The following is a 72,089-nucleotide window of genomic DNA, read 5'->3' as shown; positions in this document are numbered from 1 at the left end:
AATAGAGCACATGCTCCTCTAGAGTTGGTGCATGCTGACTTGTGTGGTAAGATGCCTACACAGGCCTTGGGGGGATCTTCTTATTTTATGTTGATTGTCGACGACTACAGTAGGAAGATGTGGGTGTACTTCCTTCGTGATAAGGCTCAAGCTTTTGGTAAGTTTAAAGAATGGCTAATACTTGTTGAGAATGAAACAGGGAAAAGTGTGAAGAAATTTAGAACAGATGGTGGTGGTGAGTTCAACTCAAAGGAGTTTGAAGGCTTTTGCAAGAGCAAAGGGATCAAGCGTCAATTGACGACGCCTCACACACCTCAGCAGAATGGTGTTGTGGAACGCAGGAATCGTACCATTGTGGAGATGGCAAGATGCATGCTAAAGGGCAAGGGATTGCCTAACCATTTTTGGGCTGAAGCTGTTAATACTGCAGTCTACATTCTAAATCGGAGCTACACAAAGGCTCTCAAGGGAAAAACACCTCATGAGGCTTACACTGGTAAGAAACCATCTGTTTCACATTTCAGAATTTTTGGATGTGAATGCTATGCACATGTTCCAGATGAGAAGAGAAACAAGTTACAACCAAAAAGCAGAAAATGTATCTTCTTGGGTTATAGTGATGAGCAGAAGGCTTACAAGTTATATGACCAAGAGGCAAAGAAGATCATCGCGAGCCGTGATGTGGTGTTCAAGGAGGAGCCGCATACAGTGGAGGAGGAGAAGGCAAGGTCTTCCACTTTATCATCAAGCGAAGAAGTAGTCCACTATGAACCTGTCCCGAGAGCTATCCCTATCCTTAAGGAGGAGGAAGCATCATCTTCAGATGATGAGGAAAAAGTTCACCAACCTGACATCACCCCACCGGAAAAGCCATTGCCGCGCTGGGTGAAGCAGCTCTATGACCACAATAATCCTATGCCTGCATCTGTTGAGGAGAAGGCAGACGGACCAAGGAGGTCTCAGAGAATAGAGGAGCAAAGGAGGGCTTCTGCTCACATAGTCAACATGGCCTTGATGGTTGAGATTATGAGAGAAGTAAAGGAGCCAACTGACTTAGAAGAAGCACTTGCAGATCCATCATGGAAGGCTGCTATGCAGGCGGAGTATGACAGCATAATGAAGAATGACACTTGGGAGCTAGTGGATCGGCCAGCAAAGCGGAAGATTATTGGCACCAAGTGGATCTGGAAGGTAAAGTACAAGGCTGATGGTACCTTAGAAAAGTACAAAGCTAGACTGGTTGCCCAAGGATTTTCACAAGTTGAAGGGTTTGATTTTCAAGAGTCATTTGCCCCAACTGCCAGAATGACCACTATTCGCACGGTACTTGCAGTGGCTGCCCACAAGAAGTGGCCAGTGTACCAAATGGATGTTAAGTCAGCGTTCTTAAATGGTGACCTCAAGGAGGAGGTGTACGTGGCTCAGCCACCAGGGTTTGAGGCCCCCCATTCTGAGAACAAAGTGTGTAAACTGAAGAAGGCATTGTATGGGCTGAAACAAGCCCCCAGAGCATGGTACCAGCGGATAGATAGGTTCTTTTTAAACCTAAACTTCAAAAGATGTGCCTCAGATGCTAACTTGTATGTTTGCAGGGATGGTAAAAAGTCTGTAGTGATTGTCCTATATGTGGACGACCTTCTTATTACAGGTGACTATGAAGATATGATCAACCAAACTCGAAAGGCTTTGAGTTCTGAGTTTGAAATGACAGACTTGGGCTTGCTGCACTATTGTTTGGGGATTGAAGTCTGGCAAGAGCCAGGAAAGATCTTCATCTCTCAGAAGAAGTATGCATGGGAGATCTTGAAGGCATTTGGCATGACCGAGTGCAAGGAGATAGCTACACCTATGGAGGTGAATGCAAAGTTATCCGTCGAGGATACATCAGCATTAGCAGACATTGGGAGGTATAGGAGGTTGGTCGGCAGTCTGATCTACTTGTGTAACACCAGACCAGATATCAGTTTTGCTGTTGGTGTTTTGAGCAGGTTCTCAAACAAACCTCATGAGAGTCATTGGAAGACTGGGATGCGGGTGCTCAGATACTTGAAGAAAACTCTTGACTATGGTATCACATACAGTTTCGGAACTTCTCTTGTGGGGAACTGTGACTCAGATTGGGCAGGAGACATTGATTCCAGGAAGTCAGTTTCTGGTTATTGTTTCTCTTTGGGTTCAGGAATTTTCTCTTGGATTAGTAAGAAGCAACCAACAGTGGCATTGTCTTCTACCGAAGCAGAGTACAAGGCAGCTTGTTTTGCTGCATGTGAGGCCGTATGGTTGAGAAGGATTCTATGGCATATGGGAGTGCAGGATGAAGAACCAACTGTGCTGAGATGTGACAATCAGAGTTGCATCGCCATTGCCAAAAATCCAGTGTTTCATGCACGCACCAAACATATAGAGATCCAGTATCACTATGTGCGTGATTTGATGGAGGATGGGATAGTGGAATTGGTCTACTGTCCAACAGAGGAGAATGGAGCAGATATCTTCACCAAAGCACTTACGAAGGATCTGCTTCAAGTTCATCTTCAGAGACTCGGCATTGGGCCGAGGAGATAGTTCACCTATGGGTGGACATTGAGGGGGGGTGTTAGATATGATCAATGCCCCACCCTCATTAGGTACTACCAATGATCCATGGTGCTCAAAGTTGTAAGGCCCCCATTATGAGGAGAAGCCAAGTGTGAGCCCGGACATTGGTGGAGTCCTGACTTGTATATCAGATGAGGTCTATGTGACCGGATGGCAAAAAGGTGACCATTGTGGGTCTAATCTTTGGGTTAGACAGAGTGGTTAAGCTGGTAGCAACTCGAGGCACATTGCATTGAGTTGCGTAGTAAGGGAGTTAAAAGGGGCCCCTATTGTGGGGTCCGGGGGCCGCGGAAGCGGCCCCTGGCTGGGGGGTCCCAGGGGGGCCAGCGGCCCCCCTGGCGGGGGTCCGGGGGCAGCGCCCCCGGCCCGATGGTAAAGGGAATATTCCCTGGAATATTCCCTGGCCGACTAGTGGAGGCTCATATGGTAGGTCGGTCAGCAAGCCGACCTAACGACCTTCGCGGGCTATAAAAGCTAAACCCCTTCGCAGCCATCTCACACTCATCTTTCACCCAGTCAGAGTTGTTGTTCCAGCTAGCCTTAAGCTCTTCGCCTATCTTCTGTCTAGATCGCCATCTAAGCTTCACTCAGTGGAAGCGCACGGGTGGACAGAGCCATCTTTGTATCAGTTGTTTGGAGTTAAAGAATTTTACCGATTCTCCTCTTATCTGTTGTGTACTCTCTATCTCTTTCTCAGATTCTGTTCGCTGCGCCGTGTAATATTTTACAATGGTTAGCCTTGTGAGGCCGTGGGTTTCTATTCCTAGGTGGTGCTCCCTATTTAGGTACCCATTTGAACTGGGGTTCATGGGCTTCAGTGTTGGTTCTAGTGGGTTTTTGGCCTGGAGGCTAAATAGGTTGTGACAAGTCCCAACCTCCCTCCTAAGACTTGGCGGCGGGTTTCTCTACTGATGGCTTTGTGGACTAGAAAAGAGTCACGCCGCCCTTGCTAATAGTTATAACTATGCGGACGTTACCCATGGCTAGGTGGATACGCTGCGACTTATAATCGACATGGAAAGAGGCTTGCTTCTTGAAAATTCATCCTAACAATGATTCTGTGCCTACATTTGTAGTGTTGGGTAACACATAGAAGATTATTGGCATTCTTTCAGACTCGATAGAAACTGCAACCTTGTACTTTCCCAAAAGTGCATAGGGTTGGCCTCCATAAGGGGTGAGATTAGCAATAGTGGGCTACAACTTCGTTTTGCCAATTTGGGTCCAATGGTCATGATTAGAGATATTAAAATTAGCTCCCTCATCAATCAATGCATTGATAGTGCATGTGTGTTTGGCAATGACTGTCATGCGTAGGTAAGCTGGTGGTAGTGCTTTCTCATCCTCACCATCCACCTCAGTGATAGTGGCTACGCGTATGTGGACGGGGGGTGCTAGCACTGAGGGCTCATGCAATGGGTGCATGGAAGGGAAATACGTCTTTATGTGGCTACTATTAAAGAAGCCTATCCCCTCACCCTCTAGGATTTCCAATTCTATGTTGCCAATCTAGCTAATGGTTTGAACCTTAAAAGGCCCTAGCCCTCGAAACTTCGGTTTTTGCTTATGTCCCTTGACTGAGTATAGCAATACTAAGTCACCATGTTTGAAGTTGCCCTACTTGACATGCTTGTCAAACTAGCTTTTGCATCTTGCCTTCTCGCATATGAGCACATGGGTGCCTAGAAGTTGGGTTTCCATTAAGCTTTCGAGTTCAATCAAGTGTTCCGTCCATGCTCCCATCCCATCCCATCTTTCTTGAAGGGCGATCCTGAGGCTTGGTATGAAGAATTCCAAGGGGATAATTGCCTCTATGCCATATGTCAATCCAAAGGGGGTCTGTCCTACCGATGTCTTGTAAGCCGTGCAGTAGGCCCATAAGGCCGCCATCAACTTGTTATCCCAATCATTGCGTGAAGTAGAGATGGCCATAGTCAGGACGTTGATTAAGATATTATTTGTTGATTCGTCTTGGCCATTTGCCTGTGGGTAATGAGGCGAGGATTTCTGATGGATGATTAGAAAGGAGGACAGGAGGTGAGATATCACTTTGTTGATGAAGTGGGTGCCTTGGTCGCTAACTAGTTCGATGGGGCAACCGAATCGTGAGATCACTTGATCCCATAGGAACTTAGCGGTGGTCCGAGCATCATTCTTTCTTGTAGCTTGCACTTCTACCCATTTTGTCAGATAATCAGTAGCGACAATAATGTATTTGTCTTGTGAATACTAAGCTACATGACTAATGGGTTCAATGAAGTCAATCCCCCATTTCTCGAAGGGTTGTCATGCGATAATTGGGGTTAGCTCCATGTGATCCTTACGAATCGGAACTTTGGTCCTTTGGCACTCATCACAGTGTTTCACGAAGCATGTAGCATCTCGAAAAAAGTAGGCCACCACAGTTGGGACTACAGTACTTTGCAAGTTATTTCTTCTCCGCAAAAATATCCTCCGGTGATTTCGCCGCGTGCCTCTGTTAGCACGTCGTGCATTTCATGTTCACACACACATCTACACAGTTACTTGTTTTGTCCCAGCCTATAAAGTTGGCATGTTATTAACTGGGATGGTTGGATCTTTAGGATGAGCTGCCTAAGTCTGGCTTTATCTATTGGTCACTTCGGCAATCCGTGCTCAAGCACTTGAACTATGTCATCTGCCCAATATGGCGTCATGTTAGCTCTAAACAAATCCTTTTCACTGGATAAGCGGAATAGGTGTGCTTCTAGCAGTTCATTTATAATGCCTTGTCCACCTGCTTCTCCAGTGGGGATACGAGACAGAAGGTTAGCCATGCAGTACTACTTTCCTTTACACACCACCACAGAGAAGTAAAATTCCAAAAGCAAAAGAATCCATCTAGCAATGCATCCTATAGTACATGGTTTATTAACCAGATACATCAAGGCTTGATGGTCAAGAAAGAAAGTAAAAGGTGTACCAAAAGATAGTGCCGAATTTTCTTTACAGCAAACACCATGGCTAAGCCCTCTCTCTGTTATCGAGTAATTCATTTTAGTCTCAGTGAGTTGTCTACTAGCAAAGCTCACTGGGTAATCTAGGTTTTGTTCACCAAGTTTGCACAACACAGCTCCTACCACGAATTTCAAAGTGTCGATGTGCACGTGCAACGTGAGTGTCGAGTCTGGGGCTCGTAGTATCGGAGCAATGGTTATAGCCTTTTTTAGTTCCTCATATGCGCGATGGCACTTTGTGGTCCATTCGAATACAATCAACAGCTTATATAGAGGTCTAACAATCAATGTGTAGTTTAACACAAATCATCAATAGTACCCGATATGTCCTAAGAAGTACTGAACACCCTTCTAATCAGTTGGGGGTGGAAGATCAACAATGACCTTGATCTTTGAGAAATCTGTGGCAATGCCATTCCTTGACACCACGTGTCCTAGGATACATCCATGCTTCACCCAGAACTGGTATTTAAAGGGTTTCAATGAGAGGCGGTAAAGCTGGTATCGTTCAAAGACTGCTCAGAACCTACCTAAGTGTTCTCGCCAAGCATAGTAAACGCACAGGTCATCCACGAAGACTTCTAACTACTTTCTTAGCATGTCTTTGAATATTGTATACATCAATCATTAGAAAGTGACTGGTGCGTTAGTCAATCCAAAAGGCATGACTATATAGGCAAAGACTCCCCATTCAATGGCAAATGTCGTCTTATACAAATCGTTAGGATGCACTTGCACCTGATTGTATCCAAAGAACCCATCTAGAAAATTGTGTACGAAAGTGGGTAATTATCTCTCTTTGTAGCTGCATTTACCTTCTTGTAATTGACACACACTCGAATCTTCCCATTTTTCTTCAAGACAATTACTATGGGTGAGACCTAGTCCATGTGTTGAATTTCGTAGATGAACCCCGCTCTCATCAGTTTGTCAATTTCTTCATTAACAACGTGAGCGTGCTTTGGATTCATGGGATACGGTTGCTACTTAGCAGGCATTGCATCAGGTGTCAAACTGTCACTAAAAGAATACAGAATAAAGTGACGGTGACGGGCGCCCGCCACCTGTAGTATGCAATGGCGGTGACTGTTAGTGTAGTAATACATGGGCAGCTAGGCAGAGGCGCCTTTACCTCCAACAACCTCCCACTTAAAGGCGAATCTGTATCAGTGAGGAGTGAAAAGAAAAAGAAAAAAGACAGTACAACACGTATACATGTACAACAAGATGAGGAAAGACGTCACCTCATCCCACGCCCATCAACCTCCTAAGGAAGGTAAAGCGCTTTGTAGAGAGGCTTTTCGTGAGCAGATCTGTAGGATTCTCGTCAATCGAGATCTTGACAAGATCAACAGACTTGTCCTCAATGACCCCACATATGAAGTGATACCTCACCTCAATGTGTTTCGTCTTCGCATGGAAGAATGGATTCTTGGCTAACTGAATAGCACTCATAGAATCCAAATGCAGTGTAGGGATAGCATCAATACCAAGGTCATCAACTAAACGACCCAACCAAATGGCCTCCTTGCAAGCCTCAGTGGCTGCAACATACTCGGCCTCTGTAGTAGAAAGGGTCATGCATTTCTGCACCCTAGACATCCAAGAAACAGCACCTCCAGCATAGGTGAATACATAGCCGGAAGTGGACTTCCTACTATCTGCATATCCTGCATAATCAGAGACAATGTACCCCACGACTCTTGTATCCTAGCTGCCATAGCATATGCACATATCTGCAGTGCCCTTCAGGTACCTCATGATACCCTTCACGACATCCCAATGCTTCTTGCTAAGTGTAGCCATATAGCGTGCCACAACACCAATTGCAAAGGCAATATCTAGACGAGTGGCTATCACGGCATACATAAGATTGCCCACTGCGGATGCATAGGGAATCTTGGCCATCTTGGCCCTCTGCTCATCTGTTTGCAGACAATCAGCCTGTGATACCTTCGCATAAGAAGGTGACAGACAACCAATAGGCTTTATGTCCTGCATGCGGAAGCACTCAAGGACTTTATGAATGTACTCCCTCTGTGACAAGTAGAGGAGTCCTTGATGCTTGTCGCGTGTAATGCACATACCAAGTATATGAACGGCATGTCCTAGATCTTTCATCTCAAAGCTCTTCTTGAGCTGAGCCTTAAGAGCATCTAGATCATCATGAGCTTTCCCTGTTATCAGCATATCATCCACATAGAGTACCAAAATCAATAAAGAACCATCATGAGCTTTCTTCGTGTAAAGACACGAATCCATAGCACTCCGGCTATAGCCCTGTGACTGCATAAAGGCATCAAACTTATGATACCACTCCTTAGGTGCCTGTTTCAAGCCATAAAGACTTTTCTTCAATTTGTGCACTAGGTTCTCCCTGCTAGGTTCTGCAAAGCCCTTAGGCTGCTCCATATAAATCTCATTATGCAAGTCCCCATGTAAGAAAGCCATCTTGACATCCATTTAGTATAAATCCAAGTCAAGCTAAGCAACCAAAGCCAAGACTAAGCGCAGGGTGGTCATCTTAGCCACAGGAGAAAAGACCTCATTAAAGTTCACACCATGCTCCTGCTTAAAACCCTTTGCTACCAATCTAGCCTTGTATGCCGGCTTGGGGTGTCTAGGGGTACTTTTTAGCTTGTACACCCACTTGCATGGCAAAGCCTTCTTGCCCGTAGGCAAGGAAACCAAATCCCGAGTGTCATTCTTATGCAGGGAGTCTATCTCAAACTAGATAGCCCTCTCCCAGGAGTGACTGTCACCCTTGCATATAACCTCATCATAAGTGAAAGGCTCTCATGTATCTGTAACCAAGACATAATGTATCGAGGGCTGAAATCTATTAGGTGGACGTCTGTCTCTAGTAGACCGTCTTAGGCTCTACTGCCTGCCCAACTACCTGTCCAACGCCCTGACCATGAGCATCTATTGTAGTTTTTGGTTGTCCAACTGGCTATGCGGGAGCTCTCAGCTCCTCTTGAAATATGACCCTGCGGATCTCAACAACTCTCTTAGGCTGCCTATGCATCTTGACTTTAAGTAAGACTACATCATGACTGCAAATGACTTTCCATGCCTGCGGATCCCAGAGATGATAACCCATCTCACCTACATCCCCATAACCAAGGAAAATGCATTTGACACTCTTGGAATCCAGCTTACTTTTCTTGTCCCTAGGCACATGGAAAAATGCCTCACATCCAAAGACACGGAGATGCACATAAGAGGGAGGTTTTCCAGTTCATACCTCCTCTGCAACCTGGAAATCCAAACCACTAGAAGGTGATTTGTTTATGACATGCACAGTTGTACTAACTGCCTCAACCCAAAAGCTTTGTGGTAGGCCTGCATGACTAAGCATATTGCGTACACGCTCCTAGATGGTTCTATTCATCTGCTCAACCAAACCATTCTTGGGGGGGGGGGGGGGGGTCAACTGATGCTTAATATCCCTCTCATCACATAATTGCTCAAAAGCACATGAGACATACTCACCCCCATTATCTATCCTTAGGCATTTTAGCCTATATCCAATAGACTGGTTCTCAACCAACAGAAGCCATCTCTGAAACACATCCAATACATCGGATTTCAGCTTAATGGGATAAGCCCAAACTTTCCGTGAAAAATCATCTATGAACGTAACAAAATACTTTGCACCACCCATAGACTGAAAAGGCATGGGCCCACAGATATCTGAATGTACCAATGCCAAGGGCTCACTCATGCGTGACCTACCAGACTTCTTATGCGTAGACTTAGCTTGCCTGCCATAAAGACAATGCTCACATGAATCAAAACATGCAAAATCAAGGGGCGGTAAGTATTGCAAACCAGAAAGCATTTTCATTCCCTTCAAAGACATATGGCCCAAACGAGCATGCCAAAGAGATACATGTGGGATAGAACCCACAAACAAAACATGATCAAGAAAAGAAGCTAATACAATCAAGGGGTAGAGACTGCCAGCCTTGGCACCTCTCACAATCACAAGTCTGCCACGAGTGATCTTCCATGCAAAGTCTCCAAAAGATACATGATAACTTGCGTCATCAAGCTATCCAACTGGCATGAGACTGCGTGTCAAACCAGGTACATGACATACATCCTACATAACAAAACTGTTGCTAGAAGGAAACTACAGCCTAACATCACCAATGCCCACAATATCAAGAGAGCTGTCATCACCCAAGCGCACAGTACCCGAAACAGTACGGTATGAATGAAGCCACTCTCGGCAAGGTGTCACATGAAAGGATGCACCTGAGTCCAAGAGCCAACATTGTGCATACATAGAGTATATCTTTGTGGGAGCTTTCACTCAACCGCCAAGACCCATGGATCGCTTATTGTTTCAAGCGTTCCAAGCTGAGCACTAATGGCTACCTCTCACATAACCGACGCGCCATCCATATCTACGGGTGTAGTGAGCTTACCTCCGTGCCGTTCGAGTTACCTCCTCTCCCGCACACTTCAGTAGCTCCACGATCCAAGTGCAAGCTTCAAGCAAGCTCCATCCTCAAGCTCCACGCTCCACGCTCCAAGCTCCATTGCCGCGAGTAAGAGAAGAGAAGAGAAGAAGAGAGGAGAAGATGGAGAGCTTCTCCTCCTCGGTCCCTCACCCTCACACACTCACTCCCTCACACTCTCACACTCCCTCTCTCAAGCGCAAGCTCAAGCAAGCAAGAAGAAGAAGAAGAAGAAGAAGAGGAGAGCTAAGAATGAGCTTCTCATTCACTTTTCAACTTTATATACAAAACCCTAAATCCTTTTTGGGCGGTCGTCCCTTTTTTACATGGCCGGCCGTAGCCTAGGCCCTTTTTCCCATTGTCATTCTATCTTCCTAGCTTCCTTTCCACCGCCCATCTACATTTACAAATTGCACGGGTGAGAGTCCGGTGCTCCTTGACTTAAACCATGATGCGCTTGTGCTCTTTTACAAAAGTTTTGACTTGCGTTTTTCCTTGTGCGCCTTTGTCCCTTATTTAGGACTCTTCTCCTTGTGCATCTTTGTCTTCCGTTTCTCTTTGCCTTGGCCTTTGTCTTTGTCTTCTGCTTTAGCTTTTTCGGATTTTCCACCTTCGTTCATTTGAGGATTAACAATCTTTGTCATCTGCGAAGCACTAGAAGAAGCTGCAAGGATATAATCATCATCATCAACATCCTCAGGTTGCATAACATTGATCTCTTCAATTTTAACACTCGACTTTGCAGGCACTATGCTGCAATCAAAAGACTTATCCTGCACTTTGTCTTTCCCCTTATCTTTGCACCTTTCATTGCGCAATTCATGGCATTATGGCCTAATATGGCCCTTTTTCCCACAATGGTGACAAGTAACACCTTCATTCCTGCCACGGGATTTGCTACGTGACTTCCACGAGACTTGGACCAAGATTTTTGAGAATCCCGTCCACGGCCACTGCCATTGCCACGCTTTCCATATCCATCATTCTTGCCTCTAATTGTCATAGCATGCGACACACGAGAGGCATCCAAATTCTTACGATTAACCTCTTCTTGCAAAAGAGCACTCTCAACATAAAATAATTTCAAGGTAGCAGTAGAGGCACATAATGCAGTGTGGAATACATCCCATGACTCATTAAGAGTACCAAGCAAGAAAAGAGGAGTGACATCCTCTGCAAAAGTGATGTCCTGTGAAGTCAAGTTCTTGAGTATAGCATGGAACTGGCTCAAGTGAGCAGACATAGTCACATTCTCCTTCATGCTCAGATCCATAATCTGCTTCAGCCAATACATTTGACTCGCTGGACTTTTCTTATCATAGAGATTCTTGATTTTATCCCACAACTACCATGCACTCTGTTCTTCCTCAAATACATTGTAGTGAACCTATTCTGTGAGAGACAATACAATGGTGGACTTGCATAACTCATCAAGCTTAAGCCATTCCTTAGCTAGCATAGTTGCAGGCGGATGCCAACTTAACCTCAAAGGTTTGATTTGCGATTGTTGTGCTAACGCCTACCAAATATGGCTCTTCCAATAAGAGTAATTCGTACAATCAAGCTTAGTGATGTTGAAAATAGCATGATCAGAGGATGAACTCACCATAATGCAAGTTGGAAGGCTGTAGACAGTTCAAAACTGCTTGCTATTTACTACAGAAAATGACCAAAAAATCACCAAAATCGAGGAAAAATGGCGAGGAAAGTGGAACCAAAGCTGCTGCCCACCAAATACTAGTGAAAGTACATCATTTCAGAGTGTTTCAGCATGAATAATCCATGTCATTCCATACATATATGCTTGCTGTAATAAATTTCAGATTTTAGTAAAAGAGAGCTAACAGTGTCAAAATCGGATCCCAAGGCAATTAGATTTTGCCAAGACCAAAGCCGTCATCATGCGGGCATAACATAAGCATATGACGGTCGATAAGCATGAATCCAACACCCAAGCATGCCATACAAACATTTGCGAGTGAGTAGGTACACCCCCCAATCAACGGGGCAAAGTGTTCCTTGACACAAGTAGGTGTCAGCTCACAAAGATACGGATCCAAATCTGAGACTCAGCTCATAAGCATACAGTGAACCAAGACATACGATGTATCAATCCAAAAGGTAAGAAGTCCCAAAGTATCAAGTGTCTCAATGGCATGTAACAGCTCAATGCATAAAAGTACCGCATGCTCAATGTCTGATAAGCATTCAAGAATGCTCCCACTGGCACAAAAGTCATATGTACGAGCTCAAGAGCTCAAGGCAAGGCAAGACATAGTGCCAATGACATAAGTCCAAGACAATACATCAATAGTACATCCCAAACATGTAGGCGGTAGAGCATCCGTATGTAGCATCCGTAAGCATGTAAGACATCAAATACATCCCAATCCAAACTCTGACAAGCCAAATAACATCTAAGGCTACTCCAGATAATCTAAAATGTATCCAAGGTGGAGCTTCAATGAGCACTCAAGCTCAACGTATGCATAGGGTAATCAACCGTGACATGAGCATCAAGCCGTAGGCAACGGGTATGCATAAACCCAAGAAGCATCACTGTCAAATCATATAATAATGTCAATAAGTGCAGGCTGAGATAAGCTCAAGCTTCCAAAAAGCATCCGGATTCAATGACAAGCTCAAAGTCGTCCCTCGATGATTAATACATCATAGCATAACCCAAGACATACATCCGGAACCAATAGGCATATGTCAAAGCATGAAAGATAGCTTCAGCCCAAGAGTATTCGGCATGCATTTACTGTTATAAACTATGTATTTCTAGCCCCAAAATCAGGCCAAAATCATAGCATTACATGTAGCTTCAATCCCCCAATCAATCAGGATGCAATAGGTATCAAACCAGTTATGTAGTCATACCCAAACAAGCATAGGCATACAAATACATGCTGTCTCAGACCTAAAATCTATTGCAAAAGATTCTATCAGCAAAATTTGGCAAATCCAACATCACCATCGCATCCAGAGCATGCCAAAATCCCAACTTAGACTCTTACCTTGCCTGAATCGGGTTCCAAATGCCCGAAATATAACAAAAATTTGATTTTTGGGCCAGATTTTGAAACAGGTGCAAAAAAAACGTAAGCTGGCTGGGTGGGTTTGATATCCCACGTATCAAAAATGGGGCCCAAAGGGGGCACAAATGATGGCCAAAGAAGGCCTACATCAAGCCTCAGCAAGCCTTGATAGGCTGGAAGCAAGATCCAGGTGAAGGAAGCTCCAAGAGGTGTGAGCTATGGCTACCCACAACTTGTTTACAGCCTGTGAGATTTAAGAACTGAAGTAAACCCTGAAGAAAATGATCAAATACCTTTGATGTAATGCCTTGAAGGTGCCCAACAATGCCGAGAAGGTACTCGGGAAGCCGGGGAGTGACAGGAGCTTGAAGGAGTCAGATATGGCTGCCGGGAAGGAGACCCAATGCAAGTAGGGAGTCGATGGAATGCTGAGAATGCCACGAACCAAGCTCAAGAGTTAGAAAGCAAAGCTCTGATACCAGTTAAAAGGGAGCAACAGTTCGAAGGTTGGACTCGAGAGCTATGGCGGGAGAGCAAGAGCAAGAAAGGGAGAGACTAGAAATGGGAACTCCAATGGTCACAATTTGTGATCGGGCCTTCCTTTATTCAAACTGTCACTAAAAGAATAAAGAATAAAGTGACGGTGACGGGCGCTTGCCACCTGCAGTGTGCAGTGGCAGTGACTGTTAGTGTAGTAATACATGGGCGGCTAGGCAGAGGCGCCTTTACCCCCAACAAGGTTTAGCATCATTTGGTGGCAAAAGGAGACAACAGGGCTCCCCTTCCAAAGAAGTTTGGTGGCCTATTTGCAAGGTGGGTTTGACCATAAAGTTGTGGGTATGGGAGCCTCCGAGGTGATCGACAATGCATGGTGTCATGGCCAAACCTACCACAATTAGCACAAGGTCATGACCTAGGGTCCTGACACTTAGCTAAAAAGTGGTTTCTGCCACAATGCATACATTGGACGTGTGGGCACATTGGTCGTCTCATCATCTAATGTAGTTTTGTCCATCCTAATCTTTGCTAGCTCTTGTCCTGACTCAGTGCCCTTCCCTTTGTCCTGAGTGCTTGAGTCTATTCTCTCAATAGGTGTTGAGGCTCTCTCAAAACTCCTGGCACTAGACTCTTCCTTATTCGAGCCTCTGTAGCCTCTTTCCTTAAGTTGGTGGTCCACTCTAATATCTTCTTCAAAGACCCTTTCCAGTGTGTCTCGTTGTAAGCTTGAGTTACCGGGCAAGGCTTTGTAGAGCTCCTCACCCCGTATTCTGTTGATGAGTGCCGTGGATATCACCCTTTTGATTGGTCTCTCACCTAGGGGAATTCCCTTGAAGAGGCTCCTTACGTAGGTTATATAATCTCAAATGTCCTCTCTCTTTCTGCTTGACATTCATAAGCTGTACTAACAGGTTATCGGAGTATCCCGGTTCCGAAAATCTCTTAATGAAGAGAGTTTTCAAGTCATTGAAATCAGCACACTCCGCGATATCTAGACTTGTGTATCAGGTTCGACCCTTGTCGCCTAAGCATAGTCTTAAGGCTTGGGAGAATGAGTAGGATCAGTGAGGCCATTGGCTTCGTAGACCTGCTCAAACTACTCCATAAAGCTATATGGGTCGTCGGTTGCTTGGTATTTATCCAGCTGCTTTGCTACCACAGGGATTTTCGATTGGCTCCTAGAACCTTGGTTGACTTCCAACCTTGTCAATAGTGATGTTACCAATACTGTAGTGCTTTATTCTACAGTCGTGTTATCTAGCAGTCATTTCGTGAGGAGCTTTCTGAATGTGAGATCTCCTTCTAGAGCTCTCCCACTCTCTGACCGATTCCTGCCCGCTAAGGCTAGCACTCTCTAGATCTCTCGCATTTCTAAGCTCTAGCGTAAGTTCCTAGTTTGTTGATCCTGGTTGTACGCCGCTAGGCCTTGCGGAGCTCTCTAGATCACTTTTCTTTTCTCCTCTAGGTCTGCCATGATGTCCTTGACTGGTCTTCTAGCCGGGTTTGAGCGTCGTATTTGTACACTAATTGTTGGACAACCTCAGGAAAGTCTCCTAGGTTAAGCTCCTCGTCGTTTCTACGGCCTGAGCTTCCTCCTTCCATGTCTAGGACTTCCTATTCTGCCAAGTTGTCGATCAAGTTGATAAGGCCAGGCAGATCCACTTCTGCGGTATTGTTCGTCCTTGTAGCGTTTAGATATTTTTGGCTGTGTTCTCTGCTTGGTCCTACCTTTTGGGGATTTAATATCCCTTCTGTCCTTGGGTGTTCTCTTATTGGTGGGTTCCTTCAAGTCCTTGGGTCCATGTATGTTCCTTGATACTTACAATCGGCCCTCAACTTACCCTCACTCTGTGAGTGGGTGTGCATGTGTGCTCTTTTTTGTGCACTGTGCGAAATTAGGCTTTTAGCTTTCCTTAATTGAGCTTCGAGTGATAGAAATCAAAGTGAGTGAAAAAACAAAGTGCACGTAGCTCTGGTGCTCCCATCTACAAGTTGACTTGACAGGGTTGTGTATTTGCTTCCTAGCTATTCTTGCCAGCTTCTAGATTTTCCTGCTGCGCTATCTCATTTGGCCTACAACACCAAACGCCCTTTCAGTCCGTTCGACCATACTCTCTAGGTTTTAAACTATGTGTGAGGCATTCGGTGGGTTCTTCTAGTGTGGATCATGCTTCTTGTTAGGCAAGGTTCATTAAATTCCCAATGAGGTTTTCCTTCCCAGGGGTTGTGTCCGATTTTGAAAATTGGACATCCAATTTACTAGTGCCCGCTTCTGGTGATCGGGATAGGTTCGGGTCTGACTGTCACAATCGAACATGTGTGTGTCTGATCGGACAACTAGAGTTGGTCCAATTCTTGCCGTCTGATTTCCATCCATCCAATTCTAAGAATCGAATGTCCGATTACGAGGTGTCCGATTTTAGAGCATCCGATTCTAGATGATCCGATTGGGGGATGTCTGATTTTCAAAATCGGAAATCAGACAGGGGGTGTGTCTAATCGAACAATATGGGTTGGTCTGATCCTGTGGTTCGATTGTCGCGATCGGCTAGACCATTCAAGTCCCATGGTTTGATTTTCAAAATCGGACAAGGTATTTGATCAGACCAGGTGGGTTTGTCCAAGTGTCCGATTCTGAAAATCGAACAGTTCACTCGGTCGGATTATGGGAATCAAACACTATGGTGGGCATCCAATTCCACCTATTGAAATGCGTGCCGATCACTTATTTGTCAAAAATCTAAATATAGATGTTCCTAGTAGCTACTAGAACTTCTAGGAATTAAGGAGGACTGTGGACCAAGGGCATTCCATACGTGAATCTCATTGAAAGTCCCTATATGGTCCAATCGATTTGATGTAGGCCTGGACCTACAAGCTCTCTCTCTCTCACACACACAAAGCCAGAACTGTGAATGAGGTTTTCCCTGGTCACCCAGGACCTTAATCCTTCACTGGCCTGCACCTTAGCCTTCCCAATCACTCGACCTTCGACTCCGAGACATCTGAGCACTCTTTTGTTTTTATTTTCCCTTGTTATTGCCTTGTTCAGGACTATTTTATTGTGATGAACTTCAAGCTTCCCTCTCTGATTTCTCCTACCTATCCTACTCTAAATGCGACAAAAATAAAAAAGCAGGGTACTGAATGGATTTCTCAAAAACCAAAAATACTTACTTGTAGCACGAATTAAAACCCAAAACCTTCTATCTATCTCAAGCTCTGGTTTGGGGATGAAACCCTTACTTCGATGCTCGATTTGAAGGACGCAAGTGCTCAAGCTTGAATCCGTTGGTCCTGGCAAAACGAAACCAAAATGTAGAGACAATCAATCGCCAAGACCCATGGACCGCTTATTGTTTCAAGTGTTCCAAGCCGATCACTAGTAACTACCTCTCACATAGTCGACACGCTATCCATCTCTACGAGTGTAGTGAGCTTACCTCCATGCCCGATTGAGTTGCTGATGCCAGGAGGCATATTTCACGATGGATTCCGTGCCACGGTGGATTCCGTGAGGTTTTACGGCGGATTCCGTAAACTTTGATGACCGGGGCTCATACACAAAGTGGATTCTTTGTGCGAGAAGTTGATGGGTTTGGGCGTTTCATTAATTTAGTGTGTACATGGGTGATTCCATAGCAGGTGATTCCGCAAAATGCATATTAAATTAATAAACATTTATGAGTTTAGAGTGCGCACTCGTAATAAATTAAGGTTAGGATTGATTTCTAACCAGTTGATTTATTTATGTAGCTGAAGACTGCTGGGTATTCACTTTTGTTGGTTTAATTGTATTATTTTACTAACGATTGTGAATGCTTCAGTTGATGTGTAGAGATAGCAGCAGTGGCGGAGGAAAGCATTGGAGGATAGCGAGTATTCGATTTATCACTTATATTTTGATGGGCGCATACCTTAGGCATGGTGCCTATATTTTGTCACGCCTATATATTGAGGCGTTGGATATTTATTTATTATTTTGTATGCACTTGGGCGCACGATTATGTTATTTGTACTTGGACATTGTATTGGGTATGCCAGACTCTTTGAGCACCGCCCATTAGCTTTATTCCTATTTTGTGCTAAAGCAAACTCAAAAAGCTAAAAGCTTGCTATTTTGTAATTTGGGTTGTTATTTGAGCTTGAAGATGATTAATACATAAAATACATGCTTTGTGGAGCGCTCACACAAGGCATGGGGGGAGATTGCACCCAATTGGTCTCTTGTTCATGTCGTGCATGCTTTTTACCTTGAGTTTTGTGCAAAAAGTAGAGTTCTTTTGTTCTTGGGGACCTTCCAGCATTCACTACGCGAGCGTACAGCATCCGATCTGCGCACCAGTTGCCTCCTCTCCTGAGCACTCTGGTAGCTCCACGATCCAAGTACAAGCTTCAAGCAAGCTCCATCCTCAAGCTCCACACTCCAAGCTCCATTACCACGAGCAAGACAAGAGAAGAGAAGAGAGGAAAAGACGGAGAGCTTCTCCACCACGGTCCCTCACCCTCACACACTCACTTCCTCACACTCTCACACTCCCTCTCTCAACCACAAGCCCAAGCAAGCAAGAAGAAGAAGAAGAAGAAGAAGAAGAAGAGAGCTACTTTTAGCGACACACAAGAATGAGCTTCTCATTCACTTTTCAACTTTACATACAAAACTCTAAATCCCATTTGGGCAGTCATCCCTTTTTTACATGGCCGACCATAGCCTAGGTCCTTTTTTCCATTGTTCTCCTATCTTCCTAGCTTCCTTCCTACCGCCCATCTATATTTACAATTTGCACAGGTCAGAGCCTGGCGCTCTTAAAATAAATCACGGTGCACCTTGCGCTCTTTTACAAAAGAATTGACTTGTACTTTTTCTTGAGTGCCTCTCCTTGATTTAGGACTTTTGCCCCATTTTCTAGCTATGTTCAGCTTTCTATGCTTCCCCATGGCATTATAGTCCTCCTTTACCTCCTTGACCATGTCTTGGCCCTCATTCTTCAACATTTGAGGTCCCACCTCCTGCAAGGTTTAGTTCATACTTATACCCTACCCTGAGCATCACTAAAGCTCATTCCAAGCTCTCAAATAGGCCCTTTTTATCCCTTTTTCTTGGATTGAAGACATGGAGCTCAACATGCAAGGAATTCTTGTGGGCATCCATGAAATTTGTCCTTAAAGCTTTCCATCGTTGAAGGTTAAGCTTGGGAGCTCCCATCATTAGTGGAAGCATTCAAATGCTTGAAGGCTTCATCCATTGGAGTACTCTAATCAATCTGGCTGCCTTGATGGAAAAATTGGTATCATGGTAGATCATGCTTTAACTATCTTTCCCAAAAACTAAAGAGGTATGTTAATCCAATCTTAATATCTAACCTTAATCCACTTGTTAAGATTAATTTCTTTTGTTGAAGAGATTATAGTTGCATAGGCTTTACTAGTTCAATTCTTCATTTTATGCATGTATCCATTGAAATCCATACCCATTTTCTTCCCGATGCATCATGATTAATCCTAAATCAATTGCATTTATTGGAATTAACTCTTTCCTAATCTTATATGCTTTGGATTAATCCCAAATGAGTAATAAGCCTTTGTAAAAAGGGGTAAGTAATAGCCAGTGAGTCACTGGATTGCCAAGATAATCCCTATCCAAGCTCTTGTTCATCCTTGCATCTCATGAAATGGTCTAATGTTTCCTTTTCAATTCATCTCATGCTAATTGCTTAATAAAAATATATGCCACGTATACTCTAACGCTAAGGAAAATAACTGATGCTAAGCAAGGTGGTAAGCCAAAAGAGAGGTGACCCTTCCTTACCACTTAAGACCCTAAAGGTATATACAACCCAGCCCGAAGGGAACTTTGCCAACCGCTTGGTAATCTGGAGCCCGATACTTGTATGTAGATGTAGGTACCCTTCTAAAATGACCACCACTCTTGATGAAATAATCCCCTTTGGACACACTTTCAGTGCTTATGGTAGCCATGTATGACACTTGAGGTGTATGCAATTAGAAGAGATATATGGCATTAAGCTCCACTTATGGAGTGATGACATAGTAGATAGATGTGTAAATGTGCTTGGGATTAGGATCAATATGCCCAGGATGCTCTTTATGATGTTGCTTAAGCCCCTTAGGCTATGAGCCATTCGTACATTGCTTTTGCATCAAGGGACAAACAGTGTTTTTAGTCACAATCAATTAGGATAATCACAAATATCCAACTATAGAAAATTATGTATTGCACTTAGGAGTGAAGCCTATAGTTGATCTCGTAGAGGGCTTTGTCCCCTCAAGTTTAAATAAAAAATCTCCCCGATTGGAGCTATGGTCTAAAAGTTATGGCAATTTCAAACTCTAGGATTCAGTAAGAGCAGTTCACCACTCTTATAGCTTAGCTAGCTATTGCTTTGTTCCAAGAAAAGGTGAATGAATCCAAGCGCGAGTCTCGACGGCCTCCACCAATGGAGCTAGTAATGGTCCACAGGGCATTCTTGGATCCAAGGTTATTTTCCCTTCTACCTATGAAGTTGGTGAGTCCTCCTATGCTCATGGATGGAGCATTTATTGAGCTCCTCCATCACCCATGTAGCAAACCCTCTGGTGAGACCATCTCCCACCACTGGTAGAAGCTCCCCTACTCTCCCTCTCATAGTCCCAACGGAACGTATATGGCTTAGTCTCACCATGGATAGTATGGTATAAATGGTCAGCATGGCAATCATGGGCAATATGGCAATAATGGGCAGCATGGGATAAATGCTTAACATGGTATGTATGGATAGCAAGGTTTCCGAGCACTAAGGCCCTCATGATTTTTGTGACAAGATCCTTCTCACTAAGTACAATGGGCAATCTGCCTCAATATCTGACTAGAAGAATGGATATCCAAATGAGAGTCCTACTTCAATATCTAGCTCCACACAGATGATCAGAGAATTATATTTTCTTCTCTCCACTTGGAAGGCTTTGCTCACATATGGTGGTGCTCTATTAGTCGAGAGAATCATCAGTTTATTGATTGGAAAGACTTTAAAATGCATATGGCTCAAGTATTTATATCCCCCATGGAAAAAGAGCGGTTGGCAATACGATGGTACACTCTTGGCCAATGTAATCTCATTGTACGCGAGTATATAAATCAATTTATGAACTTGACCATGTGTGTGGAGAGCATTAGTGATTATGTCAAATTGCATAAAGTACATCTATGGGTTAAAACCAAGCCTATCAGAGCAGATGTCATGGCCCAAAAGCCTACCACACTATTTGATGCAATTGAATTGAATGAAAGATATACAAGAAAGTACCATAAGAATGAGAGAGCTTTTAGCAAGGTTATAGATAGCCCCACACCCCATTGAGGTTAGCCCCATATGGGGGTGTTTTTATAGGAAATTCCATGCCTAATAGCCATCCCAAAATACCCACTTACCCCCCCCAATCCATGCTAAAAGAAAACAAGGCACTTTTGGGATAGTACTTAGCTCTAATGTTGAGAGTGAATATGCTAAAAATAGACATTTCATTGCATCACCCTCCAATGGCTCAAGTAGCCAAAGGTTCATTTTCCTAGATGTTATGAAGGAATGGAAGGAAAAATACTAATGTTTTAAATGTGGGAATAAGTATACTCATGACCATGCCTCCAAGTGCCCTTACAAGATAGCTAAGGTTAAGATTTGTAGCATGTATATAATGGATGATTGGCACAATGATGAGAATGACTTACCTGTTGACAATGAGAAGCATGCTACGGATGTGGAACACGAGCAGATCTATGACCTGGAGGATGTTTTTCCCTTTGATCTAGGTGATTGTCCATCCCATGCACTTGATTTGACATTCCACTTGACTACCAGCTTCCTTTGCTCCATCTCCTTGGATGCTTCAATGTGTTCTAGGAGCCCTAGCACCTTGTGCATTCAAGGCAGTATTCATGGGAAGAATGTATTTATCCTTGTGGATAGTGGTAGTAGTACTCACAATTTTGTCAATAAATCAGCCATTGATTGGTTGAAATGGACCCCTACAGAATTATATCACAATCTGAAGGTTCAAGTAGCAAATCGCAAGGAAGAAATCACCACACATGTATGTCATGTAGTCTCCCTATGCTTGGCTGAAAATTATGTGGCATTGATTGACCTAATTGCATTAAACATGGGCCCCATTGATGTTATCTTGGGTTGTAATTGACTAAAACAATTAGGAAAAATTGTTGTGGACTTCTCTCAACTCTACATGGAGTTTATGATGCATGGACAACTCATCCGCCTAGAGGAAGTTCATGATAATAATGATTTTCAGCTCATTTACAACAAAGCAAAAGAAACAAGAGTTTAAGAAATGCTCTCTTCATTGCAATACCTTTGATTGATCAATTAAAAAAGAAAATGCTTACTTTAGTCCCCATCCTCATATGCCTTGATTTTTCCAAGGCTTTTGCCATTCAGTGTGATGTCAATGGCAGGGGTATTGGTGCAGCCTTGTTATAAGAGCATGGTGTGATTACTTTTGAGAGGTGTAAGCTTGATGACAAGGAGGTGCAAATGAATGTGTATGACCAACAGATGTTGGCTTTCCTCCATGCTATAAAGAAATGGCACCACTATTTATATGGTACCCGCCTTCAAGTGAAGAGTGACCATAGGGTCCTCCAGTACTTCCTGACTTAGTCTACTTTGACTCTTAAGCAAAGGTGATGGGTGGAAACATTGCAAAACTATGATTTTGACCTTTCTCACACTCAGGGCAAAGATAATATTGGATGATTCACTCTCTCAAATGTTGGTATGCAAAGTATTCTCCATTTCAGATTTGCATAGTGATTGGATTGAGGATCTTCAAGAAGCTTATTTTTTAGATAAGGACTTTAGCTACATATTCCAAAAATTACAACATGGGGTAATGGCTCGAAATTCCTAATATCAACTCAAGCATGGCCTTATTTAGTCCCATGGTAAGATTTTCATCCCCACACTTCTCCTTTCACATAGAAGATCATGGAAGAGATGCTTTCTTGCCCCACTACTGATCACTTGGGTATTTTCAACACATATGATAGGATTGCCAAGAGCTTTCAATGGAAAGGCTTATGAAGGGATATCAAGGATTTTGTGACCAAGTGTGTTCATGCCAATAGAACAAGGATAGAATGCTTAGGCCCGTTGGCCTCTTGTAGCCCCTTCCTATTCTTGAAGGGGAATGGACACATATCACCATGGACTTCATCTCAAGCCTCCCCTTACCAAGAAAGGATGGAATAGTATATCCATGATAGTTGATCACCTCACCAAAGCTACTCACTTTATCCCTACTAATACATAATACATTGCCTCTCAAGTGGCCACTCAGTTTATGGACTATGTCTTCAAGTTACATGGATTACCACAAGTCACAGAGCATGATCAAGATGCCAAGTTTATGAGCAACTTTTGGTAGGCAGTTTTCATAGCTATGGGCACCAAGCTTGCTCCATCCACACTGCAACCCACCCCAATACAGATGGCCATATTGAAAGAGTAAAGGAATGGCCTGAGATGTACTTACTACACTTTTGCAACAATGTACAACACAATTGGGATACGTGGCTCCACTTGGTTGAATTTGCATATATTAACTCCATCCACTCTAGCATTGGAGTTTCCCCTTTTGAGGCATTATACAGATATAAGGTTCCCCTTCCTACGATCTTATTCAATGATAAGATCAACCCTCAGAGAAAAGTCGAGTTGGATCACATACAAGCTTTCCTTTAGCAATGCAAGGCGAATCTTCAAAGGGTACAAACTCACATGAAACTCTATTCTGATGAGAAAAAAAGACATTTGGAATTCCAATAGGGGAAGCTAGTCCTTTGGAAAGTGTCTAAGTCATGTTACTCCACTCTCAAAGAGGACAACAGTAACAAGCTAGCTTGCCATTTCTACGGCCCCTACCAGATCCTTAAGAGAGTTGGTGATTTGACCTACCAATTAGAGGTTCCCGCTACCACCAAGATTCACAATGTGTTTCATGTCAGCTAGCTGAAGCCCTTCATTGGCACCTCAGTGGACTATGTGTGGAAGAACTTCCCCCCATCGATGAAGAAGGTATCATTCAATATATCCCTGAGGCAATCATTGGGCAATGAGATAGACTCTTAAGATCTCGATCCATCATGGAGTACCTCATCAAATGGCAAGGCCTACCCCTAGAAGAATCCTCCTGGTGCCCACTAGCCACTATTGTCAATAAATTACCTCACCTCCAAGATGCCCACCGGGCTAAAGACTAGGAAGTTATGTCCTCTTTGGACTACATCCTGCCCGCAAACTGTACATTGTTTTAGAATAGCATTGTACTTACCCAAATCTCAGCTATGTGCTTCCTAAATGGGCTAAAAGTACACATCATAAGCTCCATTTCAACATGTGGTCGGCAAGCACCATTCGAAGCAACCTATCAAAAGTTATGGCAATTTTACCTCAGAAGGGCTATAATGGATAACATGCTATCCTCAGCCTTTACCCACCCATTTTCATTGTCATGTGGCTTAGACTAGTGCTCTTAAGCCCATCTATTAATCTCTTGTAGTTTTCTTTTGTTTTTGAGGGCAAAAACTTTCAGTGTGGGGATGGATTGTAACAAGTGGGATCCATGGGAACTAGGGGTTAGACACCTAGTCACAGTAATCAGGGTATATAAGATGTAAGAGTCCCAATTCGGGATATCTAGTTATTATCAAGAACATACTCTTCACCTTCATCTTCAACTTCCATGGCTTCCTTCTCTCTTTTTGGTATTTCTCTCTCCTCTTCTAGTCTTTCTTTTTATTCTTCCTTCTCTCTTTTCAACATTCATTACACTAGGAGAGATCATGTAAGAGCTTTATGTGAAAGGAAGACTATGGTGCGAGGTTCTATATAAATTGATCAACGAGCATGCCCTATAAAGATATGGGGGGATGAGGGTTTGTGATAATGTTTCAGTTCCAGGTTCTTAATCGTTGCACCATGAGAGAGAGAGAGAGAGAGAGAGAGAGAGAGAGAGAGAGAGAGAGAGAGAGAGAGAGAGAGAGAGAGAGAGAGAGAGAGAGAGAGAGAGAGAGAGAGAGAGAGCCTCCTCATTAGCTTTCACAATTCATTTGCAAGGGGATGGGGACTTTGAGATACGTTTGATATTTGTGATTGTCAAATATGGTGTCTATTATTTGTGTATTTGTGTATTTGTGCATGCACACGTGTGTATACCATCCATGTACATATGTGTGTGAGGAAAGAAGAAGAAGAAGAAAAAGAAAAAGAGGAGGAGAGAGCATTGCCTTTCATTGAGAATGGAAGGTATTTCCTAAGAAAAGATTTTTTTCTCATTAAAATCAAGGGTCTCCTTTTTCTATTTGAAGGTAGCATGTATCTACGCAAGAAATCCACAACTCTTTATATTTCACTTTCCTAAAAGTGGGCCACTTAACTTGTGTTAACTCAAGATAACTTTTAAAGAGATGTAGCACCTTGTCGCCACACCCTTATAATAGCATATGCCCTAATAGGCAATGCTAACAAATATTCTATACCGAGAGCTAGTCCATAACAAATATATAATTAAGTTTAATGCCCATAATAATCAACTTACAGATTGGAAATAACCTTCTTGCATGCTTGACAAATGTAGTATCCATGATCAATACATGCAAGTTTACACACATCATTGATGTGTGCGCAAGCATGAAGTGAACATCACATTGAGTGCATCACTAAAAATGCTATGTCCACAAAATACACACTTGCTTTAATGCAAGAATAGAGTTTAGACTCTCTCCAATTAAGGACCTTTGCCTAAGATAAAAGATAGAAAAAATTCTAAAGAGAGTTTTAATAAGCATTAACTAGCCAATGGTTACCAAAGGATTGTTGGCATGTGTTCAATGTTATAAGGGAATAGGGATGATAACCTACAACCCACATATTGTTACCAAAGGATTGTTGGCATGTGTTCAATGTTATAAGGGAGTAGGGATGATAACCTACAACCCACATATTGTTAGCACCTCTATCAAGTATTGCATTTGATTTTGGCCTCAATTTTGGGCTTTGAGCACCTCAATCACCAAAGCACAATGCTAATTTACACATTCAACATCTCATAAGTGAATGCATAATATTGCATATAGATAGTGCTTATTATAATGCACAAATATACATGATTATTTACATGCTTCGTTGAATAATCTCAATAGATAGCCTAATCACATTTCTATTTTCATGAAGCGAGCATGAGTGTATATGGTTGGGTGTTTTGTTTATGTTGTTCAGTTGAATGGATAAATTATGATTTTGGGAACTTAGGTGCACATAATTAGAGTTGAGCATGTAGGTCTAGGTGCACATTAAAATTACTTTTGTCGGTGCATATAGTTCAAGGTGAGCACACATGCATATGAAAATGTGTGTGCATGTATACATAGGCGTGCATGCACACATGCATACTAAGATTTTATTTGATGTATGCAAACTTTTCGTCACCATTGAGAGAGAGAGAGAGAGAGAGAGAGAGAGAGAGAGAGAGAGAGAGAGAGAGAGAGAGTAATGTGGATAAAAGCAATCACAAAAGACCATGCAGTAATATAGTTGGTGATATTAGTAATTTATTAATCTACTTGGTTTTTAGCACATATTTACAGTTGTCAATATATTGTTGCGATTAATATCAATGCATTGATATGAATAGGTATATTAATACTTAATCTTAATATTAATAAATTAATCATATTAATATTAATGATTACAAAAATATATCAATACATTACTACTTAGGATGTGTGTGTATCCTAGGTAGTTAATAACATATACTATGTATATGGATATGTGTCATATACTCCTTTGATGTGTCTTCTTCTTCTTCTTCTTCTTCTCCTCCCCCCCCCCCCCCCCCGCCCCCGGTTGGCCTGTGTGTGTGTGTGTGTGTGTGTGTGTGTGTGTGATTAGGTTGGAAAACTTGGAATCCTAGTGAAAACATATGCTAGGGGGCATTTCTCATGAGGACGACAACTGTTTGTTTTGAAACCATAGATTGTTCTTGTGAGCTATTCCCAAGAATGCGTTCATGTGGCATACTTGCCAAATTTGATCGTCATCTATTTCAGAAATAAAAGTCTTCGCCGATCAGAGTATGAATTTGGTCAGACACTTTGTCAAGTGCGTAGTTTGTTTCGAGCAGCATGATGGTCCCACCATCCAAGTGAATACACCCTCCCAAGTGCATAGGATGTGTCCACCCAATTTGAAATTGGTTTTCTAACTAATTGGGACACAGGCAACTAATTGGGCATGATCCATATCGCTCGTGTGAACTGACCTCATGGGAGCAACTCCCAAGGAAGATTACGTGACTCGCAAGCCTGCCTTTAGACGAGTGTCCAGAGAGAGGAGAGGGCCTTCCAAAGAATACACACAATCAGGATCAGCGGTGTCTCTATTCTCCCGCTGGCCAGAGGCCTACCGAAAAGACGCAAGCATTGATTCCTGTCAGCAAGGACAAATTGTTATTCTTGCAATGCTTCGAGTCTCGGTCAATTCGACTTTTCTTCTTTTGGTCTCGGGAGAGAAGACTTGCGCAGCACGCAACCGCTTATGCGAAACATTTGTAAGTATAGACAGAGATCAACCAACAAACACCATCGACTTAAAGGAATTCAAACTACTAACAGACCCATTGCAGAAAAGCAAGGCCAATTTCAGTCCAATCAGACAACACCGCACTACCTGAGAGACGAGCACAGCTGGGCTATATCCAACTATAACACAGAAGCAATCCCATCTGCATCCCACTACCTGGACATCCTTGTATCGTTGCACAATCTTGGATTCCGTATAGGTTGCTATCTTTTGCCCAAGTTTTTTGGGCGAATATTTTCCTGCAGTTCTAGACTGTGCTGCCTCCTCTCCAATTCTTCCATAGCATTGGCAAAGTGCATTTGTTTTGATATTGTGAGCCGGACGGGCCTGCATATTTTCTTGTTCTGACCTTCGAAGCAATTGCTGCATTGCCGGAGCAGTCAATACGCAAGTGAGTAGTTTGTCTCCCTGTACTTTCTTTGGAATCCTGAGAGTCAAATGCTTTGTCAAGCACTTAAGGGTGTGTTACAGATACCACTATATTCTAAGAATTACTTGCAAAGCCACTATTCAAATGCAGTATCAAGTTCAAGTTGCCCCATCTGATAGACTTCCTAGAGTATAAGTTGCTTCCGCAGCTAACTGAATAGCATGTAAGGCAGCAGCTCACAAAAGCCTGTCTTTTTGCTTTTAGATTTTTCATTGCTGATGTTTGCTATTTGAACGGTACTGAATCATGTGTTTGTGTGGTGGAAGGACGGGGGTTCTTTTTTCTTGGATACATCACATTGTCCATGCTACATCAAAATTTTCCTGGAAACGGGACTGAGTTCTGTTTTGTTGTTTGCAGTGCCACAAGCTTCGGCTGCTTACCACCCTTCTACAAGTTGTACAGACTACAGTTGCTACAAAGGCATCCTGTTAGATAAGTTCTTCGATGGGAATGCCCTCCATAACTTCTGGCAACTTGTCCTCCGTGTCCAGTATGTTGTGGTGTTAGCAATTCACCTCATTTTCCTGTTTTTAATATTCCTAATTACAGTTTGGAAGAAAGTAGTCAGGATTTCAAAAGGCTCCAGATTAGGATGGACGTCAGCCACCAAGCATACTGGTGGTAGTGTTTCTGTTGCACCTCTCTATACACTTAGTTGTGGTGCCTGCGCTCTTCTTTGCTTGGCACACTCTGTCGTTGTTATCTGGGGTATACACTCTGGATTGGAGAAAGGATGGAACCGTGTTGCTTCATTTCTTTCAGCTGGTTTTGTTCAAGCCATTGCATGGCTCATCATGCTCGCTGCTGTCACGAAGGCAAAGGCAGAAAGAAGAGCCAAATTTTCTACAATCTTGCGTTTATGGTGGGTTATATCATTCTCGCTATCTGTTCTATGTCTCTTCTCAAAATACACAGAAGCAGAAGGACATGGGATGATGGAACTTGACACTTGGGTTGAGATGGTGGCTCTACCTCTCTACACATTTTTGTGCATTGTTGCTATTTCTGGTCGGACAGGCCTCCGTGTGATTGTACTGCATAGCTTGCAGGAGCCACTCTTAAATGTTTGCTGTGATGATGCAACATCTCCAAAGACAGGGAACAAGAAAACTTCTTATGCTAATGCAGGATTTTTCAGCCAGTTCACATTCTCTTGGCTGGACCCTTTGATGGCAGTTGGATATAGGAAGCCCCTTGAACTCGATGACATACCTCAGCTTGCACAGATGGATCAAGCTTCTTTTGTGCTTGAACGTTTCAAAATGAACTGGGACAGGATTGAACCAAAGAGTTTGGTGAAGTGCATTTTCCTATCCTTATGGAAAGCTGCATTACCAAGTGCATGCTTTGCTGGGTTGTACACATGTGCTTCATATGTGGGTCCTTTTCTTATTGATGATTTTGTGGAGTACATAGGAGGGAGGAGGCGGTTTGCCAATGAAGGCTATGTCTTGGCCAGTTTGTTTTGTGTGGCAAAGTTTGTGGAGACTTTTACTGAGAGACATTGGTATTTTGATGCTCAGAAGTTGGGACTGTGTGTAACTGAGGCACTATCCGCCTTGATTTACAGGAAGGGATTAACATTGTCAAACCAATCACGTTCTAATCATACAAGTGGCGAGATTATCAATTATGTAAGCGTCGATGTTCAGCGTGTAAGTGACTTCTCATGGTTCCTTAATCAACTGTGGTTGCTTCCTTTGCAGTTTTCATTGGCTTTCACTATTCTTTACAAGAATGTAGGCATTGCAGCCCTTGCAGCTTTTGTGGCCACAATTCTGACCATGCTTGCAAATGTGCCCCTCACTACAATTCTAGAGAAGTATCAAAACAATCTCATGAAATCAAAGGATACAAGGATGCGGGCCACTTCAGAAGTCTTGAGAAGCATGAGGATTATTAAACTGCAGGCATGGGAGTTGAGGTATTTGAAAAAGCTTGAGGACTTGAGGGCAGTGGAATGTGGGTGGCTTCGTAGATTTTTCTACACAGATGTGGCTGTCATTTCAATGTTTTGGTGTACACCAGCGATAGTCGCAGTCATTACGTTTAGCACATGTGTCCTGATTGGGGTACCTCTTACATCAGGGAGGGTTTTATCAGCATTGGCTACTTTCAGAATTCTGCAGGACCCAATCTTTGGGATTCCTGATCTTGTAGCAATGTTGACAGAAACGCGGGTTTCTCTTCGTAGATTAGAAAGCTTTCTTCAAGAGCAAGAACTGGATATGCATGCTGTTGAGCGGCTACAGGTGAATGAAGGGAATTTAGCTGTTGAAATACATAATGCATTGTTCAGTTGGGATAGTTCTCCTGAAAAGCCCACTATTACTATAGCACAGCTGGAAATCAAAAAGGGCTTGAGGGTTGCAATTTGTGGATTGGTTGGATCTGGAAAGTCAAGCTTTATATCCTGTATACTCGGGGAGATTCCGAAGCTCTTGGGCACAGTCAAGGTGTCTGGAAGTAGAGCATATGTTGCTCAATCAGCATGGATCCAAAGTGGGACGATCCAGGACAACATCTTGTTTGGACAGCCCATGGATAGAGGTAAGTACGATCACGTGTTGAAGGCCTGTACATTAGAGAAGGATCTTGAGCTTTTCCCACATGGGGACCAAACAGAGATTGGTGAGAGGGGTATCAATTTGAGTGGTGGTCAGAAACAACGGATTCAGCTAGCTCGCGCTTTATATCAAGATGCCGATATTTATCTACTTGATGATCCTTTTAGTGCTGTTGATGCCCATACTGGTTCATACTTATTCAAGGTAATACCACTTTTCAAATATATTGCACACCCAAGTATGAGGACAATTGCATTGCTTCCAGAAATACATCACAAGGTAGATACTGTCTATTTGATGTTTTAAACTATTTTGATTTGACCTCTAGGAATGCATATTGGGGATTCTTGGCTCCAAGACTGTGCTTTATGTGACACATCAAGTGGAGTTTTTGCCCATGGCTGATCTTATATTGGTACCCATGCTTACCCTTTCCAAGTTTCATGATGAACTAGAAGTAAAATTGTGCACATTTGACTGATTATCTGGTACAACTTTAATTGGGTGTCATCTGTTTTTGTCAGGTGCTTGAAGATGGGAAGCTTGCCCAAGAGGGGAGATTCGATAATTTATTGCAGGCCAGCACTAGTTTTAACAGATTGATTGGGGCTCACACTAAAGCTTTGGAGTCCATTGATGTAACTGGTAGCTCTGCTCTGCATGATAAGAGCATTGAAAGGATGGATGCAGTTGTGAAAGATGAACAGGACTCTCTGCAAGATAACAATTTGATGCAGGACAAAGATGATGAAACCGTGGATTCGAAATCATCAAGACAGTTAGTACAGGAAGAAGAAAGAGAAACCGGAAGAGTTGGTCTGGCAACATACTGGTCCTTGGTGACAGCAGTGCACAGAGGAGCCCTTGTTCCTTTTCTCTTACTGGCTCAGGTCTTCTTCCAGGCACTGCAGATTGTCAGTAATTATTGGATGGCCTGGGCTACCCCACTGTCATTTAATGAGCGTCCCAAGTTCAGCAGCAGATTTGTTTTGCTAGTTTATGGTGGGCTAGCAGCTGCCAGTGGTCTTTGTGTGTGCACAAGAGCTTTTCTCCTCTCAACCCTTGCCCTCAAAACAGCACAAAAGTTCTTCGTGAAGATGCTACACTCTATGTTCCATGCACCCATGTCCTTTTTTGATGCAACACCGACTGGCCGTATTCTTAATCGGGTAATTATAACTCCTACTGGTATATGGTTTAATGCACCTGCCCTCAACTTGCTTACACACTCTCCCTCACCCACTCAACATACCATAGAAAAGAATACACAAAATGTGAGAACGAGTGCTCTTGAATTTTTCAAAAGAAAGAAAGGTACAACATAGACATGCCTAGGGATTACACCCTTGTGACATCGCACAAGTGAAGGTTCACCATTGAGTATAGGGAATCAGATGTAGGGTGCACACCAAGTTGCACTTGAGTCACCACTAATCTATATACAGATGCTGTGACGACGACCTCTCGGTGCCGTCTTTGGGTAGGCAACACCCACCCTATGGAGCCTGCCTCATGAGGGATCACCCTCTATTCGGTAGCCCCACAGCAATGCGGAAGCGTTTTTGGAGGTAACACGGAACGCGACACGGAACGCGTCACGGAAAACCGCAGGTAACACGTAACGGGCAAGGTAACACGACACGGAAATGAGGTAACTCGATATGTATATTATGAAGTGCAACGGAGGCACGAGAATAATTACAAGAAGCCAAGAAGGCTAGAGGGACGAGAAAATCACAGACAGAGGGTGGACGCTATCAACTTGCATACCACGACGCCATCATGTGGGTGAGGGAGGAGTACTACCCTCATACACACCTCTCCTTAAAAGAACGACGCCCTCGTGTTTAGTGTGCAAATGAATAGACTTGCACGCAGAGCGGTGTGTTGAGACTCAAAAGTTCGGGGGTCTAAACATGTCTCACTATCAAGACAGCCAGTGTCTGCCCGCTAGACCTAACCTATGACCACAAACTTGGGGGTCTTTGTCGACTCAATATCAAGCCGACCAGTGTCTTCCCACTAGGTGCCATGCCCACTGACTCAATTACAGGTGTGGAGACATGGTCTTGTTGACTCAAAGAATGATCATCCACTGACTCAATTTACAATTGTGGAATGATCCCAACCTGGCTAACTAGGAAGAGAAAATAATATTGGAAACACTTCAATTCAACCATCTGCTGACAAGATTTACAATCACAGAATGGAGAATAACCAAGTTAAGACAAGTTGTGTTCACTTGAAATAACTGAAGGTCCTGACAGTATGAGTGTGCAGAAACTGTCAGTGGACTGAAGAGGCGAGGCGCGTACTCAGCTGGGAGTGTGCCACGCCATGAATGCAAGGGCCCATGAAGAGGCGCCCTTAGTTTGATGGCCCCGAGTGGCCAGATCTGTCAATCCAGTATGAATGTGGTTGCGCGAGGTGCGCTGTGATGGCGCACCTCCCCTTAAAAGAACTTGGGCCAGGTAAGCCCAAACTTTCTGACTATGGCCCCAATTGGCCTGATTTGTCAATCCTTGGATCATCTTGAAAAGAAGGCCCCAATTGGCCTGATTTGTCAATCCTTTCTTCAGATAATAGGTGCGTTGTGATGACGCACCTCCCCTTAAAAATAATTGGGCCAGGTAAGCCCAATATTTTCGAGTATGCCGCCGTCTTGCGAAGGTAGCATTTTTGGTGGTGCATAAAGCACCCAATAAAGGGGGGATAGCCGTTCCTTTATACTCGTGGCGACGCGAGTCTTCAGCCCTCGTCTTGGCAGCTACATCGCCAATTAAACGAGCAGCAGCCGTTCTTTTATACTCGTGGCGACGCGAGTTTGCAGCTCTTGTGATGATGCCTGCAGCGCCAAGTGCAATAGGACTTGCCGTTCGTTTATACTCGTGGCGACGCGAGTTTCCAATCCTTATAATGACGCATAAAGCGCCCAGTGAAGAGGAACTAGCCGTTCGTTTATACTCGTGGCACCGCGAGTGTTGGACTGCTCTCCTAGCAGCTTGCACATAAGCCATTCTTTTATACTCCTGGCGACGGGAGATCTTTATCCTTCGAAGTTGTACTCTATTCAAGTACCAAATAGTAACTGGATAAATGGCCTTTCGTTTAGGCTCCTGGCGCAGGGAGCTTGGTGTCTTTTCAGGCTGAACCTGAGAAGTGCCCGTTTCTTTATTCTCCCGCGGCAAGGAGTCTTCATGAGAACAAGTGCCCGTTTCTTTATTCTCCCGCGGCAAGGAGTCTTCCAGGTAAGATGTGCCCGTTCGTTTATTCTCCCGCGGCAAGGAGTCTTCAAGGTAAGATGTGCCCGTTCCTTTATTCTCCCGCGGCAAGGAGTCTTCAACTGCACACATGCCCGTTTCTTTATTCTCCCGCGGCAAGGAGTCTTCAACATAATGTGAAGAAAGGTTGTCCGTTTCTTTATCCTCCTGGCACAGGGAGTCTTTGAAAAGATCATCAATAAGCATAGCCATTCGTTTACCCTCTTGGCAAAAGGAGCCATCGAAAAGATAATCAATATGCATAGCCATTTCTTTATCCTCCCGGCACCAGGAGTCTTCATTTTGATGTGTGGCCATTCGTTTACCCTCCTGGCGCAAGCAGCGTTCGAAAATATGATCAATCTGCATAGCCATTTCTTTATCCTCCCGGCGCAAGGAGTCTTCAACAAACTCTTTGGCCGTTCGTTTATCCTCCCGGCAAAAGGAGTCTTCAACACAAACTGTTACCGTTCGTTTATCCTCCCGGTATAAGGAGTCTTCCACATAACCTGTGGCCGTTCGTTTATCCTCCCTGCTAAAGGAGTCTTCTATATAAACTATCGCCGTTCGTTTATCCTCCCGGCATAAGGAGTCTTCAACATCCAGGATGGCCGTTTCTTTATTCTCCCGGCTAAAGGAGTCTTCACAAGAAGATGTCGCCGTTTCTTTATTCTCCCGGCCAAAGGAGTCGTTTAATTGTAGCTCATGGTGAAGGACCGTATCTTTATCCTCCTGGGTCAAGGAGTGTAGGAATGTGTCCACAATCTCTTGTATGGCCCGTTCTTTATCCTCCTGGGTCAGGGAGTCTTTAATTCTGCCCTTATCTGAATAAAACATTTCGGTTTTGTGCTGATCTTCTTGACACACGACCATGACCTCCAGCAGCCCGACGATACCAAAGGGAGGGTCACCAATCCGCGAACTCGCATCCAGCTCCGTATGGCCCCTTTTTCCCTTGAGGGCTTCACCCCATCGCGGCATAAACTGGTCCATGTCGGTCTTCTTCGACTGTAGGATTTCATTATCTGAACTTGGGAGCTCGGTTTCTGCCTTCACCTCTTCAAACGTGACAATGGCCTCCAGCAGCTTTATGGGATAGTCCGCAGCCCGCGAGTTCGAACTCGACTCCGTCTGAGCGCTTGTTCCCTTCAGGGTGTCACCCCGTCTGAGCATAACCTTTGCCATGTCAACCTGTTGTGAGGATATACAGACCGCTCTCCCTTGCTGACGATTATCTTCCTGATCTGTTTCTGGCTTGACTACGTCTGCTGTAAGATTTGCATTCTGCTCTGCTTTGTCTTCTTCTTCTTCTGCTTGTACTTCTTCTTCTTCTTCTTCTTCTTCTTCTTCTTCTTCTTCTTCTTCTTCTTCTTCTTCGTTTTCTTCCTGACTTCTGGCCGTTCGTTTATTCTCCCGGCTCAAGGAGTCTTCAAAGATGTTAGCGTGGAATATGGCCATTCGTTTATCCTCCCGGCTCCAGGAGTCTTCACCTTGTGATCTGGCCATTCGTTTATCCTCCCGGCTCAAGGAGTCTTCATAACTAACCGGATCATGCAAGTTCGAACTCGACTCCATGCCATAAGGGGGGGAAACTGCTTGGGGATGGGCTAAAAGTGCCTCATCCACGATATTGCATTGTTCCAGTATCATTCCATCTGATAATAGATACGACTCTGAGGTCGTCTTTTCTTCAGCACATTCTTCTATCAAGACGTCATGAAACAAATAACTAGGCCCAAAGGCCACTGGTAAGCATACTGGAGGTTGAATGGCCACGGTTTCCTTTATACTCGCCCATGCCACCACGAGTTCTTCACGTTGCTCTTCTATATCTGAATCCGACCCAGAGGTCGCTTGCCATTCTTCGTATTCTTCAATAAGCACTCCATCTACCATGTAACTAGGCATACTGGCCCCTTGTATGTAAACTGGAGGCTTCTGGGCCACGGTTTCATTTATACTCGCCTGTTCCATTACGAGTTCTTCATACTGATTCTGCATATATGACTCACTGCCCACGACTGATTCATCTGGACCCAATGGTTGCTCAAACTGTGGCTGCATACTTACTTCTGGAGAATGACTATCCTGTGTGTTGTGATCATCAACTGAGTCGTCACGCCAGCTTTCGGCTCGCCAATAATACTGCTCATAGTCTGCTTCTTCTTGACGGACCCTTTGCTCATCTTCAGCATCGGAATCTGTATATACTGAATTCATACTACTAAGCTGTACCTGGACATTATCCTGAGTTTGTTGAATGTGTGCTGCCAGCGCTTGCTTCATCCTTTCTACCATCTGAGGTAGCATTATTTGTTGCTCGGGAGTCAGTTTGCCCTGTGATATCCTCTGTTCAGCCATGGCTATGGTGCGTTCTGCTGCAGACAAACAATCTGGATCATTCAATATATGTTCTGCACCGCTAGCACTTTCTGACTCGTATTCACTATCAGAGGAGTAGCCTTCAACATCTTTTGTAAGCTGGCATACTGGGATTATATCAATTTGCCTTTTCTCATCTGGCATACCTCCCTGTGCAATGATTTCACCATACTCTTCTGTCATGAACATTTGCAATTTTCGCTCCACCATCACGAGGTCGAATGACAGGTTTTTCTTGTGTTCCTCAGACCACTCGATTATGTTATCATTGACTTCTTCAAGCTTGATTTTGAGATGTATCTGCTGTTGCTTAACAAGCTTCAACTGAGTGTCGAGGTTTACTTCTTCATGCTTAGAAAAAGGATAGCCACCTTGCAACCACTTCACCTTGGTGGCCCAGAGAACTCTTCTGTCATTTTCAAAATCAAACCATTGGGCCAAAATTTTGTATTTTTCGGCATAAAAATCTTCAATTTGCCGTTTTTCGGCCTCAAAACCAGTTTTTTCGGCTTCTTTCTGCTCAAATCGCCGTTTTTCGGCCTGAAAACAAGTTTTTTCCACTTCTTTCTGCTCGTTTTCCATTTTTTTCGCATAAAAATCTGTATTTTGCCGTTTTTCGGTCTCATTTTTGGACCAGTGAGTCAAAATCTTGTGTTTTTCAGCATAAAACTGTTCATTTTGCAGTTTTTCGGCCTCTTTTTCAGGCCTATCCACACTTTTGTGGTCATTTTTCACTTTTCCAGCACCTTTCTTCTTTTTACCCATCCTACTTTGCCCAGGCTCACTCACCCGGGGGTCATTACGCACCAGCCGAGGAGTTTGCTCTGATACCAAGTGTGACGACGACCTCTCGGTGCCGTCTTTGGGTAGGCAACACCCACCCTATGGAGCCTGCCTCATGAGGGATCACCCTCTATTCGGTAGCCCCACAGCAATGCGGAAGCGTTTTTGGAGGTAACACGGAACGCGTCACGGAAAACCGCAGGTAACACGTAACGGGCAAGGCAACACGACACGGAAATGAGGTAACTCGATATGTATATTATGAAGTGCAACGGAGGCACGAGAATAATTACAAGAAGCCAAGAAGGCTAGAGGGACGAGAAAATCACAGACAGAGGGTGGACGCTATCAACTTGCATACCACGACGCCATCATGTGGGTGAGGGAGGAGTACTACCCTCATAGATGCATTTGGCTCCAATGCCAAGGAATAGCTACAAAGCCCCAAAAGTGGGGAAGGGGGAGACAAGGCCTCACACTCACCCCCCCGCTAAAAGAGCTTGAAGTTCCTTTCAAGCTATTGCTCACTGAGGCACTTATTACAACGTTTTGCTAACCTATTACAAGCTAGTGTAATGGAAGATACAATACTTTATAGTCCTATTACAATCTAACTAGTGGCTCAAGATACATTGGAAGTATCAATAGGATTCTCCTTGAGCCAAGAGGCAAAGGTTTTGTTGCTGCATTGCAAGCCTCCACTTTTGCAATCCAAGTGGCAGTTGGCTTCCTTGAGAGGGCGTTCTTTCCACTTGTTGAGGTGTTCGAGGTAACCCTTGTGTTCCTGGCATTGAAGAATTGCCTTCACTTTGAAGGGGCTGTTCAAATGAAGTAGTGGGACGTGCCGCCCCCATTGGGCATGTGGTGAAACTTGCGTAGAAGGTATGCATGAAAGGCATTATGCACATAGATATTCTCTGGCAGTTCCAGTTTTTAGGTGACTTCGTTGACAACTTTGGTGATTCTATAGGGTCCACAGTAATGGTGGTTGAACTTAGGGCTCATATTCTTGGATAATGATATGTACTTCGAGCTTACAAGGACCGTATCTCCTTTGGTGAAGAAGACTTCCTTTTGCTTCTTTGTTGGCTTGTTCTATCATGGTGATTTTGCTCTTCTCTAGACTATGCTTTGATGTGGCATTTATTTCTTTCCATTTTCTTTGGAAAATTTCTACATCTTGCATGGAACCCGAGGCAAGAGCCAAGGGGGTGATGACTTCTTTCCCTATGGCTAACTCGAAAGGGGTTTAACTTGTTGCTTTGTGGATTGAGTTGTTGTAGTGGAATTCAAGCACATCAAGATACAATGCCCAATCCTTTTGATCCACTTGGGTGTAGCTTCTTAGATAGTCTTCTATTCCTTGATTCACCCTTTCTGTTCGTCCATTGGTTGGTTAGGGCTTGAAGAGTTCCTTCCATATGTCACTCATGAATCTACCAACCCGATTTGACATGATGGCTAAGGGTAGCCCATGTAACTTGAATTCATGGGTAAAGAAAAGGTGGGCTACTTGCTTGGCAATGAGTGGTGGCTTGGTTGAGAAGTAGTCCACCACTACGAAGATGATAGTGTACCCATGGGATATAGGGAGTTTGACAATGAAGTCCATGTTGATGACATCCCATGGGTGATTTGGTATAGGCATTGGTTGAAGTAATATTGTGGGCTTAGAATGAGGGGCCTTCACTAGTTGGCAAGTTGGACAAGTTTTGATGTAATTAATGACTTCCTCCTCCATGTTTGGCCAAAATAACTATTTCATCAAGGCCTCTAGGATTTTTATTTGCCCCTTTGTGTCCACCTAGCTTTCCATCATGCACTTCATATAAGATTATCTTCTTTAGCTCCACATTGTTTGAAATGTATAATCTCTTGTCTACAAAGAGGATGCCATCTTCTACCTGGTACATTCCACGAGGTGTTTTCCTAGCTTTCACTTCTATTATGAATTCCTGCATCTCCATGGTGATCTCTAGTGCGCCTCTTACCAACTCTTAGAAGTTACCTACTTTGCCACTAAGGGCATCTACTATCTTGTGGGTAGATCTTGGATTATACTTAATTTCAATGTCAAATTGTGCAAGAAAGTCTAACCACCTCGCCTAGTTTACAGATAGCTTGGATTGGGACTAGAAGTATTTTAGTAAGATGTTCCTGTGAAAAGAAGCTGACCTACTGGAGCACGGCTCACCTCTCACTAGCAGGCCGAGCCTTGGTGGTTAATCAAGTCCTCCTAGCAACAGCCTGGTATATCGCCTCGTGTTGGTGCTTCTCCTCATCTTACGTAGTGCAGCTTCGCCGCCTAGTGCGGAATTTCCTTTGGTCCGGGTCAGACGGCTCTAGGGATTCCAGGGCCAAGGTGGCATGGGCGACCATCGTACGGCATCGGTCAGAGGGGGGCATCATAGACTTGAGTATTAGAGTATGGCCCTCTTGGGCAAGCTAGTTGTCCGCGGCCTCACACCAGGAGGGCAGACATAGAAGGCTCTATTGCAGGAGGGTCTTCAGGACTGTGGACCGAGGCTTGGCGGTGAGTGGAGGCCGTCCCTGAGATGGATCTTTATGTCAGCTTTTCAGCCATATCAAGAAGCTTTTCAACTGAGGACAATTGAATAAAAGCCAGAGGGCTGTCACAACTCTATAGAAACAGAATTTGTATCCTTTTTCATTAATTTGTCTATATAATGATTTATTAAATTTATTTTCTTTGCACTAATTAGATATAAAGAAAAGTGCATTGGAGTTGGCCACTGATGAGTGGCCACATGTTATGGTGGACCCACGTGGTGGGTTAGAGAAAAGATAGTTCACACTTCCACCTATATGGCCCGATTGGGCGCCTGTGACCAGAACTCACGCATATCAAGGTTAGACTCGCACACAGAAAGGATTGATGCCTTGAAGTGTGGGCTAGATCCACCAGAACAGACAGTTACAATCAACAAGATGGCATGATCATGAAATGCTTGTATAATGTGGATGTGTGGGCTGAAAGCTTGAAATGCACATTTCTTTGCATAGGAAAGTCACATGAAGATTCTGATACCGTTTTTGCGATATACACGGAAAAAGCTTTCATATGACACCCATATTGGGAGAGGGGGGGGGGGGGGGGTTTCCCTAAATTTTAGGAGGTCCCTAAATTTTAGGAGCCTCGAATTAGCCTAAAAATGCTAGTCCTAAAAAATAGGGATGTCATTCTAAAAATAGTAAGTTCTGTACTCTGACTGTGCTTACTAAATTTGGTTGTTTCTATTCTTGACAGTATTCAGCCCAAAAAGGAAGGCCATAGAGAAGAGACAAGTGTCAAGACACTTGTCACACAAGTTTCCAAGTGTCCCACCACTTGTCACATCTCATGACATGTGGCTGGACACTTGTCTTATGCTACTCCGCTTTCCCCTTTTGTACTAGCTCTTCCCTCTCCTATAAATAAGAGCTCGTTTTTCTTCATTCGGCATCATTTTTCTTTGCTGTAAACTCATGTACAGCACCCACAGATAGCCAGAAATTGGCCCCATCCATCCCCATCATCATCTCCCACTTCTCCATTATCAAATTCCTCCATATTCCCTCTTCTATCACTGCTGTTTTACAGGACAGCAAGCCTATAAATTCATTACAGCACCTCCTTCTCAAGCTCTTTCTTCCATTTTAGCAACAAGAAGCAAGCCCTATCCATGTACTACCGTTCAATGATGGAGAAAGGCTGATTTTCCCTCTTTCTTCTCTCATACTGTAAAGAAATCAGTTCTTATCATTGCATAATAGATAGACCATTTGCATTAATATCTTGGCATACAATTCATTGTAGTTGAGGGGGGAATCGTTTTGAAACAGTCTAAATACGTAGGGCAGCTCTTGGAGTGATTTGAAATGTAATACTGTAAGCCTATATCTACTCCAGTTCAGACAGGCCACAAGTTTGTAGAGGATGCAGGAGATCCCTTTGATGCCAGTTGACTTGTTCTCTTCTACCCATCACTGAATGGAACGGCCTGCCCGCTCATGCCATCGCTTCTCAAACTTCCATCATCTCCACTGAACACTATTTCTTGAGACTGCCTCACCACTCGGGAAAACAGGTCAGAACAGAGCATTTCCTCAGCTGGAAAAATGGCTAGTGTGGATGCCAAGCTGGACAATCTCAACAAGTTGCTGAAGATTCTGGTTTCCAAGACAAAGAAGAACACAATCACTGCAATTAAAGAGGAAATCCACAAAGCAATGGACCTCAAGCTTGAAGCCACACAAGAAAAATGGGTCGAGGTCGTGAAGAAGAACATCAAGAAGGAAGTGGAGGAGGAGCATCATAAAGAAGAGGTGCATGTTATTAATACTACCCTTGAAGAAGGGAAAATGAGGCAAGCAAGAAGACTAATGTGAGAGTGAATGGTACCCTTGAAAACGAGGGCTAAACACCCGAGTGATGGTAAGGATCTATGCATACACTTGGGATACAAAGAGGAGGATCCACTTCCCTTTAACCAAAAGCATGGAGAATTGGGAGAGAGCCACAAAAATGCACATTCATAGTGAAGCTCCCAGATGAGACAACAAAGAGGGCATTTATGATGAAAAAGACTGTACTATGTGGACTCTTGGGGAATCCCATCTACTTAGATGATGACTTGACCAAAATGGAGGTAGAACATAGACGTGCATGTATGCTGAAAATAGTTCAAGAGAGAAAGAAAGGCCAAAATGCAGTATACAAAGATGGCTGTGTCATCGTTGATAGTGGCAAGGTCCTTGAATAGGGACACAGCCTATTGGGCAGAAGCCTCAAAGATATAGATGACAGTGTGGAACTGTAATTGTCAAGATTGTGGGAGAGAAGGAAGGAGTCTCGCTTGAAGCTTTCTTGCTTGCACAATGGGGGAAGACACACAAGGGTGGAGGCTGAAAACAGTTTTCCTCTTCTTAGTTGTGTAAGCCAAAAGAACTCAAGTACAAAGAAATAGAAGAACCCTCTATATGGGTCTCAAACCAAACTCAACTAACTAAGGTGGCATACTAACTGAGCCACGAACTAGAGTAGATAAGGATAGCTATCATGTAGCTATTATTCATGGGCGGTGTACCAACCGCATCTGCAACTGACAAGTGGGTGACATAAATACACAACGGTCACCCTGGCGTATCACGAGTGGAGCTCGATATCTCAACACTCCCCCTCGAGCTCAATCCCAATTCCTGCACACCAAGCAGGTCTCTGAACTTGCGCAGCTTCTCTGCGCCCAATGCCTTCTTGAATATGTCAGCTACCTGATCCTCTGTGCTGACATAAACTAGATCAATAAGACCTAGTAAAACCCTCTCTCGCACATAGTGATAATGCACCTCAATGTGCTTTGTTCTAGCATGATAGACTGGGTTATTTGCCAAGTGTATACTACTCATGTTGTCACAATAAATGACAACTGGTCCATCTGTAGACTGATGCATATCATAAAGTAGCTTATGCAACCAAGCTACCTCACATGCAGCCATTGCTGCACCCCTGTACTCAGCCTCTGTGCTCGACAAGGCAACTGTAGGTTGTTTCTTGCTGCTCCAAGTGACTGCAGCACTCCCAAAAGAGAACACATATCCACTGGTAGATCGTCTATCAGAAATACTACCAGCCCAATCAGCATCAGTGTATCCATGCAACCGTATCTGAACCCCAGTCTCATAAAATAGTCCATACTGCAATGTGGACTTCACATACCTGAGTATGCGTCTAGCCGCATCCAAATGCGATTTCCTTGGAGCCTGCATAAACTGACTTACCAATCCAACAGCATAGCTCAAATCTGGCCTGGTAATAGTCATATAAATCAAACTTCCTACTATGCGTCTGTACATAGTAGGGTCTTCCAGAAGCTCACCTACATCTGCGCTCAGCTTCACATTCTGCTCCAAAGGAACTGAAATAGGCTTACAGCCTGTCATCCCATATTTGGACAGCATGTCCAATCCATACTGCCTCTGCAAGAGCTGTATCCCACTTGGTGATCTAATCACCTCAATGCCCAAGAAATAACGCAGCTCTCCCAAATCCTTAATCTCAAACTTCTGCTTCAATAGCATTTTCACATGAAGGATATCTTCATCACTGTCACCTGTCATAATCAAATCATCAACATAAATGACAAGTAGCATAATACCTTTCTCTGTTTTTCTCACATAAAGTGAGAAATCTGCCTTGGAAATCTGAAAGCCAATAGTGACAAGATACTGTCCTATCTTGTCAGACCATGCTCTAGGTGCTTGCTTCAAGCCATACAAGGCTTTCTTCAACCTGCAAACAAACTCAGGATGAACAGTATGCACATAACCTGGTGGCTGCTCCATATATACCTCTTCTTGCAAATCACCATGCAAGAAGGCATTCTTTACATCCATCTGATGTAAAGACCATTCCTTTGATGCAGCCATAGCAATGACTGCTCTTACGGTTGCCATCCTTGCAACCGGACTGAATGTTTCTTCATAGTCAATGCCATATGTTTGTGCATACCCCTTGACTACTAATCTTGCCTTGTATCTGTTCACAGAACCATCTGCATTGTGCTTCACCTTATAAACCCACTTACAGCCAATTGCATTTTTACCTTTAGGCAAAGGTACCAATTCCCATGTAGCATTTGCTTCCAAGGCATCCATTTCTTCATCCATGGCTTTCTCCCATTTTTCTTTTCCCATGGCTTGCTCAAAAGATGTGGGTTCTGGTTCCTGTATCACTTTGACCATATATGCATAGTGAATGGCTGTAAATCCATCATATTTCAGCCTATCCACAGGATACCTAGCTCTCGTAGACCTGCGCAAAGTAGGTTCACTCCCAGGTGCTCTCAAAACATCCCTGGTCTTCCTTACTCCAGGTGTAACAATAGAAGGAATACCCAACTCATCATCAATGCTCTGTTCTGAGCCACTGGATTCACCATCCACATAAGAGTGACTTGCATTCACATCAAACATGGGCTGATCAACCTTCTCTTTTCCTTTTCGTGATACCTGCATACCACTATCTGCATTACTTTGAGAAGATTCTCCTGATCTCAATCTGCCTGTCCATGGCGAAGAATGTGAACCACTGCTAGAGGATGCTCCAGGTCCACTAATATTTTGTGACTGCTGCTGTGAATTTTGTGCAGCATTACCATTTTGTGCATCTACATCGTCAATCACATTTACTGGTTTATACCAGCTACTCATCTCATCAAAAACAACATCTCTGCTCACTGTAAACTTACGAGTAGAAGGGTTATAGCATCTATACCCTTTTTGCTGCAGAGAGTAACCAATAAAGATGCACTTCTCAGCTTTTGGATCCAACTTGGATCTCAACTCATCTGGCACATGTACATAGGCAATGCAACAAAAAATTTTCAAATGAGAAATATCTGGTTTCCTACCAGTATACCTCTCCTCTGGAGTCATTCCATGTATTGCTGCAGTGGGAGTCCTGTTCATTATGTAGACTGCTGTAGCAACTGCTTCAGCCCAATAAAAATCCGGCAAGTCTTTTTCATTGAGCATGGCACGAGATACCTCTCCAATATGCCTGTTTTTTCTTTCTGCAATTCCATTTTGTTGTGGGGTATGACTGCATGAATATTGCTGCTTTATGCCATGCTCCTGCAGGAACCTTGCAAACTCATTTGAGAGGTACTCTCCCCCTCCATCTGACCTTAGGCATTTTATCTGCAAGCCTGTTTCTTTTTCAACCATAGCTTTAAGAGTTTTGAAATGCCCAAAAACTTCACTTTTCTTTTTCATAAAATACATCCAAACTTTTCTGCTATAGTCATCAATAAAACTGACAAAATAATGACAGCCTCCAAGAGATGCAGCTTTAGTTGTCCACACATCAGAGTGGATTAATTCCAATGGCTTCTTACTCTCTTGAACATGTCTAGGAAATGGTTTCCTTGCCTGTTTTCCAAACTGACAGGCTTCACATACCTTATGCATTTCTGCAACCTTGAATTTGGGCAATCCTGCAACAATATTTTGGGCCTGCATTGATTTAAGTCGTTGTACATTAACATGACCAATGCGTTTATGCCAGATATCAATATCTGCAACTACACCGGTCCCATGTGCAAACATTGTTGCACTCAATTCAGACATGTCTGCATCCAATGTAAACATTCTGCCCTTCTTCTTTCCTTTTGCTATCAAGCGACCTTTATTTTTCATATCCTCAACAAAGCATCCATGAGGATTAAATCTGACCTGCAAGCCCTGTTCAACCATTTGACCAACAGAAACCAGATTCTTGGTGATATTCGGGACATGAAATACATCGGACAGGTATTTCTTTTTCCCATCCTGCATAGACAAGGGAATTTTTCCAATCTGCACAATAGGATGTGCAGTATTATCACCAGTCTCCACAAATCCTGGTTTTTCCATTTTCCTTGCATCCTCCATCCATTCTGCATGACCTGTCATGTGGTTTGATGCACTTGAGTCAACATACCATACATCATTGCTTTCTTCTGCACTTGTCACAGAATTGTTCATGTGCTGCACCATAAACAGATGCTTATTTCTGTCATCACCCTGTCTACTAGAGGATGCATAATTTCCTTGTTGCAGTTTTCCATTCATGATGTCATTCTGCTTTTTATAGCAGTCTTTAGCCATATGACCCATTTTACCACAGTAGTAGCATTCAACATTACTGTTTGCATTTTGGCCTCTTTGCCATCCACCGCGACCTCTTTGGCTCCCCCTGCCTCTAGAGTTACCACGTCCTCCTCCATAGGACTGGTTTTCTTGAGTTTGCTGCATATTCTGATTTCTGCCACGGCCTCCAAATCGGCCTCCTCTACCTCTGCCTCTACCTCTTCCAGCATTTGAGTAGAAGACAGCTTCTTTTGAAGTTCCTCCTGAAGAAGATGCACCACCATTTCTCTGCTCCTCAGAAATTAGAAGAGCAATCAAGTCCTCAAAATCAGGAAATCTTTCACGGACGGAAATGGATGTTCGGAACTGTGCATAATCCTTTCCTAGACCATTCAAGGTCACGGAAACTAAATCATCATCTTCCACTGGCGACCCAATGGAAGCAAGTGCATCTGCAATCTTCTTCACCTTCATGTGGTAGTCGTTGATGCTCAATACTTTCTCTTTGCACATTATGCAACTCTTGCTTGAGCTGCATTTTCCTGGCTTGCGTATTTGTGCTATACATTTTTGACAAAGTATCCCATGCCTCCTTTGGCGTACTTGCATCCTGAATATGCACAATCATAGAGTCTGAAATGCTGATAGACAGCCAGTACATAACTTTCCTGGCTCTCTCATGCCATGCTTTAAATGCCTGCATTTGCTGTTGATTGGGAACATCAGGAAGAACTGGTTCTTCTTCATTTCCTGCAACAAATTCCCAATATCCTTTTCCCATAAGGAAATTCGTCATTCTAAACTTCCATGCTTGGAAGTTGTTCTTGTCAAGCTTTTCAGTGACAATCTGTGAAAGAGAATCAGATGCCATTACAGAAGACTGCAAAAAATTCTGTCACTGCAAAAACCACAGCTTCACCCTTACAAGGGAAAATCTGCAAAACTGGCGAAAGTGGTATTTGACCACACAGTCACTTCCTAGTGACGATTTTGCATCACCAGGCAACAGGGATGATTCTGTAACTCCCAATGTCTCTGCGCACAAGCATACAATGCAATTTTTACAGTAACTATTCACCGACCTGTAGAACAGTGGCTGCACAGCATAAAACTGGGCCTTTTCCTGAGTGCGTGCAGAAAGCTTCCGCCTCCAAAACAGGCCCCGAAATGGCCTCAAATCAAAAAAACAAGGTCGCCAAGGGCTAAAGCCCTTGCCCGCAGCATATACTGCTCTCTTGCTTCACCGCGAAGGGCGTCTCAACCTGAGACAATGCACTCCTGCAATTTCCGGCTGTGCTACCTGCAGAGATCTGCTCCCAAAACAGAAAATGAAAGCAACACTGCTCCTCTTATCAGAACACCGCGAGCTTGGCTTGCTTTCTTGAGCTCCTTACCATGAACAAGGCTCTGATACCATGTCAAGATTATGGGAGAGAAGGAAGGAGTCTCGTTTGAAGCTTTCTTGCTTGCACAATGGGGGAAGACACACAAGGGTGGAGGCTGAAAACAGTTTTCCTCTTCTTAGTTGTGTAAGCCAAAAGAACTCAAGTACAAAGAAATAGAAGAACCCTCTATATGGGTCTCAAACCAAACTCAACTAACTAAGGTGGTATATTAACTGAGCCACGAACTAGAGTAGATAAGGATAGCTATCATGTAGCTATTATTCATGGGCGGTGTACCAACCGCATCTGCAACTGACAAGTGGGTGACATAAATACACAACGGTCACCCTGGCGTATCACGAGTGGAGCTCGATATCTCAACAGTAATGGGTTACTTTGGATACATCTAGGGAGGATGAAGGAGGTGATGATAGATCACGACCTGATTATGATTACAGAGGCACACTAGAGCCCCAAGAGAGGGCTACCTAGACTGCAAGGATATGTTTGGGAGTCCATATATAGGAGTTGCATGAGACATCAGGGTATTGCCCAAGGATCACGGGGAGTGGCAATGTTGATTGGATAGGAGGTACATGACAAGATCAGCATCATGGTGTCAGAGATCATAGCCTGTTTTCAGGCAGGCAGCAGCAGGCAGCAGCTGCACAGTCCAGCTGCACAGTCGGACTGTGCAGTCGGACTGCCACGTGGCAGTCCGACTGCCTGCAGCTGATTTTTATCAGGCTGCGCCCTATTTTGGCGCCCCATCCTAGGCAGATTTTCGCCTATTTATTGCTGACGTTTTCAGCAGTCTGGCATTCATTCTCTGTCGCAGATTACAGACCGGTGCCGTGCAGATCTCTGTCTCTGTTCGCAGATTTCTGACAGCAGACAGTGCAGACTGCAGCAGACTTCGAGGTGGACAGCAGGTCGCATCGTCGAGGTGGAGACACGCAGTCCAGCGCACTGCGCCCGTGTATATCTTTGTATTCAGCATTCTTTATACAGCAGATCTTCAGTGTACACTGTCTCTTTCTCTCCCTTCTCTCTCTGCGTTCTCTCTCTCTCAGTCCTACGCTTCCGCACCGCTGCACTCTGACATGGTATCAGAGCAGTGTTTGAGGACTGACTGAGCGCAGAATCAACCTGAAGAGGAGTTTCCATCGCGACACAAATTTGCGTTTTTTGTGTTTAAGGGCAGACAGGAGGGCTGCGCCTTGGAACAAGGCTGAAACGAGTGTGGGCGCACAGGAAAGGAGTACAGGTGGTGGATTTGCTGCTGTTTACTGCTGTTTGTCGCGGAGAAAGTTTGAGTTTTCAACCTAAAAGTGCAGGTTTTGCTTTTTCATCGCCTCCGGCGGGTGAAGGAGCTTCAGGACACTGAAGAGCCTTAGCAGGCTGAGTCTACTCAGTCAGAGGGGGCTGCTTTTGCGTTTGAGAAGGCATTGCAGGTGAAGATGTCTACAGAGATGGACTTGGAGTTCCAGGAGATTATGGACCGGAAAGTGCCTGTCCTACCGGCTCTTCCTACAGATCAGAAGCTCGACAGCGACAACTACCGCATTTGGCGCGTTATGATGTTGGCCATTCTGGAGTCCTATGATTTGGCGGAGTTGGTACAGGAAGATATTGACCGGCCCTCGGTAAGAGATGAGTCCAAACTCTCTTCCGATGCTCGTGCGGAGTTGGCCAGGGCCCAGTCTCATTGGGACAAACTGAATGCCAGGATTCGATCCTTTCTCTTTCTATCATGCACTACAGCTGTGATCGCTCACATCGAGCACTTGACGGTGGCTCGTGAGATATGGCTGGAGCTTGATCAAATGTACAATCGGATGACCCTGATGAAGAGGGTTTCTTTGGAGGTACAGATGCGGACCTTGTCCGTCAATAAGTCTTCTTCGCTAAGGGAACACATTAACAAGCTAAGGCAGCTACAGATGCAGGTTCAGAATGCGGGGAAGCCGATCTCCTCCGAAGACATGGCGATTACACTCTTGTCCCAGTTGCCGCCACGATTCGGTACATTTTACTCTGCCCTTATTGCTTCAGGGCGAGAGTCTACTCTTCGGTGGGAGGAGTTGGTTCCTATGGTCTTGGACCAAGAGGAACAGTTAAAGGGACAGAATGCTTCCAAGACGGAGGCGTTGACAGGTCAAGCCTCTTAGAAGAAGGGGAAGGACCAAAAGAAGAAGAAGGGGGATAACAAGTCCAAGAAGGACAAGGAGAAGGACAAGGACAAAGACTCCACATGCCATATTTGTGGAAAGACTGGCCATTGGAAGAAGGATTGCCCTGACAAAGACTCGAAGGACACCAAGAAGAAGGAAACCAAGGATTCTGGAGCGGTGGCTGCACCCTCATCAGCTGCATTTCTACATCTAGTTGTCATTGAGGACGCTTCATCGAATGCTTCTGATGCTGCGATGGCGGCTTCCCAATCTCGAGAGTGGATTATTGATAGTGGTGCCTCACGGCACATGACTCCTTCATCGGATGGTGTTGCCCAGCTGCGACCTTCGCGTGGGCAGGTTCTCATTGGAGACAGCTCTTCAGTTTCTATTGCAGGTCGGGGTAAGATGCAGCTTATTCCGGATGGACGAGGTGGCACCCATACCTCAGAGGTTTTGCATGTACCAGGATTGGGGTACCATCTCCTTTCAGTCCATAAGATTTGCTCCCTTGCTCTTCTGGTGGAGTTTGACAGTTCTACAGTGCGAGTCCTTGATCGTGAATCGAGGAAGGTTCTATCATCTGGATATGAGGAGAACGGCATTTACAAACTGAAGTCTTCCACTGCCCTCTCTACTCTTCTTCTTACCTCACAGTCACAGTCTGAATTATGGCATGCTAGGTTTGGTCACCTAAACTATGACTATCTTCGGAAGGCGTCACGGGGACAGCTTGTTCGAGGGTTGCCGGATATAGTGGTGAGCCAACAGCCATGTGTCTCCTGCATACGGGGGAAGCAGCATAGAGATGCCATTCCCCATACCGCTTCGCGGCGGTCTACTTCACCGATGGAGTTAGTATCTACGGATCTATGTGGCCCTATGAGGAATGAGTCCCTGCGTGGGAGCTCGTACTTCATGCTGATCGTGGATGACTATAGCAGGATGACATGGGCCTACTTTTTGGCACTAAAATCAGAAGCTTTCTCGCACTTTAAGGATTGGCTTCTCTTTGAGGAGAACCGATCAGGCCGGACGTTGAAGACCTTGCGATCCGACAAGGGAGGTGAATTTGTCTCTAATGAATTTGCTCGGTTTTGTGCAGATAGAGGAATTCACCAGGAGTTTGCCAATACGAATACTCCACAAGAAAATGGTATTCTCGAACGGAAGAACCGCAGTGTGATCGAGATGGCGCGCACCATGATGGAGCACCGACAGACCCCTCAGGTTCTGTGGGCCGAGGCTGTGGCTACTGCAGTCCACATCCTTAACCGATCTCCTACTTCGGCCGTGGAAGGGATGACTCCATTTGAGGCGTATTTTGGATCGAAGCCAGATGTTTCTTACTTTCGGGTCTTTGGGTGTGATGCCTATGTTCACATTCCCAAAGCTCACCGTGACAAATTCGAAGCGGCTTCCCGCAAACAGGTATTTGTTGGCTACAGCTCCCAGTCCCAAGGCTACCGACTCTATGATCCCGTCAAGCGGGATGTATATACTAGCCGTGATGTGCGGTTTGTGGAGGTTCCGGCTTCTTCAACGGGTGAGGAGCATCCCGTTCTTGGAGATCCAGGGGAGAGTTTGGCTCCTTCTACAGTTCCACTGGAGCCTGTGCCGTTTGATTATGATTCTGTTTCTGACACAGAGTCTACTGTTCCACCGGATCCTTCTGAGGAGTTACCACTGGTGGACATTCCAGAGTCTTCTACTGATGGAGAACGACGAGGGGAGGTTCGGCCTCCTCCTCGCTGGGCCCGTGACACACTCCGTGATTCAGGGATCGAGGGGGTTCCTGAGGAGTGGGGACCGCAGGATGGTCCGCGGCGGTCACGGAGGCACCAGGCGCATTCTTCGGAGCTTGTGTGCTCCAATTATTGTTTGATGTCCCGCGTTATGCAGGATCGAGAGCCCACCTCCGTGAAGGAGGCTTTACAGTCCGCCCCATGGAAGAAAGCTATGGAAGCTGAGTTGGAGGCTATTGAGAGGAATGGCACTTGGTCACTTGTGCCACGCCCCCCGAAGAAGAAGGTGATTGGAGTCAAGTGGGTCTTCAAGACCAAATATCTCAGTGATGGTACTTTGGATAAGCACAAGGCTCGCCTTGTTGCTAAGGGTTTTGCCCAGCGCCCAGGTATTGACTGTCATGACACCTTTGCCCCTACAGCTCGTATGGCAACCATTAGAGTTGTTCTTGCTTTGGCTGGCCATAGGAGATGGCCTGTATATCAGCTGGATGTGAAGTCGGCCTTCCTGAATGGTGATTTGAAGGAGGAGATCTACGTTGAGCAGCCTCCTGGCTTTGGTTCTTCAGATGGAAAAGTCTACAGGTTGAAGAAGGCCCTGTATGGTCTCAAGCAGGCCCCGCGAGCTTGGAACGAGAAGATTGATTCGTTCCTTCAGACTCAGTTGGGATATCGGCGGTCTAAGGCCGATCCGCAGCTGTATGTTCACACTTCCGAGGATGGTTGTGTGCTGTTTGTATTATATGTTGATGATTTGATTGTCACAGGTGATGATGCACAGCAGGTCCAGGAGACAAAGTCAGCTTTACATCGGACGTTCGAGATGACGGATTTGGGGCTACTCCATTTCTTTTTAGGACATGAGATTTTTCAGTCTCAGAGGGGGATCTTTCTCTCCCAACAGAGATATGTTCAGGAGCTCTTGGTGTCTTTTGAGATGGAAGATTGTCGGGCCCTCTCTACTCCTATGGATCCGAACTGGAAGGCCACTTCCCACTCAGCTTCTCCTTTGGCGGATGCTTCCCGCTATCGACAGTTGATAGGGTCTTTGATTTGGCTTCTCAACACCAGGGTTGATCTATGTTTTGCTGTTGGGCTCTTGGCAGGGTTCATGAGTGAACCTAAGATGGTGCATTGGCAGGCTGCTCAGAGGATACTTCGGTATCTGAGGGGGACGTCTGATTTGGGGATTCATTACCCCGCAGGGACAGATGGGTCAGATCTTGTACTTGCAGGTTGGAGCGACTCGGATTGGGCCGGTGACGTGGACCACAGGCGGTCTACAACAGGTTACTGCTTTACTTTGGGTGCAAGTGTTATTTCTTGGAGTAGCAAGAAGCAGCCCACGGTAGCCCTTTCGTCTACTGAGGCGGAGTATCGGGCCGCGTCTTCCACCACATGCGAGGTTGTGTGGCTTCGGAGACTGTTGGAGGAGCTTGGGTGCCCCCAGACTCGTCCTACATTGCTGCGATGTGACAATGAGAGTTGCATTGCCTTGGCGAGGAATCCTGTTTTTCATGCCCGGACGAAGCACATTGAGATCCAGTACCACTTCATCCGAGAAAAGCTTTTGGATGAGACCATCACTGTGGAGTATTGCAAGACGGAGGATAATCTTGCGGATTTGTTTACGAAGGCGCTTCCTCAGGCTCTGCTTCGGCAACATTCCAGATCCCTCAGGCTTCTGCCCTGTCCAGGCTCTGAGAGGGGGTGTCAGAGATCATAGCCTGTTTTCAGGCAGGCAGCAGCAGGCAGCAGCTGCACAGTCCAGCTGCACAGTCGGACTGTGCAGTCGGACTGCCACGTGGCAGTCCGACTGCCTGCAGCTGATTTTTATCAGGCTGCGCCCTATTTTGGCGCCCCATCCTAGGCAGATTTTCGCCTATTTATTGCTGACGTTTTCAGCAGTCTGGCATTCATTCTCTGTCGTAGATTACAGACCGGTGCCGTGCAGATCTCTGTCTCTGTTCGCAGATTTCTGACAGCAGACAGTGCAGACTGCAGCAGACTTCGAGGTGGACAGCAGGTCGCATCGTCGAGGTGGAGACACGCAGTCCAGCGCACTGCGCCCGTGTATATCTTTGTATTCAGCATTCTTTATACAGCAGATCTTCAATGTACACTGTCTCTTTCTCTCCCTTCTCTCTCTGCGTTCTCTCTCTCTCAGTCCTACGCTTCCGCACCGCTGCACTCTGACACATGGTGCGAGATCCAAAGGCACAATATCTGTGGGTCAGAGTGGAAGTATCATAGGATTGGATGCTATATATTGGACTCTATTAGTTCTCTCGAATAGGACTGAGATATGCCACCAAGGTGTCACCACATGAGGGGAGAGAGGGGGATGGAGGTGCAAATGGAGAGTCCCCCTTTATAGATCTATTAGATGAGATACTACACTACTCCAAGCTAGTTGAGATCCTCTTAGTGGGGGATTTTAATGCCAAAACATAGGGTAGGTAGTGCGATATATATGACTTCGAGGATCTAGGATGATTGTAGGTGTTGGATGCAAAGGATGTGAGAAGAAGGCAGGATCGAAGCTCAGCACAGAAACTTAGTAGACAGTGTGAGAGTGAAGCACGACACCCAATGCAATAGACTGAAAGAGTGTAAGCTGAAAGTACAAGGTACAACCCTTAAACCTTGGGGTTGTAGGGGGTGTTCACACCCAAATACGGTAAGTGCTCGTAAGTGTGTGTCATAAGCACATACGAAATAATACCATAAGTCTGGGGGAAAAACCTCTCCTACCGAGAGTAAAAAGTGCCCTAGTGTCCTACTAATCACGGATACTCCTATGTGAGCGTAGATGTAAGTGAGGCATAAGTGAAATACCCAACGAACCCCCCTGGAGTGAAGAGTGATCAAGTGTACAAGGCCACCGAAGGAGATCAAATTTAAAGCATTGCTAAATGCTTTAAATTTTTCACGAGGAAGAGCTTTGGTGAAGATGTCAGCCACATTATTGGTGATAGGACAATAGACAAGGCTGATATCACCTGCATGTAGCCTCTCTTTGACAAAGTGATAATGTATCTCAATGTGTTTCATACGTGTATGAAACATTGGGTTCCATGCCACTGCAATGGCACTCTGACTATTATTGAACAAATGAGTAGGCTCCGTAACAGATACATCCAGATCAGCTAGCAAGCGTCTAATCCATACGCATTCAATTGTGGTAGTGAAAGCTGCCTTGTATTCAGCTTTACATGACGATGTGGCAATAGTGGATTGTTTCTTGCTAAGCCAAGATATACAAGATGAGCCAAGAAAGAAACAATTGCCACTAGTGGAGTGATGTGAATTATAATCACCAGCCCAATCAGAATCATTGTAAGCATGTAACTGCAGTGGTCTTGCCTTGGCATAAAGCAATCCAAGAGAGCATATGTGTGTATATCAATAAAATCACTATCATCATGTAATGACAACTTTAGTCCAGGTTTCATTGGTGTACAAACTGGCTTGTAATCTTGTAAGCCAAACTTCTCAAGAAGTTTACCAATGTATCTTGACTGTGATGACCCAATACCTCTAGCATCATGTATGAACTAAATGCCCAAGTAATAATGCAAACATCCCAAGTTTGACATGTCAAAAGTTTACTGCAAATTTTGTTTAAATGTTGAAATCTGATCAGCATGTGTCCGTGTAAGCAAGAGATCATCAACATAAAGACAAATGATCAGCATGGATCCCCCCTCTCTATATATGTAAAAGGTAGACTCAGATGAGCTGTTTATGAATCCTTGGCTATGCAAGAAAGCATCTATCTTTGCATACCAAGCTCTAGGAGCTTGTTTCAAACCATGTAAAGCTTTTTTCAGCTTGCAAACCAAGTGTTCCAAGCCCTCAACTGCAAAACCAATGGGCTACTGTACATATACTTCCTCATGAAGTTTCCCATGTAAAAATGCAGTTTTAATATCCAACTGATGCACAGTTCATCCATAATGAGCAGCCAAAGAAACCATAGACCTGATGGTTGTCGTGTGGGAAGTAGGAGCAAATGTCTCCTCATAGTCAATGCCTTTCTTCTGTGCATAGCCTTTAGCTACAAGCCTTGTCTTGTATTTTTCAATGGATCCATCTACATTCCGTTTTAGCTTATAGACCCATTTTGTTCCAATGGCTTTCTTCCCAAATGACAAAGACACAAAATCCCATGTTTGATTCTTAGTGATAGAATCCAATTCAGCTTGCATTGTTGCCATCCAATGTACACTCTGTTGTGCATCCTCAAAACATTCAGGCTCCTCATCATCAAGGGTGCTTGCTGCTATAACAAATTCCATGGTATGTGCAGTATCATGCATATGAACTTGCCTTCTAGTACGACCAGCCATGGGTGCATCCAGATGACTATCTTTCATAGCTTGTAAATACCATCTAGGCATTTGTCTTGCCTCTTGACTGTGCATAAGCTCTTGCTGAATTTTAGTTTCAGCACTTTGCTGAATAGTCAGATCAGCCAATGGCTGATTTTTTGTATTTTCCAAAGGAGCAGGTGGCTGAACATTGAGTTCACTTGTTGAAACTCCAGCTGAATCACCAAATGTAATGGGCAGAAGCCCTTCAAATACATCACGGGCAGCCTGATATGTGTCTGAACCAAGTAGGGACAATTCTGATTTTTCATCAAATAGTACATCTCTACTGACAAACACCTTTTTAGAAACAAGATCATAGAGTCTGTAGCCTTTGCTTTTACTGCTATAACCCACAAAAATGCATTTAACAGCCTTGTTATTCAACTTTTTTTTGAGTATCTTTGGAATATGTGTGTTCAAATGAAGGTTTCCGGCTGTTCCAAGCCTCAAAAGGTGTAATTTTCTTCAATGCTTTGGTGGGGCATCTGTTCAAAACATGGCAAGCACACATGACGGCTTTCATCCAAAAACTGTGAGACAAGCTCTTTGCCTTCAACATACATCTGGCCACCTCCACGAGTGATCGATTCTTCCTCTCTGTAACCCCATTCTAAGTGTGGAGTATAAGCAGTAGTATATTGATGGACAATGCCCTTCTACTTCAAAAAGGAATTCAGCATAAAGGACATGTATTCCTCCCCTCGGTTCGAACAGAGAGTCTTAATTTTACAATCAGACTGGTTTTCAACAAGTGCAATAAAAGTCAAAAATGCATCATACACTTTTGACTTTTTGACCAAAGAGTAGACCTAGCAAAATCGAGTAAAGTCATCAATAAAAGTCACAAAATAGTAACATCCTTCTAATGACTTTGTCTGCATAGGCCCACATACATCTGAATGCACTAACTGCAACCTGGTTGTTGCTCTAAAAGCAACATCACGGGGAAACAAAAAATGATGCATTTTTCCCAAAATATATTCTTCGCACAAGTGCTTAGGAGATCTTTCCAATAGAGGTAATCCATCTAGCATCTACATACGTTGTAAGAGCGTCAAGCTGCCAAAGTTCACATGCCCCATCCTAGCATGCCATAACTCTACCTGTATCATAGCAGGAGTAAGAGTGGATGCCAAGTAGGCTGACCGATCAACTGAGAGAGCATCCAATTCGTATAACCCATGACATAAAGTGTTTGTCAAGACCAAAGTCATGTGTTTTTTGTCTCTTACCATGCATTTGTCATCATCAAAGGTGACTTGCAATCCACAACGTGCCAAAGAAGAAATAGAGAGCAAATTCTTCTTTATGCCTGGCACAAATAAACCATCTTGTAGGCGGAGAATAGAGCCATTAATGGCTGTGAGCACAATCTCCCCAATACCTCGAACAAGGTATGATGCATTGTTAGCACACTATATAGACTTGCCAACTGGAGTTGCACCAAGAGAAGCAAATAAATCGCTGCGAGATGTAATATGCCTCGAAGCACCACTGTCAAAAAACCAAGTGCCTGCATCCTCAGTAGAGCTAAATGCTCGATTAGCCCAAGAAGTGTCATAACTGCATGTGTAAAAGCAATAGTCCTTGTTTGCAACGAAGGACGCGGACTCGGTAGCAGTGGAAGGAGCATCAGAAACAGACATTCCTGACTCCTCCTTGGCAATGCACTTTCTGCACTCAGTAATGTAGTGACCTGGCTTCCTGCAATAATGGTATTTTTTCTTTTTTGGCTTGCATGTCCCCTTGTTTTTTACTTTCCTGTGATGTGCCAGAAGTCCCAGAACTCTGCAGAGCATTCTTCGCTTGGCTGCCTTGGCCCTTCTGTCTAGCCATAAAAGCTTGCTCAGAGGCTATAGCATCCACACCACTATTTCTTCTTGTTTGCTCCTCCTCTAGAAGCAAACTCACTAGCTGAAGAAAAGTGATTGGCTGTGTGGCAATCCTCATGGTGAGGTTTAAGGCCATATGAAAAGCTAAGTACGAAGGAGGTAATGAGTTCAAAGTGGTAGATATCATCTGTGCATCCGAATAGTACTCATCAACATTCATGAGTTTCTCACGCAAGTCTTGAATTTTATTCAAGTGATCCTGAATAGAATCACCTTCATCCATTTTCAATGTCTCTAGCTCTTTCTTTAAGAAAGAGATACGAGACTCATTCTTGCCTGCAAACATCTTCTCCAAAGCTAGCTAAGCTTCTCGTGAAGAAGTTGTTGAACGAATGTGGGGGATGATTGACTGTTGAACTGCCAATGCAATCAGCAACAAAGCCTGAGCATCGTGTGTATCCCATGATTTTTGAGATGCTGTTTTTGGGAAAGTGGTTGAAGTGGAGCAGGTTGAGGTGCCCTTTGTGCACGTTCTCCTGGAGGAGGAGTAGTTGGAGCCACAACTCCAGGTCTAGCTTCTTCTGCAATGACATAATCCCAAAGATTTTTTGCCACAAGTACATCCTTCATTAGGAAGGACCAAAGTGAATAGCTATTTCCTTTCATTATGTCCTCCTTGGATACATAGGTGAAGACATCTCCTCCCTGATTTGCCATGATTATCAATTACCAAAAAAGGCAAAAGAGCAATGTCGAAGTAGGACCATTCTGAAAATCTGAAAATTTTCAGAAATTGTAGGAAATAACTTTCTACAATTACTATACAGAGGTGCACTCTGTCAAAACTGTCTTTAATGCACGTAATTCAAGGTGCAATCAGTGTTCAGTAACACTGTATCAGCAAAATCCCCAAAATTTTTTGCCTCAGATTTATTCAAAACAGTCTTTCAATGACTATAGCTCCAGTGCGTATGCCAATGTCCTCAGAAAACATAAAAGTCCCAAAAAATTTTATGAATCTGTTAAAAGATTTGCCTCCAATGTGTCCCAGACACGTTTCTTTAATTCTATGCTTGCTGCGTAGGAACCCCTGGTTCCAGAAATTTATGCTGGAATTTAAAAAAATAAAAAATAACCACAAAAATGATGGGTTGACTAGTGCAGATTCGTCAGCTGGCGGGTGTAAAATTGTAGTGAATTGGTGCAAATTCGTCAGACAGGTGTCAAACGGGTACAATCGACGCTGCAAATGGGCTATCGACAGGACGGACGTTAAGCAAGCGGACGAGCTGATGACTGATGATGAACGGCACAAAAAACATCTGGCGGGTGGCGCAAAGGACACGACTGACGGAGACAGCACAGGAAACAGACACAGGCAGCGCTGTTGGCGGGCACTGGCGAAGTGTATAGCAGCTAACGGCCGATGTGGCGGTTGCAGACTAATGACTGACGTGGCTTGAGCATGCTACGAGCTGCAGAGGCGGCAAGAGCTGGAGGAGGTGACGAGCAGAACGCTAGCGACTGCTGCAGGTCGTGGTAAAACTAGGGCAGAGGTTAGTTGAGGAGGACCACGGAGTTGAGTTGAACTAAGCTGAGCTGAGCAGAGCCATTGCTGCTCTAATACCAAATGTGAGAAGAAGGCAGGATCGAAGCTCAGCACAAAAACTTAGTAGATAGTGTGAGAGTGAAGCATGACACCCAATGCAATAGACTAAAATAGTGTAAGCTGAAGGTACAAGGCACAACCCTTAAACCTTAGGGTTGTAGGGGGTGTTCACACCCGAACACGGTAAGTGCCCGTAAGTGTGTGTCATAAGCACATACGAAATAATACCATAAGTTTGGGGGAAAAAAACCTCTCCTACCGAGAGTAAAAAGTGCCCTAGTGTCCTACTAATCACCAACACTCCTATGTGAGTGTAGGCGTAAGTGAGGCGTGAGTGAAATACCCAACAAAGGAGGTAGGCATAGCTAGAGTATCAGCTTACACTGGAGGAGACAACACCTCCAGCCAATACCTACCAGAGCTAGGGACACGACATCATCTTGCTATCTACAACAGGATGAACAAGTAGCCCGTTTTGGAACCCTCACCTGCTTCTATCCCACCCAGTCTAGCAGCATAGTGGACTGTGCTAGACTCTATCGAGACAACGTAGTTAGTCAAATCATTAACCATTCCCCCCTTGTCCAATTGGAGCAAAGCACATCTACATGTCTCTCACACTATCCTCCTGCCCACTTACATAGGCTCTAGCCACTACCTCTATTCATCCTACTACTTTCTACCTCACACATGAGCTATCTGACATCTACAACCACCATGGGCTTTCATAGCTCGAGCATAACACTCATTTAGGGACACTCACCTTTGAACTCACCTCCATTCTACATTCAATTGTTCTTTAGAGCTTCCTACACTCCACATGCACCAATGGCTCTGCACGACATGGGACTACGCCCCAGAATTGATCGTATGATGATTAATGTAGGCAGCTGTATAGACATCTCCGGAGCCAGAGAGGATTAGGACTGATTACCGAGTGGGAGGCTTGTAGGAAAATGAGGAGTTTGACTCACTAAAGAAGTTCTCCTACAATAGATCTATAGGTGTGCTCATTGAAGGGCTGACCTAGGGAATCCTTAGATAAGTGGGCAGTGGGACTAAGTGGCATGGCCACAAGATGTGTTTGGTTAGTGCAATATTGTTCCAATATAACTGAAATGCATACTTTTTCTATGACACAAAAATACTATCCCCAAATTGAACTACCTCCATCCCATGAAATAAGATAATTGACCAAGTTTAGTCATCCTGAATATGGAACAAAGCTTGGCCTTAATATTTGTGATGGTAGTAGAATATGAGCCTGTAATAAGTAAATTATCCATGTACAAAAGAATGTAGCTGATCCCCTTTGAAGTGGTTTTTAAATATAAGTTTAGGTCGTAAGGGGTAGAATGAAATCCATGAGTCCAAAGGAACTTGTCCATCCTATGGAACCAAGAATGCGGTGCTTACTTCAGCCCATAAAGAGCTTTCTGCAAACGAAAGACCTTGTCTTTAGTGTTAGTAGAAGAAAAATTGAGCACATTGAGGTGCATTATCATTATATCAAAGAGGCTCCATGCAAGGGATATCGACTCGGCTTCTGCCCTACATACGACAATTTGGCAGATGTATTTACTAAGGCTCTTTTGAGAGATTCCTTGCATATGTTCACATCATTCATTTCAGGGGGTTTGTTACACTTATTGTGTTCCTATGTGTGTTTTGGTGTGAACGCATCCTTATTCACACACACTTCTTACCTTCTAGTTGGAGTAGGATTTTTTCCTTCTGTAAACATCCACTTTGGATGTGATCCTATAGTACCTCAGATATTGTGCTTATATTCTATCATTCTCACATTAGTGGATATGACCTTCTAGCAATCTTCTCCTCTCTCTACTCTTGCTGTTTAATGTTCATTGTGAATGTATGTGTGAGCAGAGGCAGCTGAGCATTGACTCATGAACAACACTGAGATGCATGGTACGATCTTTGTCATTGAGACAAGCTCTTGCACTGTGGTTGGCCTAGATGCATTGCCCGGCCACTAGGTACTAAATCTCACAGGGTCATGCTCAAAGAACTCAAAGGTCTTGTAGATCCTTCGGAGCCTTATAGGTTGGCACACTAGAAGGCATGTTGCCAAATGATTGTTGATGGCAAAAGCCTCTCAGTATATGCGACCTTGGCAGAGCTCTAAACATCCATTATCAACTCACTCCATAGTTGTTTGGACCAACTGCAGGGCAAAACCCGGCTCCCTCAGGAGCTCCACCAGTTCTTACTCACTTGGGGTGGCCGTGGCCTGTTTTTCATGATGCAAGCAGGCATCCTAGGTGGCGGCACACTGCTCCTTGGCTTCCTTCCCCGTAGCCCCCAAATTTCCTTGAGAAGCTTGTACATATGATTGTTTTGTAATTTTGAGATAGATCCAGCTAGATTGTTGAGCACATGTACCTCATTGTAAAATTATTTTGAGTAATACAATTAGCCACATATTCTAGCACAAGAAAAAAAATTCCAACTGGTTATAACTTGACAATCTTATCTTGAATGATAGATAAACATCTTGTGGATGTGTGTGCATGATCGTTAGCAATTGTAGAAAGGAAATCAGGTTTGTAAATAAACTGCCAAGCATGTTGAGGCTACAGATTCACTTTATTTGTATGTTCAGGCATCCACAGATCAAAGTGCTCTAGATTTGGAAGTATATAATCGATTTGCTGGCCTAGCATTCAACACCATCCAGCTTTTGGGTATCATTGCTGTCATGTCTCAGGTTGCATGGCCAGTGTTTGCCATGTTTTTTCCTGTGATGGGCATGTCTATCTGGCTTCAGGTAATGCAATAATTCTTGATATGCACTCAATTTTATGACTTCCAAAAATTTTGAGCGTAGTATTTGATGTAAGGTACAGACTGTTGTTTCAGCTGAAATATACTTTGTGTTATTAGGGCCTGCAGAATGTAGACATTAGATCTTGATATTGACAGCTGTTTGTTTAATGCTATGATTTATTTACAGAGGTATTATATAGAGTCCGCAAGAGAGCTCTCAAGGTTGGTGGGCATCCGCAAGTCACCTATTCTTCAACATTTTGGGGAGACCATTTCAGGAGCTGCAACAATTAGAGGATTCGATCAAGAATCTCGATTTGTAGTTAGAAACTTGGAGCTTATTGATTGTTATGCTAGACCTGTCTTCAACAATTTTGCAGCAATGGAATGGCTTTGCTTACGGTTGAATATTCTGGCAAACATTATCTTTGCATTTGCATTGCTGCTGGTTGTGAGCTTACCTGAGGCTACAATTGATGCCAGTATGTTGGGACTTTTAACTTACATCTATGTTTGAGTGATTCTTGTGTCTGATCAAGCACTTATATGCTTGTGAAGAAAACTCATGATGTTAAGTGAATTAGTAGGGAATCTAAACATTTGGCCACCTTTCTAGTCCAACATATCTTGAGACATAAAAGGTTCATTTCTATTGTTTAAGCATTTAAACAGCTTAATCATAGCCTTATAAGCAGATGAATAGCAAATACATTTTCTAGTTTTTATTCAAACTGGATTATGATTGTGTTGTTCTGTTTCTGATGTCTCACAGGTATTGCTGGACTGGCAGTAACTTATGGGTTAAACCTGAGTTTTCTACAGTACATGTTTGTATGGAATCTATGTGGCCTTGAGAATAAGATAATATCAGTGGAGCGTATTCAGCAGTACTCCAAAATTGCTAGTGAAGCTCCTCTAGTCATAGAAAATTCTCGACCCCCTTTGGATTGGCCTTCCAAGGGAACTATTGCTCTTGAGAGTTTGCAGGTATTTTAAGTTATGATTTCGGTTAACAAGCACAAGTTTTGGGGCAAAAAAGGAGGCTGAGCATTTTTCATGGCTATGCATGTGGAATTGCTGCAGGTAAGGTATGCCCCGTATCTGCCAATGGTTCTTCGAGGGATAACATGCACCTTCATAGGGGGAAAAAAGATAGGTGTGGTGGGACGAACTGGGAGTGGGAAGTCAACTCTCCTTCAAGCTCTGTTTAGGATTGTGGAGCCAGCAGCTGGACAGATTGTGATAGATGGCATCAATATTTCGAAGATCGGATTGCATGACCTGCGTTCTAAGTTGAGCATCATCCCCCAGGATCCAACAATGTTTGAAGGGACCATGCGCAACAACCTGGATCCATTAGAGGAACATACAGATGCTGAAATCTGGGAGGTAATGTGCTTTACAAAGGATGCAGTCATCTTGAACATAGAGAACTAGGGGAGTGCCTTTTGATGCGTTTATCATGTCACACAGGCCCTTGATAAGAGTCAGCTAGGTGATGTCGTTCGAGCCAAGGATGGAAAGCTTGAAACTTCAGGTCTCTTCTCTTTCTTATTTATCTCTTGAACTCCGCTCTAAAACTGCACGAAGAGGTAATCGTACAACGTACTACTGCTATAGGAATTGGGCTAAAAGTTATATTTGTTTTCAACCCTGCCATACTTCAACTGCTGTTGTTAAAGGAGCAATGGTACAACTAAGGCCAAAAGTTTCCACCCAAAAGATTTCTGAAGAAGATTCCCCAGACATGGAATGTGTACTGTCTGCTAGAAGGTACGAGATTTGATTATTCACTGGATGGTATTTGTGCAGTTAGTGAAAATGGAGAGAATTGGAGCGTGGGGCAACGCCAGCTTGTCTGTCTTGGACGGGCATTGCTAAAGCGAACAAGAATTTTGGTGCTTGATGAAGCCACTGCCTCAGTTGATACTGTAACTGATAGGGTGATTCAGAGCACAATTCAGGCTGAATTTTCTCAATGTACAGTAATCACAATCGCTCACCGTATTCCGACAGTCATTGATAGTGATCAGGTTTTACTTCTGAGTGAAGGTATGACTGCACTGCAGTAAATGTTCCTCCTCTTATTTCTTTATGTTTCCCAGAGCTTCGTAATAGAAGATGGTCTGCTGTTATGGAGACCCTGAATCTGCCTATAAAGTCATAGTAAACTCCTGCTTTACTGCTAAACAAATGAATGAAAGTGAGATTAACCTTGGAATACTGTGCCATGATCTGCAGGAAGAGTTGCAGAGTATGACATACCATCACGACTTCTTGAGGATAAAACATCTTTGTTTGCCAAGCTTGTGTCAGAGTACACAACAAGGTCAAACAATGTCACGGATGTTACAGTTATAGAGTAAGCAAAGCATCGAGTGTGCCATATTGGCAGTTCAACAAAGGCTGATGTTAAACTGATAAAAAAATAAACCAATGGTAGCATCCAAGAATCCATTCTGTGAGATCCTAGGAAAACCCACCAGATGTTTTTCTAAGCTTGGGAGAATCAAGACTGCTGATTGGTATGTCTGTGCTGTTCTTAAAGCTCATTAGAAAGACTCTTGTAAGCTTCAGAAGTTTACACATTGACTCATTTTTTTGCAGGTTCTGCTGTACGCTATGAAACTTCTGAAACAGTATGCTGGAGCTCCTGTGGGCCACAAGAAGCAAAATTTTAATTCTCTCCTTTCTTCTCATCTTGCTTGAATGCTACAAACACCTATCATAGAAGTATCCCTCCTAGCGCTTATTAATCTTCTTTCTTCTGTCTTAACATTTTCTGTATGTCTTTTGCTAGCTATCCTATGTAGGGGGTGAAATTCCCATATGATGTTCAGTTTTTTCCATTTGAGGGTGGGCATATATATAAGCCAATGGAATCTTCTTACTCACAAGAAACCATGAGCAACAAAGAGCTCGCTGCAATGCTTGAGTGAGAAAGTAAAAGAAGTACGCACTGGTGTGCATTAGAGCATTGCCCTCTGTTTCCAAGAACTCCTAGCACACATATAATTTCAAAAAGCAAGCCTGGCTCTCTCTCAATATTTGACTTCAAAAAGAAACCCATAAAAAAGATAATGTAATCACAAGGGCCTGCCTTAAGAAATTTGAAACTGAAGTAGGCATGAGAAAACAATTTGCACTACTGGGTGATCAAAATATTGGCAATGAATAGCTCGAAAGCAAGATAGTAATGGAACGAATCTTATAATTTGAAGCTTTAAAATTTATACTCAACATTGAATAACGAAGACCAACGTTCCTTGCGTGCCAAGGACATTAGGTCGACAGTTTCTGCCAGGAAGCAACATCCCTTCCACATGCATTAGAGTTTCCAATCTTAGGCTTCTCTTAGCTCAAGCACATGAGGGCTGGCAGTTGCTGCAGCGGCACGAGCACAGCGGCGGCGCGAGCACAGGACCTTTCAGAGGCATACGCGCTCTAATTTGTGTGCTTGAGCTCTCTCTTATGTTTCTTCCTCTCAACTCCCACTCCATCTCTCCCCCTCTTATATTTCCCATCTCTCTCAACTTCTTCCTTCTCTCTCACACACACACACACACACACACACACCCCATGCAACGATGGTTGGGCAAGCCAGCCGGCAAGAGGGTGATAGCTGTAGACAGTGGGATGGTAGAAACAATTGGTGCGCACAGCAAGTGAAGTAGAAAGTGGTAGCCCGAGGTGGGAAGGTGGGAATAGAGTAGCGGGAAGCTGAGAATGGAGCGACATGAGGGCGAGTGATTGGACGAAGGGTCTCTCTCTCTCTGTGCCTGCCCAAGCCAGTGGATAGCTTGGGGCAGCGAATGGCATGGCAATGGGCCGGCAGGGGAACGGATGGAGCCGAACCGTGCCAATGGCAAGGCGGTAGGGAAGCGGAGGGGTAGGTGACAGTTCCTGCTACTGCTGCTGCTGCTTCATCTTCTTTTTCCTCTCTCTCTGCTCAAGCTAATGGACAGCATGGAGCAACAGTAGTAGGGAAAGCGGAGGGGTAGGTGACAGTTGCTGCTGCTGCTGTTGCTGCTTCATCTTCTTTTTCCTCTCTCTCTCTGCTCAAGCTAATGGACAGCATGGAGCAACAGTAGTAGGGAAAGCGGAGGGGTAGGTGACAGTTGCTGCTGTTGCTTCTTCTTCTTCTCTCTCTCTGTCTCTCCGTCTCTCTCTCTCTCTCTCTGGACTCAAGCAAATGGACAGCAGAGAGCAACAGTAGTAGGGAAAGCGGAGGGGTAGGTGACAGTTGCTGCTGCTGCTGTTGCTGCTTCATCTTCTTTTTCCTCTCTCTCTCTGCTCAAGCTAATGGACAGCATGGAGCAACAGTAGTAGGGAAAGCGGAGGGGTAGGTGACAGTTGCTGCTGTTGCTTCTTCTTCTTCTCTCTCTCTGTCTCTCCGTCTCTCTCTCTCTCTCTCTGGGCTCAAGCAAATGGACAGCAGAGAGCAACAGTGGCATGGTGGTGGGCTGGCTATGTGGTAGGAGGGGCGCTAGGCAACAGAAAAGGTGGCGGAAGACGGCAGGATGTAAATGGTTGATGAGAGGCGGGAGACAAGTGGCAAGTAGCAGGAGACAGGAAGCAAAGGGGACATGAAAAGGGGGCACGCGCGCGCTGCACGCGTACATAATAAGATAAAGAGATAAAGTGAATGAGAGAGAGAGAGAGAGAGAGAGAGAGAGAGAGCTTTTATGAGAGAGAGAGAGAGAGAGAATCAAAGGAAAAGTGTGCTAGAGTTTGGTAGAGAGAGAGAGAGAGAAATTAACATTTACAAATGGTCGAAATGATATGTAAGATTATGAGTTACAATTATCTTATTTCTTACTATTATATTATTTTGGTTGCAGGTTCAGAGAGCCCTGAACTTTCAAAGGGCTTTCCTAATCTACCCTTTTTTCCAAACCTTCCTTTTACAATTTAAACCCTTTCTTTTACTCTCTCTCTCACATGCCATCTTTTTTTTTTCCCTCTTCTTTTTAATTAAAAGCTCTCCCCTTTTTCCTCTCTCTCTCTCTCTCTCTCTCTCTCTCTCATTGTAAGGCATAGGCTCTCTCTCTCTCTCTCTCTCTCTCTCTCTCTCTCTTTTCTTCACATCTCTTTTTTAAATTTAAACCCCGGTCCCCTTCCCCCCTCTCTTACTTAAAATCTTTTCCTTTCTCTTTTCCCTTCCCTTTTTAATTAAATTCTTGCCCCTCCCCCCTCTTTATCTCATGTGTAGGGCTTAGGTCTCTCTCTCTCTCTCTCTCTCTCTCTATTCCTTCTCATTTAATTAAATCAAACTTTTTTATAAATCAAAAGTTTTTCTATCTCTCTCTCTCTCATAGTTAGATTAAACTTTTTAATTTAAAATTTTCTTTTAATTAAATATTTTTGAATTTTTTAATTTAATGTTTTCTTGATATAGTTTTTCACACACTTTGAGAGGGAGATAAAAGGAGAGAGAGAGAGAGAGAGAGAGAGAGAGAGAAGAAGAAGAAGAAGAAGAAGAAGCATGATAAAAAAGAAGAAACAAAGTTGGAGAGGGAAGGAAAAAGGAAAGAGAATAGTCTTTTTTAAATTAAACTTTATTTGATATAGCTTTTGACTTGAAGCGAGAGATAGAGAGTAAATATATATTTTGAAAGAGAGAGAAAATAGGGGGAGAAAGGGGAAAATGAAAAAGAAAAATCGAGAGAAAAAAACATATTAAAAAGAGAGTGAAAAAAACCAGAGAGAGAGAGAGAGATACAAAGAGCAAAAAATAAAGAAAAGGAGAGAGGGGAAACAAAGAGAAAGAGAATAATAGAACGAGGAAATATAAAATTTGAGAGAGAGGAAAAGAAAAAAGGGAAAGAGGGATAGAGAAGAAAAGGAGAGAGAAAAGAAGAATTATAGAGAGAGGAAAGATAAAATGTAAAAGAAAGAAGAGAAAAATTTTAAAGAGAAAATGAAGCTTGATATAGTTTTTCACACACTTTGAGAGGGAGATAAAAGGAGAGAGAGAGAGAGAGAGAGAGAGAGAGAGAAGAAGAAGAAGAAGAAGAAGAAGCATGATAAAAAAGAAGAAACAAAGTTGGAGAGGGAAGGAAAAAGGAAAGAGAATAGTCTTTTTTAAATTAAACTTTATTTGATATAGCTTTTGACTTGAAGCGAGAGATAGAGAGTAAATATATATTTTGAAAGAGAGAGAAAATAGGGGGAGAAAGGGGAAAATGAAAAAGAAAAATCGAGAGAAAAAAACATATTAAAAAGAGAGTGAAAAAAACCAGAGAGAGAGAGAGAGATACAAAGAGCAAAAAATAAAGAAAAGGAGAGAGGGGAAACAAAGAGAAAGAGAATAATAGAACGAGGAAATATAAAATTTGAGAGAGAGGAAAAGAAAAAAGGGAAAGAGGGATAGAGAAGAAAAGGAGAGAGAAAAGAAGAATTATAGAGAGAGGAAAGATAAAATGTAAAAGAAAGAAGAGAAAAATTTTAAAGAGAAAATGAAGAGTGAAGAAAAAAAAGAAAAAAGAGGAGAGAGAGAGAGAAGAAAGAGAAAAATAGAAAGAGAGATGGGGGCAAAGAGGAAAGATATTTCTTTTTAAAATTTAAATATTTTGAGAGAGAGAGAGAGAGAGAGAGAGAATATAAAATTTAAAAGAGAGGGAAAGCAGTTTAAGAGAGTCCGAGGGGTGAAAAGAAAGTGAAAGAAGGATAATAATGAGAGGGGAACGCGGAGAGAGAATTCTAGAAAGAAATATACAATTTAAGGAGAGAGAGAGAGAAAAGAAGAAAAAAATAAAGGAGAGAGAGAGAGAGAGAGAGAGAGAGAGAGAGAAGGAAAAGAGAGGAGAGTGAAGAAAAGTGTAGAGAGAAGAAAAAGGGGGGAGAGAGAGAGAGAGAGAAAGAGAGAGAAGCAAGAGAAGAAAAAATAAACTAAAATAGAAGACAGAGAGAGAAAATTAGACATAGGGAATGGGGGGAGAGAGAGAGAGGGGGGTGAAGAAAAAAATTAGAGAGATAGAGAGAGAGAGAGAGAGAGAGAGAGAGAGAGAGAGGAGAGGAGAGGAAAAATGGATTGTTGAGCGAAGTTGTTGTGCACGGCAACTTCGCTTACCGCTTCAGGTGTCAAGATTGTGGGAGAGAAGGAAGGAGTCTCACTTGTAGCTTTCTTGCTTGCACAATGGGGGAATACACACAAGGGTGGAGGCTGAAAACAATTTTCCTCTTCTTAGTTGTGTAAGCCAAAAGAACTCTCATACAAAGAAATAGAAGAACCCTGTAATTGGTCTCAAACCAAAGACAACTAACTAAGGTGGCATACTAACTGAGCCATGAACTAGAGTAGATAAGGATAGCTGTCATCTAGCTATTATTCATGGGCGGTGTACCAACCACATCTGCAACTAACAAGTCGGTGACATAAATGCACAATGGTCACCCTGGTATATCACGAGTGGAGCTCGATATCTCAACACTCCCCCTCGAGCTCAATCCCAATTCCTGCACACCAAGCAGGTCTCTGAACTTTCGCAGCTTCTCTGTACCCAATGCCTTCGTAAATATGTCAGCTACCTGATCCTCTGTGCTGACATAAACTAGATCAATAAGACCTAGTAAAACTCTCTCTCGCATATAGTGATAATGCATTTCAATGTGCTTTGTTCTAGCATGATAGACTGGGTTATTTGCCAAGTGTATACTACTCATGTTGTCACAATAAATGACAACTGGCCCATCTGTAAGCTGATGCATATCATAAAGTAGCTTATGCAACCAAGCTACCTCACATGCAGCCATTGCTGCGCCCCTGTACTCAGCCTCTGTGCTCAACAAGGCAACTGTAGGTTGTTTCTTGCTGCTCCAAGTGACTGTAGTATTCCCAAAAGAGAACACATATTCACTAGTAGATCGTCTATCAGAAATGCTACCAGTCCAATCAGCATCAGTGTATCTATGCAACTGTATCTGAACCCCAGTCTCATAAAATAGCCCATACTGTAATGTGGACTTCACATACCTGAGTATGCGTCTAGCCGCATCCAAATGCGGTTTCCTTGGAGCCTGCATAAACTGACTTACCAATCCAACAACATAGCTCAAATCTGGCCTGGTAATAGTCATATAAATCAAACTTCCTACTAAGCGGCTGCACATAGTAAGGTCTTCCAAAAGCTCACATGCATCTGCGCTCAGCTTCACATTCTGCTCCAAAGGAACTGAAATAGGCTTACAGCTTGTCATCCCATATTTGGACAGCATGTCCAATCCATACTGTCTCTGCAAGAGCTGTATCCCACTTGGTGATCTAATCACCTCAATGCCCGAGACATAACGCAGCTCTTCCAAATCCTTCATCTCAAACTTCTGCTTCAATAGCATTTTCACATGAAGGATATCTTCATCACTGTCACCTGTCATAATCAAATCAACATAAATGACAAGTAGCATAATACCTTTCTCTGTTTTTCTCACATAAAGTGAGAAATCTGCCTTGGAAATCTGAAAGCCAATAGTGACAAGATACTGTCCTATCTTGTCAGACCATGCTCTAGGTGCTTGCTTCAAGCCATACAATGCTTTCTTCAACCTGCAAACAAACTCAGGATGAACAGCATGCACATAACCTGGTGGCTGCTCAATATATACCTCTTCTTGCAAATCACCATGCAAGAAGGCATTCTTTACATCCATCTGATGTAAAGACAATTCCTTTGATGCAGCCATAGCAATGACTGCTCTTACGGTTGCCATCCTTGCAATCGGACTGAATGTTTCTTCATAATTAATGCCATATGTTTGTGCATACCCCTTGACTACTAATCTTGCCTTGTATCTGTTCACAGAACCATCTGCATTGTGCTTCACCTTATAAACCCACTTACAGCCAATTGCATTCTTACCTTTAGGTAAAGGTACCAATTCCCATGTAGCATTTGCTTCCAAGGCATCCATTTCTTCATCCATGGTTTTCTTTCATTTTTCTTTTCCCATGGCTTGCTCAAAAGAAGTGGGTTGTGGTTCCTGTATCACTTTGACCATATATGCATAGTGAATGGCTGTAAATCCATCATATTTCAGCCTATCCACAGGATACCTAGCTCTGGTAGACCTGCGCAAAGTAGGTTCACTCCCAGGTGCTCTCAAAACATCCTTGGTCTTCCTTACTCCAGGTGTAACAATAGAAGGAATTACCAACTCATCATCAATGCTCTGTTCTGAGCCACTGGATTCACCATCCATATAAGAGTGACTTGCATTCACATCAAACATGGGCTGATCTACCTTCTCTTTTCCTTTTCGTGATACTTGAATACCACTATCTGCATTGCTTTGAGAAGATTCTCATGATCTCAATCTGCCTGTCCATGGCAAAGAATGTGAACCACTACTAGAGGACCCTCCAGGTCCACTAATATTTTGTGACTGCTGCTGTGAATTCTGTGCAACATTACCATTTTGTGCATCTACATCATCAATCACATTTACTGGTTTATACCAGCTACTCATCTCATAAAAAACATCTCTGCTCACTGTAAACTTATGAGTAAAAGAGTTATAGCATCTATACCCTTTTTGCTGCAGAGAGTAACCAATAAAGATGCACTTCTCAGCTTTTGGATCCAACTTGAATCTCAACTCATCTGGCACATGTACATAGGCAATGCAACAAAAAATTTTCAAATGAGAAATATCTGGTTTCCTACCAGTATACCTCTCCTCTGGAGTCATCCCATGTATTGCTGCAGTGGAAGTCTTGTTCATTATATAGACTGCTGTAGCAACTGTTTAAGCCCAGTAAAAATCTGGCAAGTCTTTTTCGTTGAGCATGGCACGAGATACCTCTCCAATATGCCTATTTTTCCTTTCTGCAATTCCATTTTGTTGTGGGGTATGACTGCATGAATATTGCTGCTTTATGCCATGCTCCTGCAGGAACCTTGCAAACTCATTTGAGAGGTACTCTCCCCCTCCATCTGACCTTAGGCATTTTATTTGCAGACCTGTTTCTTTTTTAACCATAGCTTTAAGAGTTTTGAAATGCCCAAAAACTTCACTTTTCTTTTTTATAAAATACACCCAAACTTTTCTGCTATAGTCATCAATAAAAGTGACAAAATAATGACAGCCTCCAAGAGATGCAGCTTTAGTAGTCCACACATCAGAGTGGATTAATTCCAATGGCTTCTTACTCTCTTGAACATGTCTAGGAAATGGTTTCCTTGCCTGTTTTTCAAATTGACAGGCTTCACATACCTTATGCATTTCTGCAACCTTGAATTTAGGCAATCCTGCAACAATATTTTGGGCCTGCATTGATTTAAGTCGATGTACATTAACATGACCAATGCATTTATGCCAGATATCAATATCTGCAACTACACCGGTCCCATGTGCAAACATTGCTGCACTCAATTCAGGCATGTCTGCATCCAACGTAAACATTCTGCCATCCTTATTTCATTTTGCTATCAAGCGACCTTTATTTTTCATATCCTCAACAAAGCATCCATGAGGATTAAATCTGACCTGCAAGCCCTGCTCAACCATTTGACCAACAGAAACCAGTTTCTTGGTGATATTCGGGACATGAAATACATCGGACAGGTATTCCTTTTTCCCATCCTACATAAACAAATGAATTTTTTCAATCTGCACAATAGGATGTGCAGTATCATCACCAGTCTCCACAAATCCTGGTTTTTCCATTTTCCTTGCATCCTCCATCCATTCTGCATAACCTGTCATGTGGTTTGATGCACCTGAGTCAACATACCATACATCGTTGCTTTCTTTTGCACTTGTCACAGAATTATTCATGTGCTGCACCATAAATAAATACTCATTTTTGTCATCACCCTGTCTATTAGAAGATGCATAATTCTCTTATTGCAGTTTTCCATTCATAATGTCATTCTGCTTTTTATAGCAGTCTT

The 72,089-nt window shown here is 43.7% G+C and overlaps 1 protein-coding gene across 3 annotated transcripts; it reads left to right on the top strand.

Moving 5' to 3' along the window:
• Positions 1 to 26,986: 26,986 nt before the first annotated feature.
• LOC148013041 (putative ABC transporter C family member 15) lies at positions 26,987 to 64,507 on the top strand. Of its 3 annotated transcripts, XM_087668569.1 has the most exons (13): positions 26,987 to 27,204; positions 27,280 to 27,627; positions 28,027 to 30,440; positions 30,565 to 30,651; positions 30,761 to 31,405; positions 61,034 to 61,198; positions 61,385 to 61,679; positions 61,970 to 62,184; positions 62,281 to 62,586; positions 62,671 to 62,734; positions 63,010 to 63,249; positions 63,439 to 63,722; positions 63,805 to 64,507. In XM_087668569.1, coding segments are annotated over exons 2-12 (4,557 nt in total). In that variant the 5' UTR covers positions 26,987 to 27,204; positions 27,280 to 27,626; the 3' UTR covers positions 63,564 to 63,722; positions 63,805 to 64,507. The 3 variants fall into 3 exon arrangements, with proteins under 3 accessions (XP_087524695.1, XP_087524693.1, XP_087524694.1); XM_087668567.1 differs by lacking the exon at positions 27,280 to 27,627; XM_087668568.1 differs by having other exon boundaries at positions 26,987 to 27,627.
• Positions 64,508 to 72,089: the final 7,582 nt, after the last annotated feature.

Source organism: Lygodium microphyllum, chromosome 26 (assembly GCF_053477565.2).
Source record: "Lygodium microphyllum isolate KBCC chromosome 26, Lygodium_microphyllum_v1.1.10, whole genome shotgun sequence".
Classification (NCBI taxonomy): Eukaryota; Viridiplantae; Streptophyta; class Polypodiopsida; order Schizaeales; family Lygodiaceae; genus Lygodium; species Lygodium microphyllum.
Note: the sequence above shows the minus strand (reverse complement) of the source record. Positions and strands in the feature narration are given on the sequence as shown.

What these genes read in the sequence shown, in the direction of transcription:
- LOC148013041 (XM_087668567.1), top strand. An exon ending in CCATGGCTGATCTTATATTG is followed by an intron (nt 30,652 to 30,760) that starts GTACCCATGCTT and finishes TGTTTTTGTCAG; the next exon opens with GTGCTTGAAGATGGGAAGCT. An exon ending in TGAGGCTACAATTGATGCCA is followed by an intron (nt 61,680 to 61,969) that starts GTATGTTGGGAC and finishes GATGTCTCACAG; the next exon opens with GTATTGCTGGACTGGCAGTA.